At 40.0% G+C, this 60,835-nt stretch overlaps 3 protein-coding genes across 3 annotated transcripts; 2 read left to right on the top strand and 1 right to left on the bottom strand.

The window, feature by feature from the left end:
- Positions 1-9,424: 9,424 nt before the first annotated feature.
- On the bottom strand, positions 9,425-16,722 carry ptpn1 (protein tyrosine phosphatase non-receptor type 1). Its single transcript, XM_079558828.1, has 10 exons — positions 16,651-16,722; positions 16,218-16,542; positions 15,803-15,893; positions 14,654-14,754; positions 14,494-14,592; positions 14,279-14,416; positions 13,993-14,202; positions 13,703-13,864; positions 11,184-11,338; positions 9,425-9,930 (listed from the first exon to the last, which is right to left on the bottom strand). The coding sequence occupies exons 2-10, from the start codon at positions 16,272-16,274 to the stop codon at positions 9,621-9,623; spliced, it is 1,323 nt and encodes a 440-aa protein (XP_079414954.1). The 5' UTR covers positions 16,275-16,542; positions 16,651-16,722; the 3' UTR covers positions 9,425-9,620.
- A 992-nt stretch (positions 16,723-17,714) lies between these two features.
- Positions 17,715-39,001, top strand: klhl12 (kelch-like family member 12). The gene is made up of 12 exons (XM_079558810.1): positions 17,715-18,208; positions 20,144-20,370; positions 20,503-20,656; positions 22,882-23,099; positions 29,744-29,893; positions 30,071-30,185; positions 31,637-31,743; positions 32,796-32,991; positions 34,161-34,319; positions 35,735-35,833; positions 35,900-36,086; positions 38,505-39,001. The coding sequence occupies exons 1-12, from the start codon at positions 18,151-18,153 to the stop codon at positions 38,629-38,631; spliced, it is 1,797 nt and encodes a 598-aa protein (XP_079414936.1). The 5' UTR covers positions 17,715-18,150; the 3' UTR covers positions 38,632-39,001.
- A 3,552-nt stretch (positions 39,002-42,553) lies between these two features.
- Positions 42,554-54,101, top strand: tuba5 (tubulin alpha 5; the record flags this gene model as incomplete). Its single annotated transcript, XM_079558360.1, has 5 exons — positions 42,554-42,624; positions 42,762-43,036; positions 46,724-46,872; positions 48,665-49,345; positions 53,753-54,101. The coding sequence occupies 5 exons, from the start codon at positions 42,554-42,556 to the stop codon at positions 54,050-54,052; spliced, it is 1,476 nt and encodes a 491-aa protein (XP_079414486.1). The 3' UTR covers positions 54,053-54,101.
- Between the last annotated feature and the right edge of the window lie 6,734 nt (positions 54,102-60,835).

Consider the following 60,835-nt stretch of genomic DNA (forward strand, 5'->3'; position numbering starts at 1 on the left):
CGTTTCCATCACACATTTTTGTCACTATTTTGTCGCCTTTTTGTCACATCTTTCTCGCTCTTTTGTTGCATTTTCATCCTCGTTTTTGTCACTTTTTGTTGCTCTTTTTTATTGCATCTTCATAACACATCTTTGTCACTTTTTCATCGCTTTTTGTCTCTTCTTTGTTGCTCTTTTTTGGCTTTTATTGTTGCGTTTCCATCACACATTTCAGTGACTATATTGTTGCTATTTTGTCATGTTTTTGTTGCTCTTTTGTTGCATTTTCATCCTTGTTTTCGTCACTTTTTGTTGCTCTTTTTTATTACATCTTCATAACACATTTTTTCACGTTCTCATCACTTTTTGGTTGCTCTTTTTTGGCCTTTATTATTGCGTTTCCATCACACATTTTTGTCACTATTTTGTCGCCTTTTTGTCGCTCTTTTGTTGCATTTTCATCCTCGTTTTCATCAGTGTTTGTTGCTCTATTTTCTGTCATGTTTTTGTCATTCTATTGTTGTGTTTTGTCACTTTTTCATCGCTTTTTGTCACTTCTTTGTTGCTCTTTTTTATTACATCTTCATAACACATTTTTGTCACTTTCTCATCACTTTTTTTGGTGGCGTTTTCATCCTTGTTTTCGTCACTTTTTGTTGCTCTTTTTTGGCCTTTATTATTGCGTTTCATGTGCCCCATCAATACCCAGGGAGAACACGGAAACACCATAACACAAAGGCCCTAAATCAGGGGTAGGCAACGTCAGGCCCGAGGGCCAAATCCGGCCCTTCGACACAGAACCTCTGGCCCTCGAGATGATTTTGAGAAACATTTTTACACAAACCAGAGAGCACTTTTAACATTATTAGAGTTAAATGGGAGAAAAAAAGAAATACTCTCAATGCACCCAATGAGGTCATATATTATGTACAACACTGAAAGAAGTGCACTGGAAAAAGAATAATCGTTTTAAGGAAGAAATGACATAAATCTACTTGAAATAAGAGGTTAAATCTAAGGATTGAGTAGATTTGGTCTGGTTTTAGATGAGATAAAACCTCTAGTAGTCGTTATTCTCTTAATTCAAATAATTTTGTTTCATTTCAACTATAGAAAAATCTCTCGCACACTGTATACTTGCAACACCAGTGTTCTTTTATTAATGCAACGTTTCGGCCAGTGGCCTTCGTCAGGCAAAATGTTTTTGTGAATGAGAAGCCATCCTTAAATAGGGTGTGGCCGGCTGCATCACAGGAAGCTGTCATAATGGCCTATGGCTAAACATAGGCAGCATCTTTATACAACATACATCCAATCACAGAAAAAACAAAGCCAGGATATAGTGAATAAAGCATTCAAAAATACACATATATACAGTAACAATATATATACAGTAAAAAACTTTTTAGTGGCACATACAATATATATGGGAAATGGATATATAAGACAGTTCAAAGATAGAGAAGATCTGCCTAAATATATGCAAAAACAATATATACACCAAGGAAGTAGACATATATGTATATATGTGTATTTTTGAATGCTTTATTCACTATATCCTGGCTTTGTTTTTTCTGTGATTGGATGTATGTTGTATAAAGATGCTGCCTATGTTTAGCCATAGGCCATTATGACAGCTTCCTGTGATGCAGCAGGCCACACCCTATTTAAGGATGGCTTCTCATTCACAAAAAACATTTTGCCTGACGAAGGCCACTGGCCGAAACGTTGCATTAATAAAAGAACACTGGTGTTACAAGTATACAGTGTGCGAGAGATTTTTCCTTTTCTATATTTGGCCTTTATGCCTTCTCTTACGCACCTGTTTAAAACAAAGGAGATGTGCGAAGTAAACCTTCTTTAATTTGTGTCATTTCAACTGAAAAACAATTGTCTGATTTTAAGTGGGGTTTTTCTTCCATTTGCGCTATAGCATTTGTATCTTTGATTAGTTCAAACCGACTCAAATTCAATTTTAAGTGATTTAAATTTGAAGTCATTTATCTCATTTAAGATGGTCATTTTTCCAGTGTTGTGCTTTACTTTGGGCTAATTTTCAGCGGCTTCGGCCCTCAGTCTATTTACAATAAAGAAAATCGGCCCCTCCGCCAAGAACACTCGCCTCCCCCTGCCCTAAATGGTTCAGGGCCTTCTTCTATCTTTCCCACCTGTTTGGAAACATCTCTTTCAAATACTTCACAACACCTTTTAAAATACTTTGACGCATGACCTTTTATTTCCATCGGTGTGAATTTGAATGGATGATGAGGTCTTCGAGCACATCAGCTGCAAAATATAAAACAACTGCCTTTTATTTCATCCATGAAGAAACTCAACAGATATAATGAAAATAAAGTATGGCGTTTCTTTTTTTTTTCTCCTCCTCCATGATATAGGAAACAAAATCACTCATGGATAAACTGAACAAAAGGCAAACAAAGTGGGGGTTTTTGAATACACAAAATATATATTTAATATGAGCATGTCCTTTCGACGGGACACGTGTACATTCTAATGCGTTGGTGCGGCGGTCGCTCAGACGACTCCACACGTCGTATCGAGTCGCGTCAAAACTGAACATAGCAGCTCCCGAAAAGAAAATCTCTCTCGATGCAGAAAAATAAACATCTACAAATCACAGGAAACAGTAATGCCAGCTCAGAGTTATAACTTTGGAATCACACACAATCAGAAACAGCATTTATTGTACAACAAGTTGCGGTGCTGGTGTTGGGTTTTTTGGTTTGTTCACGATTAGGGCCGAACGGCTAAAAACGGAAATTTCAATTTGAGCCGTTTCCGAAGCTCGTTCAACCCCATTCGCGATCCCTGGTTGCCTGTTCTGATCGCTACGGTCTGACGACGAGCCTTAGCTGTTGAGTTTTTTTTTGTATTGCTGCCGGCGAAACAAAAGAAGATTATAATGGACATCCTGGTTTTCTCACATTCACATCCGTCAGACAGAACTAAAAAGTTGGTTAAAATAGGTCGGGTTCAAAACGCGCATTACGGTAAAAAATAACGAGGGTAATTTCAAACGTTTTGGGACGAATAATGACAACTCTGTGCTAGTTTTTGATTCACGAGGAAGGAACGAATTGCTGACGACTTCCTTGAGACTTGATTCAATATAGTTTTAGCTTAAAGGGATGTTTCAGGATTTTGGACATAGGGCGTAATTTCCTAGTTATCCAGAGTGTTGCTGATTTCTGGAGATTTTTTTTTTTGTAATTCATGCAGTTCTTATATTTGAAGAGTTTCGTGGCGCTAGGCTAATGCAAGGCTAGTGCATTTCTATGGTATCAGTTAGCCTGCATTAAAAACAGTCTGACCCGCTCCACAGAGCACCTGAGGCAAATCACTTATAACACCAGACTAACCATATAAATGTCTGTGTCCATAGAGTAATTTTAACCATTTTGGATTTAGAAGAACTTATATTTGAGCAGCATCAGCTTCGTGGTTGTATAAGCTACGCAGCGGCGGAGTGATCTGCTAGAAAATAGTCCCTCAAACTACAAAAAGTAAATATCAAGCAAGCATTGGCTTAAATGACTGGAATTGAGGAAATGTATCTTGTTTTGAGCGGTTTTCACTCATTTCCTGATCGGACAAAGTTTACTTTGCTTGTTTGAGGACATTTCAGACCAGTTCTAGGGTAAATCTCGCTTGAAATAAGAAAGTAAAATTGCCAATGAGAAAAGACCAATTTTCTTTCCCCATTGGCAAAGAAAATGACCTGAAATAAGGACGAAATGTATCGAAACGAGTCAGAAACATCTCAGAACAAGTGAAATAATCTAGGACAAATGCCCAAGAACTTCTTAACTACTCAAAACAACAAAAATTTGGATTATTTTGCTCAAATTGAGATGTTTATACTGATCTAGTTAAATACTTTTTGCAGTGTGTGATGCAAGGTCAGTTATATTCCAAACATGATTCAATCAACACAAACATGTATATGGTTAGTCTGGCATTATAAGCGATTTGTTTTAAATGCAGGCTAGCTGATACCATAGACATGCACTAGCCTAGCGCCACGGAACTCTTCAAATATAAGAACTGCATGAATTACAAAAAATATCTCTCCAGAAATCAGCAACAAGAAATGAGGCCCTATGTCAAAAATCCTGAAATATCCCTTTAACGTTTTACTGCTTTAATTTGTTTTCAAAGCCAATTACAGTTTGCATGTTCATGTTATTTTCTCATAATGCAAACCCAAAAGTGGTGGCGTTTTAAAAGCACATTGGTGAGATTGTTGTCATTTGCCAAGAGATTGATTTGGCAGCTTCGTCTGGACTGAAATCTACACCTATTTTCTGAGATTTCTTTCCAAAAAACGGATCCCAGAACTTGAACGAACGACCGAAAACTCGCCACGTTTCTTTTCCCGAGAAACTAAAACGACTTAAACTTAAAACCGGACACCGTGACGTCCCTAATATAAAAGAAGAGCGCACATTATTTGGTATTTTTCTCAACAGTGACACCTTTGAATCTGGTAAAATACATCACATATCAAAAAGCCTTTCTCATCGCTGTACAGCACTATATTTTCTACTATCGATGTTCAATGCGTTACAGTATCAGGATGTCACACCTGAAGAACTAAAACCCTGAGCGTCAACTTATTCCACACAATGATCAAAAAAAAATATAAGAAAAAAATTGGGGTGAATGTTTTGGATTGGCAGCTTTTATTTTACACCAACCCATCGCCCCGTTGAGAGACATATTATGCAAAACCAACCTTCAGAAGGGATTCAAGTTTCCTCATTTAATTATCGCATATTTATTGTATCTTTTCCTGTCGCTGTAAAATCTATTTCCACCGTAAAACATTTTTGCGAACTCGGGAGGATACGCTGTTACGCTAGCTTGGCCGGTCAGACTACACGCTGTTCCGATCCTTAAAGGGGGGGGTATTATGCCAAATCGACTTTTTCAAGCTTTACATCATGTTATTATGTCATTCCCTCATTAAAAACATGCCTGAAGTGTTGCCTTGCTTGGCACATTCACGTATTTTTGAGTAATCTGTAAAAACTCTGATGGCGGCCATTTTAAAGAGGTTCTTAAAGAGACAGAGGCCTATTTCAGGACATTCAGTACAGCCATTTTGAGAGAGACATTTTATACAAGGCAGTTATTCTGATTTACTGCATTTACAGACCAACAGAAGGTTTGGTCATCATTGTAGTGTGATATAGACTGGTGCTATGTGATTGGAAAAAGCATAATACCCCCTCTTTGACAAAGATGTGGGAGATTGATGGGCGGACAAAGCAATTAAAGGGATTTATACCATGGTCTGGGTCACGTATGGGCAAACCTTTTGATGCAGGGGCCGCATTGGGTTCTTAACCTTGGTGCGAGGGCTGGGCTGTGGTTTCATGAGGGAAAGTGGGGATTTTGACTTTTGTCTTTTATCCTTGCTTAGCGCGTAGCTAACCTAATCATTTAAATACGTTGTTAGACTCTCAAAAGCTAAACGTTAGGTCTGTCGTTTTAAAAATAACACCGATGTCAGTCATTTCACTCGCAATTTTGTTACTACGAGGATGGCGAGAGCTCACACGACACTCAAAAAAGTAGCAGAGTTTAACTAAAAAGCTCCACATTAGGCGATAAAAGAACAGATCAGCTGATTTCCGCATCAGGTGCAGAAGTCTTTGGGTCCTTGGGCAAGACACTTCACCCACATTGCCCCCAGTGTCTGCGTACATTGGTGTGTGAATGAGAGTATGAATGGGTGAGTGGATCCTTGCTGTAAAGCGCTTCGAGTGCCTAATGTAGGTGGAAAAGCGCTATATATAAGTTGAGACCATTTACCATTTACCAAGTCGGGAAGCTCATTATTTTAACCAAGTTCCCCAGTCGTTTCCCCCAGTCGAGCGCGCGCCACTGGTCCGGCAACAGTTAAATAACAGCTAAATCACGTTCTGTATCACTCCACTGCAGTGTTAATTTCGTCGACTAAAATATTTAGTCTTAATTTTAGTCAAAGTGATATTTTTGACGACTAAAATTGGACTAAAACTAAATTAAAAGTTTCTCATGAGACTAAAACTATGACTAAAATGTCCAGATGTTTTAGTCGACTAAAATAAGACTAAATTAAAATGAAAAGGAGAGACTAAAATCATCCAAACTTCTATTGAGCGTCTGAAAGAGCCTCAGATCATGTAAATTCACTGCCAAAGGATCAGCTCTGAGCTTTGTTCATGTGGAGCAGCTCCATGAAGCAGAGGAACAAGATTAAATATGATTATAATGAATATTATCAATGCAAAGTCGACTAAATTCGTCTTAAATTTAGTCGACTAAATTTACTTGCAATTTTAGTCGACTAAAACTAGACTAAAATTGAGGATATTTTTTTGACTAAAACTAGACTAAAATCGAATTACATTTTCGTCAAAAGACTAAGACTAAAACTAAATTAAAATATGTTGTCAAAATTAACACTGCTCCACTGCAGCCGTTTCCATAGTAAAGATAAACTATTGAGCTGGAACTACTTTCAGGTAAAACAGCTTAAAAAAGTGAAATAACTCCTGCCCAGGACTTTAAAAAAAATAAGCAAACAGGCCCCAAAGAACAGTTTCAGCTCGCGGGACCATGGTATAAGTGGGATAATGCACTCCGAGGTGTCCATTATCAGAGTAACACCTCGTTGTGCATCATCCCTTACTTGAGAGAGTCTTGACACACTACAAATACACTGCCCGATCAAAAAAAAAGAAAAAAAAAAGAAGTGGCAACCTGGATTTAACTAACTGTCCTGATCTGGGGTCGCTGCAGTTGGTCAGGTTTAGGTTCAGCAACACTACGAGCCCAGAGAAGGAGCTCAGCTGACGACTTGAACATCCCGAAATTAATCCAACACTGGATCTTTTGACTTGGGAGAAGCTTCTTGAAACAACGTCACGACCATAATCAAAGGCGCTACAGCCAAATATTAGAGCAGGGGTGGCTAACTAGTCAGAGACCAAGAGCCGAAATTTTCAACCTTGATCCTGTGAAGAGCCACAAAGGCACCGACCATTAGCGAGATCCAGGGGCGGTACTTTATTGTGATTAAATATAATGTGACTGTTGGTTTTACTCCTAATTAAGATTGAAATAAACATATATTAAATAAACTGACATTTTCTGACTGGGACAGAACTAGATTTTTTTTTTTTTTAATGCTGGGGTGTGTTTGTATGTGAGGCCCTGCCCACTGAGCCCCCTCCTCTGATTCGCCCCTGGCCTGTGCGCTCAGTGCAGCTCGGTCCTGACTGGACTGCGCAGAGAGAAGGCACTCTAGGCTGCACAAAGTTCATAAACTTTAATCAGGAGCCCCTGGAGGACGTCTAAGGTTCTGTTTTAAGTTGTATTTGTTACTGTTACTGTCACATGTGAAAGAAAAGTCAATGACACTGCGTATTTCCGCAATATGCGATGTTGCGCTTCGCATCATTTTCCATTTCCTAATTTTGATCTTTTTCTATGAATATGAGGCCAAATTACATCAAATAAAGAGTAGGCTGATCAGAAATCTGAGAAGCACAGAAGCTGATCCCGCATTGCATTATCCCGTCATGCAAAGAGCCGCATGCTGATTGGCCACCCCTGTATTAGAGGGTGGCCTTTTTGTGTGGCGACTTTCTTTTGGCCAGGCAGTGTAAGCGAAGGGCGTCGATTATGAATAAGCAGTGATCAGAGAGGCGAGTAAGGCAACTGAAGCACTTTGTTGATTTGATGATGTTTTTTTTGTTAAGACTCTAAATTTGGGTAACATGGGGGGAACAATCAGATTAAATTCCTTCCTCTAACACGTTTTGAAAATGGAGAAGTTGCATACAGCAGCTTTTCTGTTTCGATCGTCTACATGGGCCACTGACACGGATTGATTCTCTTTTCTGCAACTGTGCTGTTGGTAATCAGCCGCACACACCCGCTGTAGCCAGCAGAGGGAGTCGTACAACTTTCTCATACAACACACTTGAAGTCAAAGTCACGATGCATAATATGTCTCCGTTAAGGCAGAGTGGGGTGAGAGTCCATGACATGAGAACAAAAAGGAAACTAACACTTTAGAGGAGCTCATCAATATTCAGCTGTAGCTTTGAGATACAGGAAATTCAATGGCTGTATCCGAATGTCCACCCTATTCCCTAACCCCTCATTCACTACATAGGCCCGCACTATATAGTCGACTATATAGCCACTGATTCTGTTGGCGATTCGGACACAAGAGCCCGCTGTCCGAACACCAGCAGATGGAGTGACTACATCTGCTAAAAGTTCGCGAAACTCCGGGAATAAAGTATTTCTGTGATAAAGACCAAACTCATGAGACAGTGGAATATTTATGGATTAATACGAGTCAGATACGCTTTTACTTCACATGGATTTTACGTGAATGGCTTGGATTATTCGAGAGGAAGCTGTCGGTCATTTAAAGCAGTACTAAGTAACGTGTTTACCTTAATAAATCCTTCCCGTAGTCCCTGTGGGGGTAATACAAGTGTTTATGGGATGATTGGAGGGTCTTTCATCTCCCCCTGGTGTCTCTGGCCAGAAAACCATGTTTGCAACTTGACTGCCACCGGTCCGGAGCCACCAATACACACTAATGGAATCACGAAGAAGAAGCTAACATGCTAACGGGCAAAGCTAACTGCGGGCTAACGTCACTTTAAACAGTATTTACAGCCAAGTTTGAGTGAAAAAAAATGTTTCCATTTTATAATCGGATGCACAGTAACCCTCTCTCCCTTCGCCTTTCCTGTCAGTGTAGTATTTACTCTCCAAGACAATTAAAACGTTAAAAAATCGTAACTTGCTATGACACCTGCAGTTGCGCTTATGGCCTCTAGGGGGAAGAGTTACTTAGTACTGCTTTAGTAGTAGTAGTAGTTTATTCGGTCAGTTCATTCATTCCTTTAAACGTAAATACATTTCCAATTCTTTGTGTACAACACGACCGAAAGGGTTTAGGCTGAAGTGAAAACTTATAACGCTTATAACAGCTGAAGCTAAAGGTTAGCGGCTATCGTTAGCATCTTTTCACCATAACCGTTTATATTTAGGTCGTTTATTCATGAGAAACACAAACACACGACTGAAACAGCTGATTTACTTCAGTCGTGTTGTTTAGTTCAAAGACCCGTCTCTGTCAGGCTCTTCTCCGACTCTCGCAATGCATTGTGGTCTATATTGACCCGTTTAGTGACCATCGATGCTCACTACTTTTCGAGACGCATTGTGGGAAATTTCAAATGCACTACTTTTTTCTCTCTGGACATTCGGACACCCCTGCAAAATGGCGTGAGCACTACATAGTTACTATATAGGGACTAGTGTGGACATTCGGATACAGCCAATGTTTTGTCCAGTTATTAATCACAATCACATTTAAATGGTCGCAATGACTAATTAGCAAAAGGCTGCAAGTATTTATGTAGTTGGTCTGTAAAAAAAAACACCAACACATGTGACTCTTGAACTGAATTTTGATGGTAATAATAAACTGCAAATCTACTTTCACCCACCTTTCCAAAGGAGGGCGGTTCAATCCCAGCTTTGTATTGTGAGCTAGTCTTAAGTGTGGATGAACAGAACCAGAAAAGCGGCGTGAAAGGACATCAGTGGAAATAGGCTCGGTAGCAGGCGTAAGCGCTGAGGGCCAGGGCGGTGTACAGGCACACGTTGGTGAGGAAAGGAGACCACGTTCCCGGATCTGGAAAGTCCTCCATTCTGTGCGTCTCCTCTGTCTTTTCGGGACACTCTGGTTCCTCTGCTTCGTTCTGCTGCTGCTGCTGCTGCTGTTGCTGGTGGTGGTGGAGGGGTGAGGTCGAAACTCTGGGGGGGTCGTCTGGGATTCTCGTGTGGCCATCGAGTTGATCGGCGCCGTCTGGGAGAACTCTCTTTCGTAACTCTGGCTCTTGTGAAGACCTGAGCAAAGAAGAAATGGTTTAAGCGTAACAAAATGATACAAATATTTGTCTGTAACTGTCAGGCAAAGATTATAAAACAGTTTCATTGGCCAAGTCTGAGCACTGGTGGAGGTGCTTAGACGGATAAATTGAATAGTTAATGCAGATATGACAGATAAGTTCTAGTACTTTAGTGTGATATGTACACTTAAACTTTAAAGAGGGGGTATTATTCCCAATCACATAGCACCACACTACAATGGTAACGAAACCTTCTGTTGGTCTGTAAATGCAGTAAATTAGAATAACTGCCTTGTATAAAATTGCTGCGCGCAGTAATCTTCACTTTACTGCGCAGATTTCGAACTACTCCTGGTATTATTACGCCTTACAATATAGTCCCCCCTTTTATCCGCTTAGAAAATCCACATTGTTTAACTTTGTGTAATTATACTTTGTAGTGGAACACTTCACGTAACCATATTTAAATAGGGAAAACGTGGAAGAGCTTGGTAGCTTCTATCTTGACCTGTTTTGGAGCTATAGAGGAGAGAGGGAGAGGCTAAATGCTAACGCCGTCTGCGCTGTGTTTATGTGACTGAAGGCACGGGTGAAGATCAGACAGGTCCTAAAGAACTCGTCAAAGCTAAGGTAAGAACATGTCTCAGTATGTAAAAACGGGGGCCTATTCCTTTAAACAAATGCTGAGCTCTCTCTTTATTTGTGTGGAACTTGCTAATGCTGAATGTAAACGATCGCTGACAGGAAGTCCAGCGCATGGCTAAATGTCCAGGAAGAACTCACATGGGGAAACTGTGCATATAGCCCATAAGGATTCATTTGGAGTGTTTAATGCACCTGTAGTCCTTTCTCAGTCATATTTGATGATTTTTAACAATATAATTGGCTCAAATAATATCACTCATGACCTGAGCCTGACCAGGTTGGGAATCACTGCTAAAGAAATGATAATAAGACTCATTCTTAAAGCAAAACCAGTAATTTATGATTTATTTGAACCGAGGCAAACGGGTGACTTTTTAGCCTCTCGAAATATTCATCTATTTATTTTCCTCCAGTAACATAACAGTATCTTTTAACAGCACCCAGGCCTATGAGGTATAAAAACTACTATTATTATTTGTATTACTGGTGTGGATCTTTCCATTTCTCTGACCAACACCATACTGTAACAGGAACCGTGGCTCCCGTCTCGATCTGAGTGGAGCATCTTCACATTGCAGAATCTGAAAAAACGGCAGAGAGATTTACCCGAGGCACTGGATGATCTGCCGTGTGACCTGGTGGTTTTCAGGACAGAAGCGCGGCTCTGCTTTAGTGTCGTCCCGGGGAGGAGGCGGAGGAGGCAGAGGAGGAGTGAACTCTGGAGGGTCGTCCTCTTCGTGGGAAATCTCTTTCCACGAATCCTGCAGGAACAATCGCACTCTTTAATAAAAACAGCCGGGAGAGCAGACACACACAGAAAATACTTCCAGCCATTCTGCTCATTTACAACTGCTTGAATTCATTTTTCTTGGTAAAAACGTGGGCTCAGTGTTTAATTTCAGTGTATTTACTTAAAAACCTTTTCTTATCCTATTCTTGTAATACTTATATCAACTTGTGCTATTGAAGATACTTTCATACAAAGGAGTTATTACAGAGATTTCCATTTTTAAGTTTGTTTCAGTGACAAGAGATCCTCAGTTATAAAATTATCGTCATATTTTCCAGCCTCAGTATATCCAATTTCAGGCCTAATTCACGTGGGTTTTCAGACCCGTTCCGTTGATTGTTTATGTTGCTTGGTCCATAGGCTTTATTTGACAGGATAACACACAATGAAAAGGATAAAGAGTGAGGAGACATTCAGCAAATTGTTTTACCCTATGTGCAACAGCCTGAAAGGAACAGGCCACCGTTTTTACACACTGAGATATGTTCGTACCTGAGCTTAGACGAGTTGATGCGTAACTGTCTGGTCTTGTGCGTGCGCTCAGTCACGCAAAACCAAAGATGTTGTTAGCATTTAGCCTCTCCCAATGTGTTCCTATAGCTCCAAACGGGGGTGAGGTTGGAAGCTACCAAGCTCTTCCACGGGCACAAAGACCAGACAGGTACGAATCAACTCGTCTAAGCTCAGGTAAGAACATATCACAGTATGGAAGAACGGTGGCCTGTTCCTTTAACCACTAGACTGCATTTTAGAGAATAAAATTAAATAAATATACATCATTTGTAATACATATCAGCATCAGAATGTTGCAGAATGAAATAAGAGTAAATTGTGAATAGACGAGTGCAAAAGTGAAACGGTAACACTTTTTTTTACACTACCGTTGATACATTGTACATAACTTAATTTAGTACAATGTAATGCGCTCTGCAACAATGTGTAAATGTGTAATAACTTGTACCTGTGGGTTAGATACATAATGGAATAATATGTATTTGTAGTTTGTAGGTACATAATGTAATAAGTCATAATTCTAACCTTAAGCCCGGACCCTAAGGGTCTCCTGTCCGATTACATTATGTACCTACAAAGTATCAAGTAATGATTAAACAACGAGGAGCCGTGCATTAGACGGTTATAACGCCCGACACAGTGTTGTTCCTCCTGCATTATAATCGTCTAACGCGGCTCCTCGTTGTTTAATCCGCTTATACCAGGGTCCCACAAACGTAACATTTATAATAAATGTTTTTTTCATTGACTAAACTCACTAAATCTGCCAGACTACGGGACTATTTTGTGTGGGTTATTAGCCGGTCACTGAAGGCTGGTCTCAGAGCGAGTCATTCTCCGCAGCTATTACGAGGATCTCAGTCAGGCTCAACGACACAACATCAGCACAGAATCACAACACAACAGGACTAACCCGGAAACACTTTTCCCTGGAAGTAAACACCGATATGCGGCACTCGTGGGCAGGAGTTATTTCACTTTTACGCTGTTTAACCTGAAGCTAAAGCTAGCTAGCTCAACCAACTCAACTGTTTATGGAAACAGCTGCGGTGGAGTCGCTCACACCTGGGCCCCCCCAACTGAAACTTTTATGTTTGACTTTACTAATCCAGACAAAGATGCTTCAATGCAGGATCATTTTATGTACGCCTGAAAATGATGAATAGCCTTAACCGTTTTCAATAGAAATGTAAAGCTCATATGTTATTAACAGTAGCTAACCTAGCTGCTCACTCTCCTCTACAAACATTTATCAAACCTTTTGTTTTGGCCAAAAACGTTGAAATTAAACAAAATCCATCTCATACGTTCCTGTCAGTCACTAATTACGCCTTTATCTGATTCAGCTGTGTCATGCGTTGCTATGGCGACGCCACAGCGGAGTGATATCCCAGTGATTTAACTACCGGACTACGTGTGCGGTTATACCAAAATAATGCACCAGCCAATCAGAATCCAGTATTCACCCAGACCATGGTATAATACAAGTTATTCCATTGTGTATCTAAACCATAGGTTCAGGTTATTACACTTTGTTACAGAGCACATTACATTGTACTAAATTAAGTTAGGTACAATGTAAAGTAAAATAAAGTGATACCAGTGAAACAGATACGACTTACTTCCTGACATGATCCATCAATCATCATTAAAATGTCTGATGTAATTTGGCCCGCACGTTCTTAACATTACACAAAACTGGATTTCCAAGATTCAAATGCACTTCTTTAAAAATGTGTCCCAGTTTTCCAGTCTACAAATCTCTTCCTCCAACACTTCGTTATCAGGACAAAACGCACACAGCAGAAGATGAAGGACTTGCCTGCAGAGTTTCGTCTCCGTTGATGTATTTGGCTCCTTCGATGACGGCGAGATACGAGAACCGGAGTTGGTCTGCCGTCTGGATGAGGCCCATCCTGTAGCGCCGCATCTCAAGCAGCACGTCCTGAATACGGACCGAGGACGGGTCCCGCCGCATGGACATCTGCGGAGGGCAAATGTTCAGGACAGTTTCACAGGCGTGTCTTTGAAACGAGCAGCAGAAACAAAGAGGCCACAGACGCTTTCAGAGCTTTCAAATTAAAACAAGTCCCAGGCTTGCTCCATACAAACCAGTAAGAGGCAGGTGTCGACTAAACAGAAGGTCCCGGAGCGCCCGATGCCCGCGCTGCAGTGCACCACCACTGGGCCCTGGTCTGAGTTCAGGCAGCCCGACTCCCGAACCTTGTACAGGAAGTTGAGGAAGGAAGCAGGAGACTCCGGGACTCCAAAATCTGGCCAAGTGGTGTAGTGAAAGTGGAGGATCTCCCGAGTCTCCCCTGTCTACAGAGCAAGAATATGAAATGTAAGGCTTTCTCTACGCTGCATTAAAGTAATAATAAGGAGAAAGGGCATTTACACAAAGGTTCTCCAACTCCAGCTGACGAACAGTGAAGTACGATTTGACGTCCTCAGATACAAAGGTGACTTTAAAGTTGGTGTCTTCAAAAATGGCATCTTTTTCCTCTCTTTGAGGCCAGTATTGGGCACATTTGATCTGAATATAGACAATTATACACATTGAAAAGGTACAATACTATATGGACAAAAGTGCAAATAGCGAGAAATACTTACCGAGCCTTTTTCAATGACTCTGTTGAGCATCACCACACCACGTGATCTTTGCTCCCAAATCATTTCCCAGAAGTGGCCACATGTCATTGGAAGAGGTCCCTAAAGCGCATTGAGGATTTGTGGGATGTTTTATTCTCATGATGAATGTTGTGACTCTCACCTGAGTGAGGATGTACTTCCTCTGTGCCTCCTCCACTGCGATCAAACTAGCATTAATGTAGTCGTTAGCACCGAGCTGCAGCTGGATTCTACTGTGGTCGACTGACAGAAAGAACAAGGAGAATGTGTTTCAGAATCTGACCTCTGCGCACAAAGGCAGGACTAGAACTAAAGATACTAATACAAATATTATTATCATGAGGCGTGTACATGTGTTCACCCCTTGAGGAAAAGTGATAATTGTAGGTAATTAAATTTTACTGCAATTTCTCCCGACTGGATAGTGAATTAATCTTTATCAAATTGAGTTGAAAAGGCAAGAATTTTGTGAAGAATAATGTGCAGGTAATTCACTTTAGAGCATGTTACTTTAACCTCTTACCACCCGCCTAAACCAAATGCATTATGTCCTCTTTGGCTATTATATAGGCCTGTGTAACGCCTCATTTGAAAGCTAAGACCCACAAAACTGATCTTTTTCCTCGCGTTGTTGCTATGTTGTGTCACCTTTGGTATGTTGTTTTTTTCTTTTCTTTTTTGTCACATTTTTGTTGATTTTTTGTTGATTTTTGTTGAATTTTTGTCACTTTTTTGTTGATTTTTTCTTGAATTTTGGTTGAGTTTTTGTCAATTTTTTGCTGAATTTTTGTTGAATTTTTGTTGAATTTTTGTTGAATTTTGTTGAATTTTTGTTGAATTTTTGTTGAATTTTTGTCACTTTTTTGTTGAATTTTTCTTGAATTTTGGTTGAGTTTTTGTCAAATTTTTGCTGAATTTTTGTCACATTTTTGTTGAATTTTTGTCACTTTTTTGTTGAATTTTTGTCAAATTTTTGTTGAATTTTTGTCACATTTTTGTTGAATTTTTGTCACATTTTTGTTGAATTTTTGTTGAATTTTTGTCACATTTTTGTCACATTTTTGTTGAATTTTTGTCATTTTTTGGTTGAGTTTTTGTCACATTTCTGTTGCGTTTACATCCTTTTTTCCTTCTCATTTTTCGTGGCTATTTTGGTGTTTTTCCCCCCCCGAGAATCTTTTTGATTCGGGTAAAGCCAAACTGGAGAAATAGGATCCGTTCAGGTGGGAGTTAAGAGGTTAAAGTAATGTTCTGACTTCCTAAATAACAAAGAGAGAAAAGCATCACTCACAAGGGCTGACATCTCTGTAGCGGTTCCGAGTCTTGTTTTCAGGTAGTTTGGCAATTTTGCAAGGCAGATCACATGACTGCTGCCGAATATCCTGTAGCAACAAAACAAATTAACATCTACAGTTTCAATTCATTTGCATGATACAAATATACATATGCAAATGAAGTCCCCAAGGAGAATGACTTCACCTCTCACATTGTAATAACTAATGAAGTGCTAAATAAACTACACTTTACCCTTATAGGTGATTACAGTAAAAAAAAATGATAAGAGCCATGTCACAACTTTCCGATCCCGGTCAGTGGCTTTAACGCGTTTGACAGATCGTTTCGGATGGCACACTTTACAGGTCTCTATGTTTGATTCCATGCAATAGCAGAAACCTCCACCTCCCTTGACTAAAGTCGGTGCTTACCTGATAGACGGCCGTCCAACTCCCGTTTTCATCGATATCCAGAAATTCGGCTTCCATTGCCCTCACTCAGCCGCCGCCGCCGCTGCCACTCCTTCCCCCGGGTCCCTCTTTTACGCACGACACGAGCCGCGCAATATTCTCCCTCTTGTCTATTCGGTCCCTTTTGAATCGCTGGGGGGGAACTACGCTGTCGCTACTATCCGATTATTCTCAGGAAAGGCTTCATAGATTACCGTGTATGCCTCTCTCTCCACACACGGCCTGTTCTTTAGCGGAAACACGCCGCTGGCTCCTCCTACGCGTAAAAGCCGCCGCGCTCGTGTGTCTGGGAAAAGAGAAGCGCGTGCAATTCGTGTTAATGCCGTTAAAATCTGCTAAACGGTTGTGTCGGTGTAAAAAGTGTGCTCTGCAACTTTGTAGTGAAGTCACTCACCATTGCTACGGCGGCTGTACCGGAGACCGTGCAGCGAGGGCGCGCGGAAGGCATCTTGTTGAAAGGCTTGCGTCACGGAGGGAGGGAGCGCGCACGTACAAACAAGCGGATCGATTGAAATGAAAAAGAAAGAAAAAGAAAAGGGGGGAAATTTGCACATTAAACACTAGCCTATGTCAATAATTGATAAAATATGTACAATAATAATAATATAGAAGTGCGGTTTTAATTAGGATTTTCGTGTCCTTTATTGCCTTTTCAAATATTAAAGGGGGGGTATTATGCAAAATCGACTTTTTCAAGCTTTACATCATGTAATTATGTCATCCCCTCATTAAAAACATGCCTGAAGTGTTGCCTTGGCACATTCACGTATTTTTGAGTAATCTGTCAAAAACTCTGATGGCGGCCAACGGGATCCGCAATCTTTGCAGCTGTTAGCATACATACAGAAAACAAGCCATGTCATGAACAAGTTATGAACAAAATCAAGAATAAAATCGTGAAACAAGAGACTTTGAACAGCATTATCTCAGTAAACCATCAACAGTAAGCAGGATATCTGAAATGGCAAGCATGGGCATTTTTATTTGATTAACTTATGAACCAGGTGGTGGCAGGAGAGAGCAGGAAAGCGTCGGACATTAAAAATGAAGAAGAAGAAGAAGAAGAAGAAGAAGAAGAAGAAGAAGAAGAAGAAGAAGAAGAAGAAGAAGACGCCTGAGTGTAGGTGTGTTTGTTTTTTGGGGAATTACTTTTATTTTATTTTATTTTATTTTATTTTATTTTATTTTATTTTATTTTATTTTATTTTATTTTATTTTATTTTATTTTATTTTATTTTATTTTATTTTATTTTATTTTATTTTATTTTATTTTATTTTATTTTATTTTATTTTATTTTATTTTATTTTATTCTATTCATGTACAAAGGGTGTTTAAGTTCATTGGCTGACCCATACTCCGGAACAGTAGGAGGCGGTAATGCTCCTTTAAGCTGGTTGCCAACCGCCGTAAAACAAGAAGAAGAAGAAGAAGACGCACGCCTACGTAATGCGTGCTCTGTTTACGTCTGGGCAAGTGGGCAAACCGTGACCTGCCTGATGTTGTCAACGAGTCACCCATGCAAATTACACACGTTTATGGCCTTATTATAGATTATAAAGTGTCAGTTTCCACTAGAGCTCACGTACAGAGCCTTTGTTATTACTGCCATCATGGAGTGCCTGTAGGTCGAAGCTTTATTTGGACACAATTGTGAGCGGGGGACAGGGGACTTTGCGCTAATGCGTTAGCTCAGAGCAACTTAGCCTTTTTTTTTTTTTGACACAACTTTCCAGGAGCGACAGGTATCGGCAACGCCTCGGCGAGTGGTTTTGTTGTCTGTCGCTTTGTGGTTTGTCTTTCTCTCCTCTGCTAGCTTTGTAGTGCTAACATTTCCCCTGTGCTGAGCCGCGGTGTTGTTGTTGTCGGTGGTGGTGTTAGCTTCCTGGCTGGCTAATGTGTAGCTATAGTTATTGCCTCCCAGTGGTGGAAAAGGTGTTCAAATCCTTTAACGGTAAGTTGGATTAGCGCGTTATGACAATGTTACGAAGCCGGAAGACATAGACACGAGAAATACTTTTGTCAGCACGTGCGTCTTTGAATGCAGCGTGGCTTCAGTAAATATCTTGAGCCATAGAGTAGCCTACTGACTTGCCTAAATAGATTTGGAGCTACATGTGACTCACTTTATCTACTAACAGCTGCCTCTTTCTGTCTGTCTGTATTCTTTGATAGCTTCCCCTGAAATTGGTATTGGTGTTGCATGTAAAACTTAAATGTGTGCATCACATGTTTACATCAATACCAACTCCTCATCAGTGTTAATTTTGACAACATATTTTTATTTAGTTTTAGTCTAAGTCTTTTGACTGAAATGTAAATTCATTTTAGTCGAGATTTAGTCAAAAAAATCGTTTCAATTTTAGTCTAGTTTTAGTCGACTAAAATTGCAAGTAAATTTAGTCGACTAAATTTAAGAATAATTTAGTCGGCTTTGCATTGATAATGTTCATTATAATCATATTTAATCTTGTTCCTCTGCTTCATGGAGCTGCTCCACATGATAAAGCTCAGAGTAGGGCTGCAACTAACGATTGTTTTGGTAATCGATTTATCTACCGATTATTTTTACGATTAATCGATTAATCGCTTGGCTGTGAATGGTGTATGAAAATTGTATTTTTTCGTTTATTTTTAATCACATAAAGCTAAAGTGGCGTCTCTTGAGGACATGTTGACATTGTTATAAAGTGTTTTTGTAGTGCCAGTTCTGCTTTATTAGTTGGATGAGACACAGATATCTATGAAATTTTCAATGTACAAAACTCTACAAACCCTAACTTGAAAAACAAAGTAGGTTTCCATCAAAAGTAAAAAATGTTCATGTAATTTTTGCTGTTTTTAAGTCTGTGTTTACTAGAAAACGATTAATCGATTACTGAAAAAGTTGACAACTATTTCAATAATCGATAAGTTGTCGATTAATAGATTAGTTGTTTCAGCCCTAACTCAGAGCTGATCCTTTAGCAGTGATTGTAAATGATCTGAGGCTCTTTCAGGCGGTCAATAGATGTTTGGATGATTTTAGTCTCTCCCTTTCATTATTATTTAGTCTTATTTTAGTCGACTAAAATATCTGGACATTTTAGTCATAGTTTTAGTCTCATGAAAAACTTTTCATTTAGTTTTAGTCCAATTTTAGTCGTCAAAAATATCACTTTGACTAAAATTAAGACTAAATATTTTAGTCGACGAAATTAACACTGCTCCTTATTACTGTTTTCTTGCCTTTAACCAGTGGTTCTCAAACTGTGGCTTTGGTTTGCCTTTTCCTTGGTTTGTACTTAGCCTCGGATTATTGATTTTTTTCTCTTTCAGAACTATCTTATTTGTTTTCATCTTAATCCCAGTTCAGAAGTCAATCAGAACAGTTTTTTATCTTAGTTTATTTACTATTTGCTACGTTTATTGAAAAGTTTGAGAACCACTCACCTGTGCATTGTTCACTTAAAGCCACACTGCGTAACATTTCATGAATAGAATAAAATACGAGCATTTATTTTATCACAGACTTTTTTTTTATCATTGAAGAATATCTTTTTAAAAAATGGCTGCCTTGAACACTGACTGTACTTTGCTGGGAGTGGGACGTCTCCGGCTCATCGTCATGGAGATGTCGACTAAAGTAATGTGAGATTTAAATAGGTTCGGTCCTCATCCAAATCCATTCTTTGATAACCACAACAAAAAAGTACTTTCTGTGTTTCTAGCTTGACATTTGGAGCATGCTTTGTGTTCGAGTGCAGTATAGTGCAAAATGTTACGCTGTGCGCCTTTAACATCCAAAACAAACTACAGGTCATGGACTTTGTGGTGTTGAATTTTGGTTATTATTCAAATAACTACTTCTACACCACCCTTTTCTTTCTTTCTGTCTATTAATTGATAGATTCTCTGAGTAGTTTACGGTCTTTGGGAAACTGTCAGAGCAGCATGGCGCCCAAAGACATCATGACTAACTCCCATGCCAAATCCATCCTGAACGCCATGAACTCACTACGTAAAAGTAACACGCTCTGTGACATAACGCTGAGGGTGGAGAGCACGGACTTCCCCGCTCATCGGATCGTCCTGGCCGCCTGCAGTGACTACTTCTGCGCCATGTTCACCAGTGAGGTACTACCAGCTGCTTTGTATTTAAAACAAGTAGAGCTTCCTGGTGGTGGGAGAATGAGATTTTAAGAACCTTTGTTGAAACATAATGGCGTGTTTTTCCTTGACGTTGAAAGCTGTTTGTCTGTTTTGTAGTTGGCAGAGAAAGGGAAGTCTTTTGTCGACATCCAGGGCCTCACCGCGTCGACCATGGAAATCCTGCTGGACTTTGTTTACACAGAAACAGTGTTGGTGACGGTGGAGAATGTGCAGGAGCTGCTCCCGGCGGCGTGTCTGCTGCAGCTCAAAGGTCAGTGAAGATATAATGATGAAAGTATTGTTTCTGCTGATGTCATTACGTTATGTTTGATGCTCCTCTGTGTTTTTAAAGTACATCTTAATCAGACGTGTTCTGGGGATTTCAGTGTTTAGTTTGCCTTCACTATGAGGCATTAGGGTGTCCCAGGCTATACAGTGACATTTTTAAAATAGTAATATTGCAATGCACCCATAAAGTTTCACTATGGCTGTATCCGAATGTCCACCCTAGTCCCTAACCCCTCATTCACTACACAGGCTCGCACTATATAGTCGACTATATAGTCACTGATTCTGTTGGCGATTCGGACACAAGCCACTCATTTTTTTATCTGAATTTATTTATTGTTACAAATGTTTATTTTATGAAACAGAACAACTGTTTTAGCACTTTTACAGGCGTTACCATCATCACAAAAAAAGGAAGAAAAAAAAAGTCACTCCAGCGTGAGCTCAGAGACGCCGAAAGTCGGTCAGAGCCCGGTGTCCGAACACCAGCAGATTGAGTGACCACATCTGCTAAAAGTCGCTAAACTCCGGGAATAAAGTATTTCTGCGATAAAGACCAACCAGACTCAGAGACAGTGGAATATTTATGGATTAATACGAGTCAGTTACGCTTTTACTTAACATGGATTTTACATGAATGGCTTGGATTATTCGAGAGGAAGCTATCGGTCATTTAACAGCTCAAGCTAAAGGTTAGCAGCTAACGTTAGCATCTTTTCACCGTAACCGTTTATATTTAGGTCGTTAATTCATGGGAAACACAAACACACGACTGAAACAGCTGATTTACTTCAGTCGTGTTGTTTAGTTCAAAGACCTGTCTCTGTCAGGCTCTTCTCCGACTCTCCCAGTGCATTGACCCGTTTAGTGAACCATCGATGCTCACTACTTTTCGAGATGCATTGTGGGAAATTTCGAGTGGACTGCTTTTTTCTCTCTGGACATTCGGACACCCCTACAACATGGCGTGACCACTATATAGTCACTATATAGTCACTATATAGTCACTATATAGGGACTAGTGTGGACATTCGGATACAGCCTATGACTCCATGAAACTACACACCAAATTTTCGCTCATTTTGGCAACATTTCGAGGTCCCCCAAGGTCACTGAAGTTTTACCATTATTTAGGTGACACTGCGGCAGGTCACAATTGTTGTCCAAAATGGTCAAAATTGCTGATTTTTGGGCAACAAAATGTAAATAATGGATTGAGCCAGATTAAAATGTATGGTTTTATTTTATTGACATATTAGTAACTAAGATTTTTTTCAGAGGTGATTTTGGATATACTGTTACTGTTTTACTGTTTCAATGAACTAATCACAAGAGAAAAGATCTATAAAAACTCAAATTCTGCCTTTTTTGGGGGTTCAAAGCTGAATAAATCAGGCTTGGAATTAGATATTAAAAAATCCCTTTGAAAAATCCTTCAAAATATTGTTAAGTCCAAGACTGGAAAGTTTGAACTCTGTTGTGCTCGCCCGCTGACTGAGTGGGGCCTTTCTTTATTGCTCTTTTATTTTTGTATTTCTTTGTGCCTTTTTATTGTGTTCTAGTTGCTTTTCCAGCACGTTTTTGTCGCTCTTTTGTTGCTTTGCTGTTTTGACGCTTGTCTTTCAAGAAGCTTTAAGATGTGGGTAAAGCCAAACTAGAGAAAATGTGCTTGGTTCAGGTGGGGGTTAAGAAGTTAATAGTTATTTAGGAAAAGCTTTTTGCCAGGGTTTACTGTTTAGGCCTTCAACTACTTTCTAAAGTGTAACCGTCACGATCTTGCGGACATGTAGTTCAGCTTAAGTGGACTATTGGTTTTATTGTGAGGCTTGTGAGCAGAGTAACAATAATACAAGACTGTTTTGAAAAACGCTTGCATTGTCACCTGCATGTCATAATGGTAAAACTTCAGTGACCTTGGGGGACCTCTAAATATTGCCCAAATGAGCTAAAATTTGGTGTGTAGTTTCATGGAATCACAGTGAAACTTTTAAGGGGGACTGCACTGGCATTTTCCACCCTAATGAGGCATGTATTTCCAGTTGCTAGCAGGTATTTATCCCCAGAAATAAGGACTACATTAAGTGTTTTCATGTTTTTTCCCGAAGCGTGATACTTAATATCAGAGCTTTAAGCTTTAGCAGCACACATATTTGGAAATGAGTTTCTTCAATGTGTTAAGTTGATAGTCCTATATTATTTTTCTGTTAGGGGTGAAAAGAGCCTGCTGTGACTTCTTGGAAAGCCAGCTGGATCCTTCGAACTGTCTGGGAATTCGAGACTTTGCCGAAACACACAACTGCCTTGACCTGATGCAGGCGGCCGAGCTCTTCTCCCAAAAGCATTTCTCTGAAGTGGTTCAACACGAGGAGTTCATGCTGCTCAGTCAGACCGAAGTGGAGAAGCTCATCAAATGTGACGAGATACAGGTGAAAATAGTCATTTATGGATGTAGCTTCATCATTGTCATTGTGGTATTTCCACATTAGCTGCTCTGAAACAGAGATTATGTAGATATTTCTGCTTTTTACCACTTTGCTGCTATGCATTTCAAATGTCTAGACCTAGGCCAGAGGTCTCCAACAGGCGAGCCACTTCCGGCCCACAAGAAGATTCAATCCGGCCCACAAGTCGTAGCGTGCTAGTTCCTGAGTATGTAAAAAGCTGGTCCATTGTGCAGAGTTATGATTTTTTAAAGAGGGGGTATTGTGCTTTTTTCAGTCACATAGCCCCAGTCTATATCACACTACAATGATGACCAAACCTTCTGTTGGTCTGTAAATGCAGTAAATTAGAATAACTGCCTTGTATAAAATGTCTCTCTCAAAATGGCTGTAGTGAATGTCTTGAAATAGGCCTCTGTCTCTTTAAGAACCTCTGAGCCTTTCGGACACGCCCCCTCCACACGCTGTCTGTGGCATCAGTGGGGAGGGGGTTCTGCTGAGGAGCAGTGGCTGGTTACTCGGCTGGTGACCAAAGCTCGGAGGCGTCTCCAGGAGGTGGGGGCGTTCCTAGGAGGACTCAGGCAAACCTATCCCTAAAATGGCCGCCGTCAGAGTTTTTACAGATTACTCAAAAATACGTGAATGTGCCAAGGCAACACTTCAGGCATGTTTTTAATGAGGGAGTGACATAATAACATGATGTAAAGCTTGAAAAAGTCAATTTTGCATAATACCCCCCCTTTAAAGAAATAACCAGAATGCTCACTCCAGCCACTAGGGGGCAGCAAAAGAAAATCAAAGAATTCCACATGTGTCCAGCAGAGGGCGCAGACACAGTAAGATATCAGGATATAAACAAAACACTAAGTAAATGGTCAGTCTGCCCCAGGACGGCTGTGGCGACAATAGTAGCTTACCACCACCAAGTGTGGAGTGAATAAATAATGACTACAGTGTAGCAGAAAAGTGTGAGCTGTTATTATTAGGCCACAGTCCTGCCAGGCTCATTATTATTCATTTACTGTTATAATAAATGATGTAATAATATAAATGTTATTATATCATTAAAAGGTTTCCTCAATAGTATTTTCCCAATGAAAACACATTTTACTGGAGCTTTTGTTTATAGACCCCGGCAAGACATTCTGATATATTTTGGCCCCCAGGGAAATTTACTTGGAGACCCCTGTCCTCTGCACTTACCGCTTTAGAGTTATTGTGAAAAATATAAAAAGGTTGTGATTTGGACACAGTGGACAGCACTGGAGCTCCTCTGATCTGGATTTAAACACATCTCCTGAGAGAAGGAGATCTGCTTAAGCCTTGCTTTGTTTTTTCGTCCTAAATCAACTTTACAGACAGTCGGGCCCCAGAGCTGCAAAAGCCTCTTTGATAAGAGGCAGAAAACCTAAACTCAGCCCAGATGTCGACTTTTTGAAAAGTCTGAGTGGACCATATTCTGTGAACATCGGCAACATATTTGCAACTATGAAATATTTTGTCTTTTTTGCCGTTCATTTTTAGCATTTAACCCCCATTTAACCATTTTTAATGTGATTGTCATGAATCCGCTGTGAAATACATCTGTGTTAGTGCAGCTCTAATGACGGACTCGTTTTTAGGATTTATGAAAAAAACGAGTATAATGAGGTGTAAATTATATTTGACGTTTGTGTTTTTCTTCCAGTGTTCCAAACCACAGTGTAGTTTATGAAACAAGTACAAACCTGCGAGTGTATCGCTTACAGCTCGGATTGGACTGACAATGAAATAACAGAGAAGACCTGGTTTATGTTGGGCCTTTGTGTGCAGGAAATTCCTGTTTCAAACCACGCGACGAGCCGCGTGAAAGCCTGTCATTACCTTTGAGATTTATAGATCATCAGCCGACACATGCCCTTCCACCCATTATCTTTGTTTATAGTGCTGCATAAACTGGATCACAGATAAATCAAAGTCTCACTTACTTTGGGGAAACCTTTATTATCTGCTTCTCAGAATACTGGCACATATTGCATAAGATAAGAACACCTTTATTCATCCACATCGAAGACATTGCAACTCTAAACAGAATTGCGTAACAGTGAAGAATTGCATTTGTTTGATGCTGTGACTAATGTCTCTGAGATGTGCTTCATAATAAACTTTACTTTCTTACCTAAAAATCACAGAGCTGGATAGAAAACTGCCTGGTGCTCGGACTACTGAGTAACCAAAGCCACTAAACTCTTCAAAGTGTAAATGTGAAGGATAATAGGGGTTGTTTTCTGTTAATAAATCAAGAATGAATAGATTTTCGGTCACCACAATATTCAGTGATGCTTTGAAAACGCAGCAGTAAGAGAAATATGTCCACTTTAGCTCTTATTTCTATATTTCTGTACCAAACATCTTCATTCATTCATCTTTTTATGGTCTCCCTGTTCGAGGCTGGATGTATGACAGCTCTCACCCACTCTCTTCTGTTCCACAGCTGCACATTTTATATAACTTCAGAGGCATTGATGATATTGGAGAGAAAACTGAAATATGAGCTGCTGAAATATAACCAGAACACGTTTCTAAAAGGGGTTAGGCAACGTCTACGTCAAATCCGGCCCTCCAGCACAGAACCTCTGGCCCCTAATATGATTTTGAGAAATATTATTATGCAAATAAGGGATCAAACCTGTTAAAACCGCCTTTGCTCTGCCCAATCCCGTCAGACCTCGGAAGCTCAGCAGGGAAGGGCCTGGTCGGTATTTGGATGGGAGATTTGGGAAACACCAGGAAGCCTAGCGAATGTAGTGAGTGGTTGGTGGTGGTCGGAGGGGCCGAAGGCGCAGACTGGTTGCCTCGCTTCCGTCAGTCTACCCCAGGGCAGCTGTGGGTACAATAGTAGCTTACCACCACTGAGTATGGAGTGAATGAATAATGCAATGTAAAGCGTCTTTGAGTGTCCAGAAAAGCGCTATATAAAACAAAACCATTATTATTGTTATTAACGTTAAGTTATTAAACAGTGTCTTGTTATAGTGTATGTTGTGTGAGTGCATGAACATCCCACTTGGTCATATATAATGTGAAACAGTGATTCTCAACTGGGTCGGGACTCAAAATCTAAATCCGATACTGTATTAATCTCTGTAGAGAAATTAGTTCTCTGCATTTGACCCATCCTCAGTATCGCATGGGGCGACCTGTAGGAGCAGTGAGCTGCCAGCAGTGGCCGGCGCTCGGGGACCCATCTCCATGATGTGGGGCCAGGCTGGTGGTCAGAAACACCTGGCTGGAGGATTAACCTATTGCACATGTTTTTTATAACCTACCACTAACCTACGAACCAAAGTGGGTCGCGAGCCTATAGGGAACTTTTTTTCAATATTTTCCATCTGAAACTACACAGAAACACACTTGAGTCTGTTAAAATTAATATTATTGGATTGTTTTGATCATTTTATTGATGATTTCAGTCTTAAAAGCAAATCTTGTTCAATACAAACCATAGAATAGAATAGAATAGAATAGAATAGAATAGAATAGAATAGAATAGAATAGAAAAAACGTTATTGTCTACCATGCACAATGATGGCAGAAATTTGCCTTTGGCCTGCTCATACATTCTAATTACATTTGCCCAGCAATGTACATAATAAAATCAGTTCACTGCAGACACAGCAGCAGCAGGTTCACTTCATTAAGGAAAGGAAAAAGGAACAGACTGACTGAACGACATTAATACTTACAACTTATTCAGCTCCTTGATGGCAAAGGGAACAAAAGAATTCCTGTACACATTTTTCTTGGCACACTGCTTTACTATAATGCTGAGATAAACTGGTTTGTTCTTGTTATTTTACTGCTCTGTTAAACAACTCTGCCAAGTTTAGCTTTGTTTTTGACAGTTAAATGACCAAACCAAGAGACTATGTTAAATATCAGTACGCTCTCAATTAAACACTGTATATATAATGGACAGCTTCTGCTCACTCCTCCCCGTTTACCATAATGACCACACTCGGGGGGGGGGGGGGGGGGGGGGGGAATTCATGGTGGATTTACAGACTCCCCCTCCGCAGCTCTGACGAAGCATGTTCCTAAAAAGGGCATAAGGGCGGGATCTTCACTGTAGACTCGGCCCTTGCGTGACGTGTAGCTCGCGCTGCTCCAATGCTAACAGTCCGACCCTCAATAAGTACGAGATTTATAAAATTCTTCTTATGAAAACCAGCCTGGTTTCTTAAATTGTGACTAACCCAGCGTTATCTCAGGAGGAAGATCTAGTCTAGTGTTGAAAACATAGAAACCCGGCGTTAAAGTTGTTTTTAAGGTGTCTAAACTCCAATGCTTTTCTTTTTTTTTGTGTGATCAAGTTTTTATTGAGTTGTGCGGGTTATCAGGTTTACATAACAATTCCATATGCAGCACAGATTTTTTATATCCCCCCCCCCCCCCCCCCCTCACCCTTTGTGATAATGGGTCTTTTAGTATGAGCAGTTATGCACAATACATGTTCATGTATATTTTAAGGAAATAAAAATACAGTAAGACAACACCACACATAGATACTACACACTCACACATTCACTCACACCCCCCATGTCCCACCCTTACTGTCCAGGCATGGTAAAAAATTAAAAAAAGAATTGATCAAACAACACTGGTAGACAAGAGTGATAGACAGAACAGACATATTTGCTAATTTCCTCCGTCAGTGACATCTACAGAAATAGCTTTGGATACATATAGTTATGTAACATTTATACTGTATTTGGAATACATATAATTATGTACTGTACATTCATAGTTATTACATACAATCAAAGCATTTGCAATCAAGTTTCATACAGTAGCTGCATTTTATGTAACAGATTTGACCAACATGAGATATTTTCGCTGCTGAAAGATCCAACTGAACATTGTCTTTAAATGATGAGAGCCATTGCTCCACACTCAGGGTTTTTGTAAGTTTCCATCGACATGCTATCATCTCAGCTGTGAGACCAGCTAGAATTTGGCGGCGTTCATTGATATTTAATTTAAGATTGGAAGTCTCATTCAGTAAGAGTAACCTCTGAGTGTGGGGCAATTCTCTTTCCATTAGGTTTGACAGAGCACCAGCAACATTTTCCCAAAAACAGTGAACCTGGGGACACTCCCACACCATGTGAAGAAAAGTCCCAATGACCTTGTCTGAACAGAAGTCACAATAAGGATTGTCCTTGAGTTTCATCAGGTGCAATCTCCTAGGATAGAGATAAGCCCTATGAATGAACTTACTCCAATGCTTTTCAATGGGGCACTAGCGGCGATATGAAGGTACTACAGCGATGGCGGCCCCCAGTGTCGTGGGCATAAAGCAGAGCAGCCAGCGCCCATTGATACAAACATGTGGTAAATGCAATATTTTATAAGATATATGACAAATTGCAGTTTTAATTGGGGCGCAGCTTGTCATTAAGGTAATGGCGGGTCTCGGAGCCGGACCACTTTAGAACCACTGATGGTTCTAAAGTGGTCCGGCTCTTTAGAACCATATTTTGCTATTTTCTGGCATTTGCAGAAAATAGTTCTTAACTTAAGGCTACAATGGTGAGGTTCGGCCGTCTGTGTTTTGGCTATGATGAAAATCGGCCCTTTGTGACTCAAACTTGCCTACCCCTGGTCTAAACCAGTGGTTCTCAACCTTTTGGAGCTGCGACCCCCATTATAGCAGTTAACCTCTTACCATCCGCCTAAACCAAATGCATTCTGTCCTCTTTTGGCTATCATATAGGTCTGTGTAACACCTCATTTGAAAGCTAAGACCCACAAAACTGATCTTTTTCCTCGCGTTGTTGCTGTGTTGTGTCACCTTTTGTATGTTTTTTTTTCTTTCTTTTTTTTCATTTTTGTCACTTTTTGGTTGAGTTTTTGTCATTTTTTTTGTTGAATTTTTGTCACATTTTTGTTGAATTTTTGTCTTTTTTTTTTTGTTGAATTTCTGTCACATTTTTGTTGATTTTTTGGCACATTTTTGTTGAGTTTTTGTCATTTTTTTGTTGAATTTTTGTCACATTTTGGTTGAATTTTTGTCATATTTTTGTCAAATTTTTGTCACTCTTTGGTTGAATTTTTGTCACATTTTTGTTGCGTTTACATCCTTGCTGTCTTCTTATTTTTTGTGGCTATTTTGGTGTTTTTTCCCAAGAAGCTTTTTGATTAGGGTAAAGCCAAACTGGAGAAAATGGGATCTGTTCAGGTGGGAGTTAAGAGGTTAAAGGGGTTCGTGACCCCCCGCTCGGGTCACACCGTGAGGAATCGGATCAGTATCCTACATAATTCTTGAAAAAACAAAGAAAAAAACAAATGGCTAGAATAAAATAAATCAAATAACGAACATATAATGGCACTCTGGTAAAATAGCACGCACAAGCGACAATAAAATATAATATTATATGCTAAAAAGAGTATGTATATTTTATCTACATGATCTGGCGACCCCCCAAATTTCTAAACTAAAGGGTTTGCTGATTTTGCACATGATAAATCCCCATGAAGGCAGATTTTTGTTTAGTTTTCCGAGGACAGCCAACAGTAACGTTTTAATCATTTCATGTGTGACTAATTGTGTCCCTTTCCCAAACTGAATGTACGTTTGTGCATCGCAGGTGGATTCCGAGGAGCCGGTGTTCGAGGCCGTGCTAAACTGGGTCAAACACAACAGGAAAGAGCGGGAGCCGTATCTGCCCGACATGCTGGAGTTCGTGCGGCTGCCTCTGCTCACGCCGCGCTACATCACAGACGTTATAGACGCCGAGGTGAGACATTCGCAGAGGTCAGGCCCCGCTCTTACACATCCATCACCACGACTGTTAACTTAATTCATCCTCGTGTGACATGTGCAGCGCAGTGTTTAGGATAATGGAGCTGAAACTTCCCCCCTAATCGCCCGTTGCAGTTCGTCACATGATTAAACGTGTCGTGTCTTGTCGCAGCCCCTGATTCGGTGCAGTCTCCCGAGTCGAGACCTCGTCGATGAGGCCAAGAAGTTCCACCTGAGACCCGAGCTGAGGAGCGAGATGCAAGGCCCGCGCACACAGGCCAGACTCGGTACGAATCTGCGCTAAATGTTAGGGCTGGGACAGGGCCGGACTGGGACTGAAAACCAGCCCTGGACTCTGGTAGGCCTGGCCCAGATTAGCGTAAATGCGACACTTCCACAAATACATATGTTAACCTCTTACCCACCGCCTTAACCGAGAGCATTTTCTCCAGTTCGGCTTTACCTAAATCTAAAAGCTTCTTGACTGGAGAGCAACACTGTAACGCCTCATTTGAAAGATCAAATCTAGAAAAGTGACGGTAACTTTTTGTCACGTTGTCGCTGCATTTTTGTCATGTTTTTGTTGCTTTATCATTTTTTTTTTTGTGGCTTTTGCGTTTCTCATTGTTTTTTTCATTGCTTTGTCGTCACGTTTTCGCCACATTTTTGTTGCTTTTCCAGCGCATTTTTGTTTTTGGATGCATTTCTTTTAACCCCTTAACTCCCACCTGAACCGAGCACATTTTCTCCAGTTTGGCTTTACCCCAGTCCAAAAGCTTCTGGAAAAAAGGTGTGAAAATAGCGACAAAACTGAGACGAAAACAATGATGGAAATGTGACAAAAAAGTGAGAAAACATTGACGAAAAATTGATGAAAAAGTGGCAAAAATGTCACAAAAATGTCACAAGAAATTGACGAAAAAATGACAAAAATGTGACAAAAAAATGACAAAAATGTGATAAAAATTTGACAAGAAATGACAAAAAATTGATACAAAAAATGACAAAAATGTGATAAAAAATTGACCAAAAAATAACAAAAAATTGACAAAAAATGACAAAAAATTGACCAAAAAATAACAAAAAATTGACAAAAAATTGACAAAAAATGACAAAAAAATGACAAAAAATGACAAAAATTGACAAAAAAATGACAAAAATGTGATAAAAAATTGACCAAAAAAATGACAAAAATTTGACAAAAAATGTGATAAAAATTTGACAAAAAATGAAACAAAATGTGACAAAAATGTGATAAAAAATTGACCAAAAAAATGACAAAAATGTGTCAAAAAATGACAAAAATGAGTTGAATGCCCAACAAAAAAATGATGAAAAAAAAAAATATTATGACATGAGGAAAAAGATCCTCTCGGTTCAGGCGGGAGTTAAGATGTTAATGACAGTTTGAAGGAGCCTCATATCATTTAGATTCACTGCCAAAACAACAGGTCTGGGCCTTGTTCTTGTGGGAGAAGCTCCATAAAGCAGAGAACCTTGATTAAACATGATTATCATAAATATTATCAATGCTCTACAAAAACTGTCTCAGAGGTCAATGTCTTCCCCTTCACGAAAACGAACTAAGGGGCTTTGTTATAGTATTCAAAAGTGGTGGTGATATTTAATAGGCAAATGTGTTGCTTCTAAAGGTTACTCTTGTGAATGTCCTTGAGAAAGTGCGTATTACCTGCCTCTGATGTCGACAATATAAAACAATCTTTTCATTTTCCTCCAGGTGCCAAAGAAGTTCTGCTCGTCATCGGTGGTTTTGGGAGCCAACAATCACCTATAGATGTCGTCGAGAAATACGACCCAAAAACACAGGAGTGGAGCTTCCTTCCGGTGAGAATAAAGTCAAGGCACTTACATTTAAGGCGAGACACTGCAGGTGAATAGGGAAAAAAACTAAATGTAGAGATCTCAATTTGAAGCTTTTGCTGAACATCACTGATATAAATATGAGAAAAACATGTATTGCATTTTTTCTGTCATTTTATGTTTTCACATAAAAATAAGGCATTTTGAGCATTAAAAAGGCAAAAATTGCCGAAATCAAAATAATGAATTGAGCCAGATTAAATGTTATGGTTTTATTTTATTGACATATTAGAAACTAAGATTTTTTCAGAGGGGATTTTGGATATTTTGTTTTGTTTTTCAATAAACTAATCATCAGTGAAAAAATCTGTAAAAAAATTCCGCCTGTTTTTTTGGTTTCAAAGCTGAATAAATCAGGCTAGGAATTAGATATTAAAAAATCCCCCTGAAAAAACCTTCAAAATATTGTTAGGTCTCAGAGGTCTGTAAAGTTTGGAGTCTGTGGGAGCTTCTATAAGGGCTCAGGCTCTGCCCGAGTGCGGCTTCTCTCATTCAGAGAAAACCAGCCCTGAAGTTTTGTAGCGAGTGCGCATGCTTGGCCCGTTCCTCCACTTTTCCGCTCCAGCGTCTCGTAGGAGGAAAAACACCATATTTGGGTGAAAGCGTCATCACGGGGCCCCTTAGCAGGACACGTGGATGTAAAATCTGTCAATATTTATGAATGAAAACCCGCGGGAAAGACGGCCTTTCTACGCGGCGCAGCAGCTACTTCCGGGTCGCCCCCACCTCGCAGACAAAACATCATAAAATAAACGTCATCATTTTTATATCTGACATGAAAACTAAGATGTAAAGGGAGGAAAATAGATACAAATCTCCACTTCGACCACTGCGTGAAAAATCAATACTTTCACCTGCCGTGTCTCGCCTTAAAGAGCACTTTTCATGCAACATTGTGGTGCAGTGGCTTTACAGATTGAGCCGCCTTGTTGTTGGTTCATTTTGCAAATTGTCATTGAGACTTTAGTTCCACATGTCTCCTTATTTGTAACTCACTGCCTGTATCGAATCTCCAGAACATTGCGAGGAAGCGGCGTTACGTGGCCACCGTGTCCCTCCATGACCGGGTGTATGTGATCGGCGGGTACGACGGGCGCTCGCGGCTCAGCTCCGTGGAGTGTCTGGACTACACGGCGGACGAGGACGGGGTCTGGTACACCGTGGCCACCATGAACGTGCGGCGGGGACTGGCGGGAGCGACCACGCTGGGGGGTGAGGGAGCGGACCTTTCCAAGTCTGACTCGCAGGGGCGGACTGGCCATATGTCCATTCTGGAAGAACACAGAAGGGCCACCGGCTCTCACTTTACCTTACCCTTACCCCCGGGCGTAACCGAGCTTTACCCAAATCTAAAAGCTTAACCTCTTAAGTCCCGCCTGAACCGAGAGGATCTTTTTCCTCACGTCATCAGATTTTTTTTCCATCATTTTTTTGTTGGGTATTTAACTAATTTTTTTAACTCATTTTTTTAACTCATTTTTTTAACTCATTTTTTGTCACTTTTTTGCCATTTTTTGCCATTTTTTGTCACATTTTTGTCATTTTTTTGTCATTTTTTTGCCACTTTTTTGTCATTTATTTGTCACATTTTTGTCATTTTTTTGCCACTTTTTTGCCACTTTTTTGTCACGTTTTTGTCATTTTTTTGTCATTTTTTCGTCTAATTTTTGTCATTTTTTGGGCAAATTTTTATCAATTTTTTATCAAATTTTTGTCACATTTTCGTCATTTTTTTGGTCACTTTTTTGTCTTTTTTTTGTGTCTTTTTGTGACATTTTTGCCACTTTGTCATCAATTTTTCGTCACTTTTTTGTCACATTTCCATCATTGTTTTCGTCTCAGTTTTGTCGCTTTTTTCACACCTTTTTTCCAGAAGCTTTTGGATTGGGGTAAAGCCAAACTGGAGAAAATGTGCTCGGTTCAGGCGGGAGTTAAGGGGTTAAAAGAAAAGCATCCAAAAACAAAAATGCGCTGGAAAAGCAACAAAAATGTGACAAAAAAAGTGACGACAAAGCAATGAAAAAAGCGATGAAAAAACAACAATAACATGAAAAAGCCCCAGAAAAACAAGAGACAAAAACACAACAAAAAAGTGACGAAAACGCGCCAAAAAACCACAAAAAAGTAATGAAAAAGCAACAAAAAAAATTAGCCATGACAGTGTTGCTCTCCAGCCAAGAAGCCTTTAGATTTGGGCAAAGCCAAACTGGAGAAAATGCTCTCGGTTAAGAACATATGTATTTGTGGAAGTGTCACATTTACGCTAATCTGGGCCAGGCTGAACCAGAGTCCAGGGCTGTTTTTCCGTCCCAGTCCGGCCCTGCTGACTCGAGACTATCCCAGGTTTAGACAAATACTAAACGTGTGGACTGGGTCTGCAGATATGATCTACGTGGCTGGAGGGTTCGATGGCAGTCGGCGGCACACGAGTATGGAGCGATACGACCCAAACATCGACCAGTGGAGCATGCTGGGAGATATGCAGACGGCCCGAGAGGGAGCCGGGCTGGTGGTGGCCAGTGGACTCATCTACTGTCTAGGTACAAAGCATCTGAAGAAGAACTAAGGAACTAAGTTACTAGTTCCTCATACATACTTTTAAACCTTTATTTACCTTTTCTTAATATACGGCTCTTCACAACATAAGTAGAAGCTCCATTGACTTGAATGGGATTTTCCAACGTTCTACCGGTCATTATTTTCTGATAGAGGACCTCTGAAATAAACAATGACCGCTGCCAATGGCAACGGAGTTCGTGCTTGTAATACAGGTCTTTCATATCACTCCGCACGTACGTAGTAGAAGACACTTTCTCTGTCCCCGTCTCTGCGAGAGAAATTGAAGGAATCGCTCGTGAAGTTAATGGGAGTCCGACTTTCAACTTACCCAGAGATTCACCACCATTCCTCCACCTGCGCCTTCAGCTAAGGAGCTAGGCTAGCTGCTAGGAACTATTTGCCGCGGAAATCATTAAATAAACCTTTCGACCTTCATAAAAGTGTATGAGGTTTGTTCTGTGTGTGTTCAGTTGGCAAATGGCCGTATAATAAGTGGGATAATGTATAGAACGCTGGTCATTATCGGGAAAACAAGCACCTTCAGGGCGGTTCGGTTCGCCCTGTCGGTGCTTATTACCCGATAATGACCAGCGTTCTATACATTATCCCTTACTTAGACTCAGACTCGTATTACTACATCCTGATACCAGTGTTAATTTCGTCGACTAAAATATTTAGCCTTAATTTTAGTCAAAGTGATATTTTTGACGACTAAAATTGGACTAAAACTAAATTAAAAGTTTCTCGTGAGACTAAAACTGTGACTAAAATGTCCAGATATTTTAGTCGACTAAAATAAGACTAAATAAAAATGAAAAGGAGAGACTAAAATCATCCAAACGTCTATTGACCGTCTGAAAGAGCCTCATATCATGTAAATTCTCTGCCAAAGGATCAGCTCTGAGCTTTGTTCATGTGGAGCAGCTCCATGAAGCAGAGGAACAAGATTAAATATGATTATTATGAATATTATAAATGCAAAGTCGACTAAATTCGTCTTAAATTTTGTCGACTAAATTTACTTGCAATTTTAGTCGACTAAAACTAGACTAAAATTGAAAAGTTTTTTTTGACTAAATCTCGACTAAAATTAAATTACATTTCAGTCAAAAGACAAAGACTAAAACTAAAATAAAATATGTTATCAAGATTACTACATCCTGATACGTCACAAACGGTGTTGAGTTATTACATAAGCAAAGGACGGCCATTGCAAACTCTGAGTTTCCTTCCTGGTTTCTATGACATAACACAAACTCACAGAGCAGGAATGTCTTACTGAGAGCGGCTTCTGCACAGTTCTTTTGTCTAAACTTTTATTGCATCTTCATCCAGCTGAGCTTGCTCTAAACAGCAAACCAACGAACCCCATGTGTTGTATCTGTCTCTCCTGAAGGAGGTTATGATGGACTGAACATCCTGAACTCTGTGGAGAGGTACGACCCGCACACGGGCCACTGGACCAGTGTGACGCCGATGGCCACAAAGAGATCCGGTCAGTGATGTCTGTGACTGTCAAGTATATTCTGGTTTTAACAGTGAAACTGACATGTGTTTCCAGGGGCAGGAGTGGCGTTGCTCAATGACCACATCTATGTGGTCGGAGGCTTTGATGGAGTCTCTCACCTGGACTCTGTGGAGGTTTACAACATCAGAACAGACTACTGGACCACTGTGGCCAGCATGACCACCCCGCGCTGTTATGTGGGAGCCACGGTGCTCCGCGGCCGCCTCTACGCCATAGCAGGGTGACTATTTCAAACACTGATAATGTTTCCTGAGCACTGCACTGCAAAAAGTAATTAACTAGATCAGTATAGACATCTCAATGTGAGCATAATAATCAAAATCTTAGTTGTTTTGACTAGATAAGAAGTTGTTGGGCATTTGTCCTAGATTATTTCACTTGTTCTGAGATGTTTCTGACTCGTTTCAATACATTTCGTCCTTATTTCAGGTAATTTGTATGTAACAATGGAGTAAAAAAAATTGGTCTTATCTCATTGGCAATTTTACTTTCTTATTTCAAGCGAGATTTACCCTAGAACTGGTCTGAAATGTCCTCAAACAAGCAAAGTAAACTAGGTCCGATCAGAAAAAGGGTCTAAGGCCCAATCTCAAATCTCTTTTCTACCCCTACCCTTTCCCCTAGCCCTAACCCTTGCTCTTTCCCTACACCCTGAAACCAAGGGCGAAGGGCGAGGGTTGAAAAGACCGCCCCAAAGAAATGGGACAGCCCTCCACTTGACTGCATTTACTATTCACACAGATGATTAAGGTTGTGTGAGCCTACTTGTCTCTATAGCATGTTTCTACTGAAACAGTTCATCACTTCACTGATACTGTTTAGTAACACCTAAACAACAGGACAACAGATTTTCATCTGTTTCTGCTTCATCCGGCGCTACATGCTCCTTCCCCCATCCGTGTGTTGCGGACAGACAGCGGGGAGACAGACAGCGGGGAGACAGACAGCGGGGAGACAGACACCGGGGAGACAGCGGGGAGACAGACAGCGGGGAGACAGACAGCGGGGAGACAGACAGCGGGGAGACAGACAGCGGGGAGACAGACAGCGGGGAGACAGCGGGGAGACAGACAGCGGGGAGACAGACAGCGGGGAGACAGACAGCGGGGAGACAGACAGCGGGGAGACAGACAGTGGGGAGACAGCGGGGAGACAGACCGCGGGGAGACAGACAGCGGGGAGACAGACAGCGGGGAGACAGACAGCGGGGAGACAGACAGCGGGGAGACAGACAGCGGGGAGACAGACAGCGGGGAGACAGACAGCGGGGAGACAGACAGTGGGGAGACAGCGGGGAGACAGACCGCGGGGAGACAGACCGCGGGGAGACAGACAGCGGGGAGACAGACAGCGGGGAGACAGACAGCGGGGAGACAGACAGCGGGGAGACAGACAGCGGGGAGACAGCGGGGAGACAGACAGCGGGGAGACAGACAGCGGGGAGACAGACAGCGGGGAGACAGACAGCGGGGAGACAGACAGTGGGGAGACAGCGGGGAGACAGACCGCGGGGAGACAGACAGCGGGGAGACAGACAGCGGGGAGACAGACAGCGGGGAGACAGACAGCGGGGAGACAGACAGCGGGGAGACAGACAGCGGGGAGACAGACAGCGGGGAGACAGACAGTGGGGAGACAGCGGGTGCAGCAGCGATGAACCCTGTGTGTCATGGCATTAGCGACGTATCGAAAGTTTGGAAAGAAATTGCAAAAGTCGCCAATACAGCGCAAATAAACGGAACATTTGACTGACACGTTTAACGCAATAGACTGTTCTAATTGTTACACAAAGCGAATGAAGTCATGAATGAAGAGTTCTGCAACTTTATAAATGTGGTAAGAGTGATTAGTGATGATGTTCGTGAATTCATTTCGCAGCTTATTTCCGTGTTTTGTCAAACTCCTCCTACCCTTCGTCTGAAGTCTGCATCAGCAAAACCCTCGCGCTCTCCCTCACCCCTACCCCTCACCCCCACCCCTCACCGCAAAATAGAATTGGGACATCCCTTCGTCTCTCGTGAACGCGCAAAACGAAGGGAAAGGGCTAAACGGAGGGGGAGAATTGAGATTGGGCCTAAATGAGTGAAAACCGACAAAAAAAAGATACATTTCCTCAATTCAAGTCATTTAAAGCAGTACTAAGTAACGTGTTTACCTTAATAAATCCTTTCCGTAGCCCCTGTGGGGGTGATACAAGTGTTTATGGGATGATTGGAGGGTCTTTCATCTCCCCCTGGTGTCTCTGGGCAGAAAACCATGTTTGCAACTTGACTGCCACCGGACCGGAGTCACCAATACACACTAATGGAATCACGAAGAAGAAGCTAACAGGCTAACGGGCAAAGCTAACTGCGGGCTAGCGTCACTTTAAACAGTATTTACAGACAAATTTGAGTGAAAAAAAAATATTTCCATTGTATAATTGTAACCCTCTCTCCCTTGGCCTTTCCTGTCAGCGTAGTATTTACTCTCCAAGACAATTAATAAGTTAAAAAATCGTAACTTGCTACTACACCTGCAGTTGCGCTTATGGCCTCTAGGGGGAGGAGTTACTTAGTACTGCTTTAAGCCAATGCTTGATATTTACTTTTTGCAGTGTGTCAGCTTTAATACTGTTTCTTGCCATGTTGTCTTGCAGATACGACGGGAACTCGCTCCTCAGCAGCATCGAATGTTACGACCCCGTCATCGACTCCTGGGAGGTGGTGACCTCCATGGCCACGCAGCGCTGTGACGCCGGCGTCTGCGTGCTACGAGAAAAGTGATCTCAGAGATGCAGCAGAAGAAAAGCAGGCAGCTAGACTTCATAAAGCCACTACGTCAGAGCCACACGCGCCGCTGTTTGTTCGTGAGCACACAGGACTCACCGGAGCCGGCGGCGGCGCGTGGCCTGCGCTCGCACTGAGCTTCGCCGCAGTAGATTTAAAAGAGGCCTTCGAGGAGCCCATCGCCACCTGCATGACCCGGGTCAGGGTACATGTCGCTGTCATTAGCTGTGAGATTATTTTTTCATCTGTCATCGAAGTGCAATATATTTCTACGACACAGTAATGGAGCAGATCTGCACACGCTGCTGTTGTGTTTGGCCTTTATCAGACGGTGGACCTGACTGGACCTAACGCAGCAGGCGCCGATGGAGTCCATGGATCACGCTCCCACCTTTTTAGCATTTCTATTCCACCGCACAGATGTTTTAAAACACCCTTTAACAATAAAGACCCGACGGACAGGAAGTCGCAGCTCGGGCGGGATTGTAAAGGTTCATTTGTCCAACATAAATGAGAGACATGAAAGACATGAGTCCCATTCGGACGCTCTGAGAACCACACGCTTAAGATGAAGGTGATTGTTTTTCTTATTACAAATTAGACATATATTTCTATTAAGGACAAATGGGTCCTGTCACCACTGTCATCTGGAAAGTGAATAAAATATTAAATTAAAAGTGCACCTTAACATCCTGTGTTGTATTTGTCTGGATACTGAAAAGATATCTGATAATCTGATTTAAAATAATAATTGCATGGTTGACGTATTTAATTTAGTGGGATGGGGGGATGGAGATGACAGAACACAGTTGTGCCGCGTGTTTTCTGCACATGTGGGCGGGGGCGGACTGGCCATATGTCCGTTCTGGAAGAGCACAGAGGGGCCACCGGCTCCAGGGCCACAAGTCCCGCCTCAACCGAGCTCTACTCAAATCTAAAAGCTAAGAAGAAAAGCATCAAAATAGCGAGAATGAAAACATGAGAAAAACACGGACAAAAAAACAACAAAAAATGATAGAAAAAATCATTAAAAATTCAACAAGAATGTGACAAAAATTTGACAAAATTTCAACAAAAATTCAACAAAAATGTGACAAAAATTCAACAAAAATGTGACAAAAATTCAACAAAAATGTGACAAAAATTCAACCAAAAAGTGACAAAAATTCAACAAAAAAGTGACAAAAATTCAACAAAAAAGTGACAAATTCAACAAAAATGTGACAAAAATTCAACAAAAATGTGACAAAAAATCAACAAAAATGTGACAAAAATTCAACAAAAATTCAACAAAAATTCAACAAAAATTCAACAAAAATTCAACCAAAAAGTGACAAAAATTCAACAAAAAAATGACAAAAATTCAACAAAAATGTGACAAAAATTCAACAAGAATGTGACAAAAATTTGACAAAATTTCAACAAAAATTCAACAAAAATGTGACAAAAATTCAACAAAAATGTGACAAAAATTCAACAAAAATGTGACAAAAATTCAACCAAAAAGTGACAAAAATTCAACAAAAAAGTGACAAAAATTCAACAAAAAAGTGACAAATTCAACAAAAATGTGACAAAAATTCAACAAAAATGTGACAAAAATTCAACAAAAATTCAACAAAAATTCAACAAAAATTCAACCAAAAAGTGACAAAAATTCAACAAAAAAATGACAAAAATTCAACAAAAATGTGACAAAAATGTGACAAAAATTCAACAAAAATTCAACAAAAATGTGAAAAAATTCAACAAAAAAGTGACAAAAATTCAACAAAAATGTGACAAAAATTCAACAAAAATGTGACAAAAATTCAACAAAAATGTGACAAAAATTCAACAAAAATGTGACAAAAATTCAACCAAAATGTGACAAAAAATCAACAAAAATGTGACAAAAATTCAACAAAAATGTGACAAAAATTCAACAAAAATGTGACAAAAATTCAACAAAAATGTGACAAAAATTAAACAAAAATGTGACAAAAAATCAACAAAAATGTGACAAAAATTAAACAAAAATGTGACAAAAATTAAACAAAAATGTGACAAAAATTCAACAAAAATGTGACAAAAATTCAACAAAAATTTACAAAAATTCAACAAAAATTTGACAAAAATTCAACAAAAATGTGACAAAAATTCATCAAAAAATGTGACAAAAATTCAAGAAAAATTCCAAAAAAACATACAAAAGGTGACAAAACACAGCAACAGCGCGAGGAAAAAGGTAAGTTTTGTGGGTCTTAGCTTTCAAATGAGGTGTTACACAGACCGATATAATGGCCAAAAGAGGACAGAATGCATTTGGCTTAGGCGGGGGGTAAGAGCTTAAAATATGTATTTGTGGAAATGCACAATTACGCCAGTTTGGGCCAGGCTGGTCAGAGTCCAGGGCTGTTTTTCAGTCCCAGTCCGCCCCTGCATGTGCGCGTGAAGGGGGGTGAGCAGTGTGCGCGTGGATCAGCGGGCGGGACAGAGGCAGCTACGTGCGCTCGGAAACCAAAGGCAAGATTTCACTGTCGACGCCAACTTTGATGCATTAACAGCTTTTTTTTTTCACACTTACACCGCGGACAGAAATGGTAAGCGCTCACTTTAACTTTCTTTTTACGCGCAATTGATCTGCGCGCTGGGTCTGTTTGCAAACTGCTCAACACTCATTCGACCGTCTATGATTAAAAGTAATGATCCTTAATGACGCTGTAGAGCCGCGATTGCAAAGGTTTTCATTTGCGCCATGTTAAAGCGTTCAACTCCAAAGTCATTAAAGAAGAGCGTCATATGTAAAGCGCAGCTGCACAGGGTTGTGTGAGTTGTAGATTTTTTAAAAGGAAATGCAGGAAAAATCAGCTTATGGGCCTGTCTAAGCATTGAGTCATTTATTTTCATACTCACACAGTTCTCCCTGACCTTAAGTACAAACTACTTACTCCAAAAACAACACCGGAGGCCTGTTTGTTTCCCTAATCTTAAGTAAATAAGAGCGTCACTTTCCTACAACTGCAGCTCTTGGAAATCCTTTTACGCCTTCATTCTTTTATTTCCTCCAGCAGGACTTTCATTGACACGATCCAACACCTGCTGTCGTCTTTCTGTTTCCACTTGTACTATTAGACTTAAAGGGAACATATGTATCTCAGCCAGCCTTTGTTGCCATTTTAAACGTGCACAATCTAAATCAGCTGAGAGCCACTGTTTTATCACATGTGAAAAGGTAACGCTGCTCTTTTTTCACTTATTGATGTTTGTTTGTTTGTTTGTTTGTTTGTTTGTTTGTTTGTTTGTTTGTTTGTTTGTTTGTTTGTTTGTATGCTTTATTGTCCCCGTAGGGAAATGTGTCCTCTGCATTTAACCCGTCCTTCGATGCCGCTGGGGCAGCCCCCGTAAGGAGCAGTGGTCGACGCCCGGGGACCCGTCTCCATGATGTGGAGCCAGGCTGATGGTCAGAATCACCTGGCTGGAGGATTCACCTGTTGCACATGTTTTTAGTGGAAGGTGAAACCGGAGTACCCGGAGGAAACCTACGCAGACACGGGGAGAACATGCACACAGAAAGGCCCCGTCCTGGTGGGAATCGAACCCGTGCCGCCCTGTGAGATTTTGCCTTTGTTCCAGCGATGGTTTTGCGTTCGTCGATCTGTCACAGCCGCCCAAAGCTGCTCCAAGAAACACTCATATCATTTAGCCGCTTTATTTCACCCAAATCCTCCAAATCTCTGTAAATACTTGATACAAACTGGCTGTAACATCTGAACTGGGGCAGTATCGACGATCAAACATCCTGTCATGAATAATTCTCAATCTAATTCTTGACTGTTGACATTGTGTACGCCGATCATCGGATGTTTCGTGATCACTCAAAAAAAAAATCATCTCGGGATGTTCTCCGTCTTAGAAAAACAACGCTGACATTCTCAACATGTCGAGACACGAATGTTGGCAGTTCCCTGAAGATGCATCGAGCGAGTGTCACTTGAGGCTTTGTACCGTGTCGGCGCGTTCTCCACAAATGGAGCAGAACGTGGACAAGACACGAACGGGAGATTAGGAGCGATTATTTGATGTCTTTCAGAGCGGTGGTGTTTGGTTTGGGGATTCTCTTTGTTGTCTCCTGCCTCGTCTGACAGAGATCGTGATGTTCCTGATAACTCGTGGTGGTTTCCCCTGTTCCCGCAGAGAGAGTGCATCTCCATCCACGTGGGGCAGGCCGGGGTGCAGACGGGGAACGCCTGCTGGGAGCTCTTCTGTCTGGAGCACGGCGTGGGGCCCGACGGCGCGTTCGCGGAGCAGCCCAGCGGATCGAACTCACGGGAGGACCCCTTCAACACCTTCTTCAACACGGGCAGCTCCGGGAAACACGTCCCCCGCGCCCTGTACGTGGATCTGGAGCCTTCTGTGGTCGGTGGGTAAAGATAATGAGGCTTCAGTTGTAGTTGGTTCACGAGTTAATCCTTTAAAGAGGGAGTATTATGCTTTTTCACACATTTTTTTTTCAGTCCCATAGCACCAGTCTATATCACACTACAATGATGACCAAACCTTCTGTTGGTCTGTAAATGCAGTAAATTAGAATAACTGCCTTGTGTAAAATGTCTCTCTCAAAATGGCTGTAGTGAATGTCTTGAAATAGGCCTCTGTCTCTTTAAGAACCTCTGAGCCTTTCCGACACGCCCCCTCCACACACTGTCTGTGGCATCAGTGGGGAGGGGGTTCTGCTGAGGAGCAGTGCTTGGTTACTCGGCTGGTGACGAAAGCTCGGAGGCGTCTCCAGGAGGTGGGGGCGTTCCTAGGAGGACTCAGGCAAACCTATCCCTAAAATGGCCGCCATCAGAGTTTTTACAGATTACTCAAAAATACGTGAATGTGCCAAGGCAACACTTCAGGCATGTTTTTAATGAGGGAGTGACATAATAACATGATGTAAAGCTTGAAAAAGTCCATTTTGCATAATACCCCCCTTTAAAGCCGGGGAAGGCAGGTTTTCACCAAAACACCCAAGGGCCGAACCTCAACATTCAGCCTAAAGTAAAGAACTATTTTCTGCAAATGTTTTACATCAGTGGTTCCCAAGTGGCTTTGGGACCCACCATTACCCTCAGATGACGAGCCGAGGTCCCAAATAAAACTGTAATTTGTCATATATCGTATAAAATATAAGTTTTCGTTGTACAAGCAGTAGATATCTCTTTAAGACAGAAATGATGATCAAAACAACCCAATAACATTCATTATAACAGACACAGTTAGTGTTTCCAGGCAGATTCAGATGGAAAATATTGAATAAAAGTTCCTTATACACTCGCGACCCACTGAAAATGGTTCCATGACCCACTTTTGGGTCCCGACCCAACAGTAGAGAATCACTGTTAAACATTATATGACCAAGCGGGAGGTTCTGACAGGACATTTTTTAAAATACCAACACTATCTCTCACATTTTTAGACAAGTTTAACGGGTATTTGATTTCTTATTTGCATAATAGTATTTCTCAAAATCATCTTGGGGGCAGAGGTTCTGTGCTGGAGGGCCGGATTTGGCCCCTGTGCCTGACATTGCCTACTCCTGCTTTATAGGGAGTTTAAAAATGTTAAAATTAAGTATTTTCCTCCCCCTACATGTTCCAGCCATGCCCTAGTGTAGAATGAGCCCAGACCTGTTCACCACAACTGCCTCTAAAATCCTGCACTGTCGCTCAGAAAGGTGCAGCTACACGTACGACCTGAGGTGGCAGTAGTGAGTATAAAATAGCCAACTTGCATCTAGCCCCTTTAAAGGAACAGGCCACCGTTTTTCCACACTGAGACATGTTCTTACCTGAGCTTAGACGAGTTGATACGTACCTGTCTGGTCGTTGTGCCCATGGAAGAGCGCGGTAGCTTCACCCCCGTTTGGAGCCATAGGAATACACTGGGAGAGGCCAAATGCTAACAACATCTTTGGTCTTTGTGCGTGACTGAGCGCACGCACAAAGACCAGACAGGTACGCATCAACTCGTCTAAGCTCAGGTAAGAACATATCTCAGTGTGGAAAAAAGGATGGACTGTTCCTTTAAGTGTTTGATGCGAGGGCCACATTGGGTTTTTGAACTTTCCACTTGGGCCAAACCAGTTGCGGATGAGGTTGTTTCGATTCTCAAATAGACTGTAAACGCCTAAACACATTAAAGAGGGGGTATTCTGCTTTTTTCCAACACATAGCCCCAGTCTGTATCACACTACAATGATGACGAAACCTTCTGTTGGTCTGTAAATGCAGTAAATTAGAATAACTGCCTTGTATAAAATGGCTGTAGCGAATGTCTTGAAATAGGCCTCTGTCTCTTTAACCTCTTAACTCTCGCCTGAACCGAGAGGATCTTTTTCCTCACGTCATCAGATTTTTTTCCCAACATTTTTTTGTTGGGTATTCAACTCGTTTTTGTAACTTTTTTGTCCTTTTTTTGGTAATTTTTGGTAATTTTTTTTTCAATTTTTTTTCAATTTGTTTTCAATTTTTTATCACATTTTTGTATTTTTGTATTTATTTTTTTGTCACATTTTTGTCTTTTTTTCATCAATTTTGGTCACATTTTTTTCATTTTTTTTTTCATTTTTTATCAAATTGTTGTAATTTTTTTTGTAATTTTTTATCAATTTTTCGTCACTTTTTGTCAATGACAAAAAAACACGACAAAAAATGATAGAAAAAATCATTAAAAAATCAACAAAGATGTGACAAAAATGTGACAAAAACCAACCAAAGAGAGACAAAAATTCAAGAAAAATTTGACAAAAATGTGTCAAAATGCGACAAAAATTCAACAAAAATTCAATAAAAATTTAAGAAAAATATGACAAAAATTCAACAAAAATGTGACAAAAATTCAACAAAAATGTGACAAAAAATCAACAAAAAATCAACAAAAAATCAACAAAAATGTGACAAAAAATCAACAAAAATGCGACAAAAATGTAACAAAAATCAACAAAAATTCAACAAAAAATCAACAAAAATGTGACAAAAAATCAACAAAAATGCAACAAAAAATCAACAAAAATGCGACAAAAATGTGACAAAAATTCAAAAAAATTCAACAAAAATGTGACAAAAATTCAACAAAAATGTGACAAAAATGTGACAAAAATGTGACAAAAATGTGACAAAAATGTGACAAAAATGTGACAAAAATTCAACAAAAATTCAACAAAAATTCAACAAAATTCAACAAAAATTCAACAAAAATTCAACAAAAATGAAAAAAAAAAAAAACATATAAAAAGGTGACACAACACAGCAACAGCACGAGGAAAAAGATCAGTTTTGTGGGTCTTAGCTTTCAAATGAGGTGTTACACAGCCAAAAGAACACAGAATGCATTTGGTTTAGGCGGGGGGGGGGTAAGAGCTTAAAATATGTATTTGTGGAAATGTCACAATTACGCCAATTTGGGCCAGGCTGGTCAGAGTCCAGGTTTTTTTTTTCAGTCCCAGTCCGCCCCTGCCGGGACAGTTCCAGCTTTCAGTCCACTGATTTCTCCATAACCATTGATTTGTCCCAGTTTTGCACAAGCTCCGTCTCAGGTGTCCCATTTTTCAACCAGCACCACGACGAAAGCAGCTTTTTTCTACTAGGTTTCCATAGCGACTGAACCAGTTGCTCTAAAGTGTATTTCCTCAATGCCGATCGCAATTCGTGTCCCCCCACTTACAACCCCATTGTGTCCTGGTTTTTAATTCGATAAATCTGGTCATCCCTGGTCACTTCTGTCGCCAACGAACTCCAGCGATCCAAATGACCAGAACATATTTTATTTATCTCCTTTGTTAATTAAGAGGGTGGATGTTTGAATAGGGCGCTGTATGTTCACTTCGCTTGAGTGAGTATCCACAGATAAGCCGCCGAGGCAGGTTTCCAAGCAACAGGTCCAGTTTTACATCAGCGCCGTCCGTTCGATGCAACATTGACTCCGCTTTATTACGCATTTATAACCGCTTTGTGTATTTTATTGATCTCATGCAGAGAATCTACGTTTCACAGTTTCGAGTTCAGAACATACACACCGTATTATGAGCAATAAATGGAAAGGTGGATCATTTGTGTGTTTTCAGATGAAGTGAGGGTCGGCAAGTACAGGGGGCTCTTCCACCCCGAGCAGCTCATCTCAGGGAAGGAAGACGCCGCCAATAACTACGCCCGCGGTCACTACACGGTCGGAAAAGAAATCATCGACGACGTCATGGAGAGGATCCGCAAAATGGTGAGTTTAGTTTAGTTTAATTTTATTTCCTGATTTACAAATACACATGAACCGGTCACAGATGCTCAAAAGGAGTCGGCTGAAGAAGCTCATGAGCGCCGACCCCACATTCAACATAATAAACGTTTACCCTTTACAGAAATACGTGAGGACTGTCTCCACAACCAAGAAGAAGTTTGCACATGAAAAGGAAATGAGATTACATGAGTGGAACACATGGACTCCATTATTTACATTTCCTATTGGAAACTAAACAAGTAACAACAACTGTCTTTAAAGGAACAGGCCACCGTTTTTACATACTGAGATATGTTCTTACCTTAGCTTTGACGAGTTCTTTAGGACCTGTCTGATCTTCCCCCGTGCCTTCAGTCACGTAAACACAGCGCAGACGGCGTTAGCATTTAGCCTCTCCCTCTCTCCTCTATAGCTCCAAAACAGGTCAAGATAGAAGCTACCAAGCTCTTCCACGTTTTCCCTATTTAAATATGGTTACGTGAAGTGTTCCACTACAAAGTATAATTACACAAAATTATACAATGTGGATTTTCTAAGCGGATAAAAGGGGGGACTATATTGTAAGGCGTAATAATACCAGGAGTAGTTCGAAATCCGCGCAGCAATCTTCACTTTACTGTGCGGATGCCAAATCTGTTAACAGACGTCTGCGCTGTGTTTACGTGACTGAAGGCACGGGTGAAGACCAAACAGGTCCTAAAGAAAATTTGATAAAAAATGGACGAAAAAATTAACCTGGCTAACTCCAGGCTGTTGTGTGCGCTCGAATTATTTCGAACTGCACAACAGCCTGGGGACCATGGCCAAATCTCCGGTGGATTTGGGAACCAATCACAGAGCGAGGAGGGACGGCAAGACGATGACGCGCTATTCGAGATATGGAAGCTTGTAGTTTATTTACGGATAATTAAAAAAAAAGTTTATTTACGGATCCAACGTGACAGCAGCAGACACGATGGTATTTTTTGATCAAGCTTTAGACCTTGTTCTAAATAGTTTATATTCAAATGTTTACAGCGGGTACGTCATACGTCATCTCATACGATGATATGATTGGCTGTGGCTACGTGCAGACGCAAGAGACTTTTTTTTTTTTTTTTCGTATCGCCCAATAAACGAGTATGGACGATCGTAAACCACACCTCTCCTACGAGAAAATGAATTGGTGGTCCCCAGACTAAATATCACTTGTGATTTTAGTCTGGTGTTAGCCAGGCTACGAAAAAATGACAAAAATGTGACAAAAAATGACAAAAAAGTTACACCCAACAAAAAATGATCTGATGACGTGAGGAAAAAGATCCTCTCGGTTCAGGTGGGAGTTAAGAGGTTAAAGGCACACCGCGTAGAATTGTACTTAAAAAATGTAATTGAAATACTGGCATTTATTTTATGATCATTTCATCATTGGAAAAACAGGTCCTAAAAGTGTGTTTTTGCTGTGAGCGGGCGTGGGTACGTCTCCAGCTCGTCTCCATGGAGATGTGACTAAAGTCAACAGAATTTGAGATTAAAACAGGTCAGGTCCTCATCCAAATCCATTCTTTGATTATTCCCTGCAGTAATAGTATTTTCCTGTGTCGAGCTGGTCAAAAGGAGCATGTTTTGTACTTATGGCAACACTATAGTCCAAAATGTTACGCAGTGTCCCTTTAAGGAACAGGCCCTACAAACTGCCTCATGGCCACGAGGGATTGACATCTTAACAACATAACCGACGAGCTTTGTTGAACCTTATTACAGACTCTGACTTCCTTTTTGTCTTTCCCCTCAGGCGGACCAGTGCACCGGGCTGCAGGGTTTCCTGATCTTCCACAGTTTCGGCGGCGGGACCGGCTCGGGCTTCACCTCTCTGCTGATGGAGCGCCTCTCCCTGGACTTTGGCAAAAAATCCAAACTGGAATTCTCCATCTACCCCGCTCCCCAGATCTCTACGGCTGTGGTGGAGCCGTACAACGCCATCCTCACCACCCACACCACCCTGGAGCACTCCGACTGCGCCTTCATGGTGGACAACGAGGCCATCTACGACATCTGCCGTCGCAACTTGGACATCGAGAGCCCGGGGTACGTGAACCTCAACAGACTCATCGCCCAGATCGTCTCCTCCATCACGGCCTCCCTTCGCTTTGACGGGGCGCTAAACGTGGACCTGACCGAGTTTCAAACCAACCTGGTGCCGTACCCGCGCATCCACTTCCCCCTGGTGACGTACGCGCCCATCATTTCGGCGGAGAAGGCCTATCACGAGCAGCTGACCGTGATGGAGATCACCAGCGCCTGCTTCGAGCCGCTCAATCAGATGGTGAAGTGCGACCCTCGCCGGGGTAAATACATGGCCTGCTGCCTCCTGTACCGCGGCGACGTGGTGCCCAAGGACGTCAACGCCGCCATCGCCAACATCAAAACCAGGCGCTCCGTTCAGTTTGTGGAGTGGTGCCCCACGGGATTCAAGGTGACAGGCTTTGAGCTACATTTACTCTCACAACTTCACTTTTTACTTTTACTTGACTAATATCTATTATCTAGACCAGTGGTTCTCAACCTGGGGGTCATGTAGATAAAATATACTAACTTTTTTTAGCATATAATATTATATTTTATTGTCGCTTGTGTGTGCTATTTTACCAGAGTGCCATTATATGTTTGTTATTTGATTTATTTTATTTTAGCCATTTGTTTTTTTCTTTGTTTTTTAAGAATTATGTAGGATAATGCTCCGATTCCTCGCGGTGTGACCCGAGCGGGGGGTCACGAACCCCTTTAACCTCTTAACTCCCACCTGAACGGATCCCATTTTCTCCAGTTTGGCTTTACCCTAATCAAAAAGCTTCTTGGGGAAAAAACACCAAAATAGCCACAAAAAATAAGAAGAAAGCAAGGATGTAAATGCAACAAAAATGTGACAAAAATTCAACAAAAAAGTGACAAAAATTCAACAAAAATGTGACAAAAACTCAACCAATAAGTGAAAAAATTCAACAAAAATATGACAAAAATGTGACAAAAATGTGACAAAAATTCAACAAAAATGTGACAAAAATTCAACAAAAATGTGACAAAAACTCAACCAATAAGTGAAAAAATTCAACAAAAATATGACAAAAATTCAACAAAAATGTGACAAAAATGTGACAAAAATGTGACAAAAATTCAACAAAAATGTGACAAAAATTCAACAAAAATGTGACAAAAACTCAACCAATAAGTGAAAAAATTCAACAAAAATATGACAAAAATTCAACAAAAATGTGACAAAAACTCAACAAAAAAGTGACAAAAATGTGACAAAAATGTGACAAAAATTCAACAAAAATGTGACAAAAATTCAACAAAAATGTGACAAAAACTCAACAAAAAAGTGACAAAAATGTGACAAAAACTCAACCAATAAGTGAAAAAATTCAACAAAAATGTGACAAAAATTCAACAAAAATGTGACAAAAACTCAACAAAAAAGTGACAAAAATGTGACAAAAACTCAACCAATAAGTGAAAAAACTCAACAAAAATGTGACAAAAACTCAACAAAAATATGACAAAAATTCAACAAAAATGTGACAAAAACTCAACAAAAATGTGACAAAAACTCAACAAAAATATGACAAAAACTCAACAAAAATGTGACAAAAATGTGACAAAAATTCAACAAAAATGTGACAAAAACTCAACAAAAATATGACAAAAACTCAACAAAAATATGACAAAAACTCAACAAAAATGTGACAAAAATGTGACAAAAATTCAACAAAAATGTGACAAAAACTCAACCAAAAAGTGACAAAAATTCAACAAAAATGTGACAAAAATTCAACAAAAATGTGACAAAAACTCAACAAAAAAGTGACAAAAATTCAACAAAAAAATGACAAAAACTCAACAAAAATGTGACAAAAATGAAAAAAACAAATAAAAAACATACAAAAGGTGACACAACAACACAGCAACAGCGCGAGGAAAAAGATCAGTTTTGTGGGTCTTAGCTTTCAAATGAGGTGTTACACAGCCAAAAGAGGACAGAATGCATTTGGTTTAGGCCGGTGGTAAGAGGTTAACTGTTATAATGGGGGTCGCGGCTCCAAAAGGTTAAGAACCACTGATCTAAACAAACATCAGTCCAGTTTTTTGGTCGTATTAGAAAACCTGTGCCATCTAATACAAAGCCCACGTCAGGGATCAGCAAACCTTATGGATCCACAGAGGCAATTTGACATTGTGTCCTTGGGCAAGACTCTTCACTAACCTTGCCTGTGTGAATGTGGAGTGTGAGTGAGTGCCTGGTGGGGGTTGAAAGGCAGCCTCATTTCTGTCAGTCTGCCCCCGGGAGGCTGTGGTTACAATAGTAAAGAATAATGCAATTCTAAGTAGGGCCCGGCCGATATATCGGGGAGATATTTGGGCATTTTACTATATCGGCTTTACGATATCGCCCACTAAAAGGCCAATATCTCCAGAACCGAAAGTGAATTGGAAAGAGCTCAGTCAGAGCCCCTCCCACGACGTCCTAGGCCTCATTGCGGTGAAAATCGGTCACACGTTTACACACATATCTATATTTTATGTCAAACTTTTGTTATAATTATACTTTTGGAACCAGAGACTTGCCCTTTTGTGTTTTGCCTATTTTTGTCTTTAAACAATCTCCCTCTGAAGAAACTACTAAACATGAATGTCCTGAATAAATCAGCCCCATGCCGCTCATATAGCGCAAAAAAAAGACAAAAATCCAGCAAAAAAATGAGAAAAATCCAGCAAAAAAATGACAAAAATTCAGAAAAAAAAATGACAAAAATTCAGAAAAAAATGACAAAAATTCAGAAAAAAATGACAAAAATTCAGCAAAAAAATGACAAAAATCCAGCAAAAAATGACAAAAATCCAGCAAAAAATGACAAAAAATCAGAAAAAAATGACAAAAATTCAGAAAAAAATGACAAAAAATCAGAAAAAAATGACAAAAATCCAGCAAAAAATCTGACAAAAATGCATCAAAAAAGTAACAAAAACACATAAGGGAAATAAAAAGTGACGACAATGGCAAAGAGCATTTGCATTTGGTTTTGGCGGGTGGTACGAGGTTAATCCAGCCACAACAGCCTGGATTATTACCTGAAACTCACATTTCATCCCTAAACGTAACATTCTGCTTCATTCTTGAGCAGGTTGGCATTAACTACCAGGCTCCCACCGCCGTCCCCGATGGAGACTTGGCTAAACGCGATCTTAAACCGATTAGTATGACTGAACCAACACAGGACAAATCAGATCTAACGCTGGGCTTCACCCGGACTTTACCAGACTATAAATGACCCGAGGTTCCTGCCTCACAGCAAGAAGTCCCCAGGTCTCAGACTGTGTGGGCCTTTCCGTGTTTGCAGGTTTTCCTCGTGTCTGGGGGGGGGCTTCCTCTGGGTGTCCTCGTGGGGTCATCGCACAGCAGGAACAAAAGTCACAATAGGCTAATCCTCCAGCTATAGGTCATCATCTGCAACCTATAGTTTTAGGCTGTGGATGAAAGGGCTCTTTCTCTTGTGGGCGGAGAAAGTGCTGCCCTGCTCCTGCTGCTCTTTTTTTTTAAAATTTCATATTAGTCCTGGTTTAATCTGACGTCAGACCTCATAGAGACCTCATTTATCTCTTACACTGGTTCAGCCTTGGTGCAGTCCTCACATTCTCAACAGGCTGATTCAAAACTGTTTGCGACTCATTACAGATAAGAATTTCGTATAATAGGAAGGAATTGTCTGAGTTAGGTGTTTGTGACCATGAATTTTGAAAACAAATAACAAAACAAAAAAAAGTGACAAAAATCCAGCAAAAAAGTGACAAAAATCGAGCAAAAAATAACAAAAATCCAGCAAAAAAAAACAAAAATCCAGCAAAAAAATGACAAAAATCCAGCAAAAAATGACAAAAATCCAGCAAAAATGACAAAAATCCAGCAAAAAAAAGACAAAAATCCAGTAAAAAAGTGACAAAAATCCAGCAAAAAAAATGACAAAAATCCAGCCAAAAAAAGACAAAAATCCAGTAAAAAAAAAGTGACAAAAATCCAGCCAAAAAGTGACAAAAATCGAGCAAAAAATGACAAAAATCCAGCAAAAAAAAGACAAAAATCCAGCAAAAAAATGACAAAAATCCAGCAAAAAATGACAAAAATCCAGCAAAAATGACAAAAATCCAGCAAAAAAAAGACAAAAATCCAGTAAAAAAGTGACAAAAATCCAGCCAAAAAAATGACAAAAATCCAGCCAAAAAAAGACAAAAATCCAGTAAAAAAAAAAGACAAAAATCCAGCCAAAAAGTGACAAAAATCCAGCAAAAAAAAAGACAAAAATTAAGGCCAAAAAGTGACAAAAATCCAGCAAAAAAAAGACAAAAATCCAGTAAAAAAATGACAAAAATCCAGCAAAAAAGTGACAAAAATCCAACAAAAAATGACAAAAATCCAGCAAAAAAATGACAAAAAATCAGCAAAAAAAATGTCAAAAATCCAGCAAAAAAATGACAAAAATTTAGCAAAAAAAGTGACAAAAATCCAACAAAAAAATGACAAAAATCCAGCAAAAAAATGACAAAAATTCAGCAAAAAAAAAAAAAAATAATCCAGCAAAAAATGACAAAAATCCAGCAAAAAAATGACAAAAATTAAGCAAAAAATGACAAAAATTAAGCAAAAAATGACAAAAATCCTGCAAAAAATGACAAAAGGGAAATAAAAAGTGAGGACAATGGCAAAGAGGAGAGAATGCATTTGGTTTTGGCGGGTGGTACGAGGTTAATCCAGCCACACCAGCCTGGATTATTACCTGAAACTCACATTTCATCCCTGAACCTAACATTCTGCTTCCTTCTTGATCAGGTCGGCATTAACTACCAGGCTCCCACCGCTGTCCCGGATGGAGACCTGGCTAAAGTGCAGCGGGCCGTGTGCATGCTGAGCAACACCACCGCCATCGCCGAGGCCTGGGCGCGCCTCGATCACAAGTTCGACCTGATGTACGCCAAGAGGGCCTTCGTGCACTGGTACGTGGGCGAGGGCATGGAGGAGGGAGAGTTCACGGAGGCCAGAGAGGACATGGCCTGTCTGGAGAAGGACTACGAGGAGATGGGCAACGCGTGCTCCGATTCGGAAGATGAAGAGGATGGACAAGAATACTGAGCGATGTTGTTATGTTAAAGCCAAAGGTTGCATTCACTTCATTCTAGTTTTGAAGGGGAAAGGGAAAAAAAGGGGAAGTTCACTTGATGTTGAACCTTATAATGTTTTGTTAGGGATTGGGTTGATATTATGTGCCATATTAAAGTGGTAAAATGGTAAATGGACTCAACTTGTATGTGCTTTTCTACCTTGATCAGGCCTAAAGTGCTTTACAGTGAGATGACACATAAGAATAGATTTTCGCCAGAATGTAAATATAACACAATATAGCACAGTTCTTTCAAGATTTTACACAAAAAAAATCCAGGACTTTTCCTCCTCCGTGTCATTAACCTCAGAGTGCATTTTCTCCAATTTGGCTTTTCTCAAATCTAAAAGCTTCTTGAACAATGTGCCAAAAGCAAATAAAAAGAGGAAGAAAGGAGGCCAGTCAATAAGAATAATAATAACAATCAGGGGCGGACTGGCCATATGTCCATTCTGGAAGAGCACAGAAGGGCCACTGGCTCGAGGGCCACCGGTCCCGCCTCAACCGAGCTTTACCAAAATCTAAAAGCTAAAAAGAAAAGCATCAAAATAGCGACAAAAAAAGAGGATGAAAAAAACACGGACAAAAAAACACGGACAAAAAAACACAACAAAAAATGATAGAAAAAATAATTAAAAATGTGACAAAAATGTGACAAAAATGTAACAAAAATTCAACAAAAATGTGACAAAAATGTGACAAAAATGTGACAAAAATTCAACAAAAATGTGACAAAAATGTGACAAAAATGTAACAAAAACTCAACAAAAAGTGACAAAAATTCAACAAAAATGTGACAAAAATTCAACAACAATTTGACAAAAACTCACCAAAAATGCAACAAAAATGAAAAAAGGAAAAAAAACATACAAAAGGTGACACAACACAGCAACAGCGCGAGGGAAAAGGTCAGTTTTGTGGGTCTTAGCTTTCAAATGAGGTGTTACACAGCCAAAAGAGGACAGAATGCATTTGGTTTAGGCGGGTGGTAAGAGGTTAAAATAAGTATTTTTGGAAGTGTCACAATTACGCAAATTTGGGCCAGGCTGGTCAGAGTCCAGGGCTGTTTTTCAGTCCCAGTCCGCCCCTGATAACAATAATAAATAAAAGAATTATAAAGGGGGTCGGGGGAGGGGAACAAACACATAGATAGGAAAATAATAAAATAAAACATTAAGGAGCTCTGAAATAAGGCTCCCTCACCTGCATCATGTACTACCCTATGGGGTTTTAATTGCACCACATATCACAAAGTTTTTAATGCACCACACAAGGACAGAGATGCAGGTGGGGGTGGTCAGAACTTAATATTGTAGTTTCCTGTTTGTTTTCTTCCCTTTCTTCCTCCAAATCTAAATGGTTTATATGATTTCAGTCTTGAATGTTTACCCTTCCTCATGTTCATTACCCCATTCAGTTTACCTTTACCTCTGTTACTATTGTTTCTTTACTTTTATTTGTTGCTATCATCATTTTTCCTGTTCCACGATTTGTTTCCCATGATTTATTTGCTTTCATCTTTGTTGGTTTTCTCTCTTATTCATATCTCACACCTACTCGAACTAGAACCCAAGAACGAAGAATCAAACATGTACCCTACCCTTATGTGTCTTTCCTTTGTCTTTGTGCTATTTGTAAGCTTTGTTTTATGTCAATAAAAAAAAAAAAAAGCAGTGACGGAAACGAGGATTTAAAAATGCAAAAAGTGAGGAAAAAAAAAACAAAAAAAGCGATTAATACGTGATGAGAAAGCAAAATAACAGCCACAAAAGACAAAAAAAGACAAAAATCCAGCAAAAAATGACAAAAATCCAGCAAAAAAAAAGACAAAAATCCAGCAAAAAATGACAAAAAACAGCAAAAAATGACAAAAAACATGAAAAAAGTAACAAAAAAAAAAGAAAGGCAAAATAGTGGGGAAAAAAACAGCAAAAACATGCCAGAAAAGCAACAATAACACGACTAAAAAGTGACCCATAAAAGTGATGAAGAAAATGACAAAAAATGACAAAAAAAACTACAAAAATACGTCAAAAACGCTCCAAATGAGGTGTGACACTGGCCCGAAAATGCGCTTGGTTAAGGCGAGGGTTAAGATGTTCATGCTCTTTCTAGATCTGTGGTTCTCAAACTGTGGCACGTGTCCCACTGGTATTCTCCAGGTGGTACCATAGACTGAAAATGAATAATGGACTAAACGTGGGTGCAATCAATCAAAGTTGGTTTATATAGCACTTAACAACAACACTAGGAAGACCAAAGTCACAGAAAGATAAAACAATTTAAAAACATAAAATGATAAACATCGTAGACATAATCCAGTGAGTTCTAGGTATTAAAAGCCAGTTTGAGGAGAGGAGACTTTAACCTGGACTTAAAAAGGGACAGATCTGTGAGAAGACGTTTATTTCTGGAGATTTTTTTTATTTTTTATTCATGCAGTCCTTACATTTGAAGAGTTTAGTGGTGCTAGGCTAATGCTAGGCTAGTGCATGTCTATGGTAACTAGTAGCCTGCATTTAAAACAGTCAGACCCAAGCACAGTCAACCTGAGGCGAATCACTTATAACACCAGAATACCTATATAAATGTCTGTGTCGACTGAATACTTTTTTAATATAACCATTTTGCATTTAAAATAACTTATATTTGAGCAGCATCAGCTTCCTGGTTGTACGTTATGTAGCGGTGGAGTGATCTGCTAGGTTACCGGATCTACAGTAGTTTGTTAACTTGTGGCCGGTGTTACTACACGTGGAATTCACAAAGGAGCTTTCTACAAATCAGATATGGCAACGTTTGGAGGACGACCCAAGGATTTTGAAGAGGTTTTCAATGCAGGCTACTAGTTACCATAGACATGCGCTAGCCTAGCACTAGCCTAGCACCTATTTGTTTTCGGGGCAAATACCACCTGCCAGTTGTTGAGGAGAAAAACAAACTTTGCTTACTTTAATATTTAATAGCTTTGGTTGGCATTGTGAGGAGCCTGTTGACAGAAAGGGCTTTGAAGTCGCGCCAGCTTGTTTTGCATGTGTGTAGGCACTGTCATTACAGGGATATTAAGACTTTCCTGTTTTACAGATGTCGGAGCGTTGGCCCAATTCAAATTATATTCTATATTTTACCCGACTCCCTTTACCCTTTTTGTCTTTTTTCCCCCTATTTATGGCATCATGAAGTGGCTTCTTTGCTACGGCTAAAATGGGTTATTTTCTAACGGGCTTATAAAGAGGTTTTCTAACATTATGGTAAGCTATGAACCAAATAAATGTACTTCTGAATGTATTTAAAGGGGGAGTATTATGCAAAATTGACTTTTTCAAGCTTTACATCATGTTATTAAGTCATTCCCTCATTAAAAACATGCCTGAAGTCTTGCCTTGGCACATTCACGTATTTTTGAGTCATCTGTAAAAACTCTGATGGCGGCCATTTTAGGGATAGGTTTGCCTGAGTCCTCCTAGGAACGCCCCCACCTCCTGGAGACGCCTCCGAGCTTTCGTCTCCAGCCGAGTAACCAACCACTGCTCCTCAGCAGAACCCCCTCCCCACTGATGCCACAGACAGCGTGTGGAGGGGGCGTGTCGGAAAGGCTCAGAGGTTCTTAAAGAGACAGAGGCCCCACGTGACTTCTTCCCGGACATTTAGCCATGCGCTGTACTTCCAGTCAGCGATCGTTTACATTCAACATTAGCAAGTTCCACACAAATAAAGAGCTCAGGATTTGTTTAAGGACAACGAGTTACTGATGGAGTCACCGCAACATGTTACAAACATCATGTTCGCTGTGAATCCTGCCTCAAAGGAAACGCCAGCGAAAGGGCGGAGCTTTTATCTTAGAGCTAAAGGTGTTAAAAAATCAGAGGTTCTTAAAGAGACAGAGGCCTATTTCAAGACATTCACTACAGCCATTTTGAGAGAGACATTTTATACAAGGCAGTTATTCTAATTTACTGCATTTACAGACCAACAGAAGGTTTGGTCATCATTGTAGTGTGATATAGACTGGTGCTATGTGATTGAAAAAAGCATAATACCCCCTCTTTAAATGCAGTTGGTTGTTTGCTCACATAGTTCTGATGATTCAATCATGGATAATAAGACTGACAAATCAAAACGATTTAGCAACAGTCACTTTTGACCATGAAAATGATCCCGTGACCCACCTTTTATCACAACACCCCTGTTCAAAACATCTAAAATGTTAAGCTTTATTCAATTTAAAGATTTTTATGAACATTCCTAAATAAATGTGGTTATTGTGCTGGGAAAAGCTTGTTGAGTTATGTTTATTTATGTATTTATTTTTTTGTCTATTTCCCAAATATATTTTTTAATTAATTTTCATATAACAGCAAACATAATAATAATATAATAGAAAAATATAATAAAAAACATGCATCACTCGCACACACATTCACACCATCATAGACCTGCACCTATCACAGAAATAAAGTATACATATTACTGTGTAAAGTTTTAAGTTACAACAAATTGAAATTCAAAATAATAATACAAAATAAAAATAAATTAAAAATGAAGCATAAAGTGGTATGTCCCTACTTTACAGATGATGTAATAATCATGTATGGCTCCCATCATTCTACAAAGTCCTTCATTTTACCCTTGGAGATATAAGTCAGTCTCTCAAGTCCAATACACTCTGAAAGTTCTTTTATCAGTTGTTTTATAGAAGGTGCTTCCATGCTCTTCCAGTTCAAAGCTCTTCCAGTTCAAAGCAATCCAAAGTCCAATAATCGAGTTTGTTTCTTTGTTTATGAGAAACCTGTAGGATATATTCCCAGTACACAAAGTTTGGCACAAAGTGGTATTTTAAGATTAAAACAATTCTGACAAACAATTTATGACTTCCTTCCAGAACTTCTGCACTGCAAAAAGTGTCCTACTAAAAACAAGGAAAAAAATCTTCAAACAAAGCATTTTGTCTTGTTTTAAGGAAAAAATTCTGCCAATGGGGTCAGCATTTTTTTCTTGCTAAGAATTCTTATTTCTAGAATATTTTTCTTATCATAAAACCAGAAAGAAACACTAAGTTTAAGCAAATAAATAGCTAGAATTAAGCAAAATGTCCTCAGAAAATGGAATCATTTAAGGAAAACATTCTTATTTAGTGAAAAATTGTGGGTATTTTACTTAAATGTTGCTTGATTTAAGTAAAATGTTCTAAATTACACACATTTTTGAGCAAAATGTTTTTAATAAATACTAATATTTAAGGAAAGTATTGCCCGCGCCCGGAGACCCGTCTCCATGATGTGGAGCCAGGCTGATGGTCAGAATCACCTGCTGTACATGTTTTTAGTGGTAGACATGGGGAGAACATGCTCCACACTGAAAGGCCCCGTCCTGGTGGGAATCGAACCCAGGACCTTTGAACTGTGAAGCTGAGGCTCTAACCGCTGTGCCACCGAGCCTCTGTGAGAATCAGTTCTTAAATTAAGAGCTGTTTTGATCTTATTTTTTCTTAAAATAAGAAAAAATATTCTTTGTCTGAAGCTGAAGAAGATTCAAAAAGTCTTCCTCTCTTGTTACAAGAAAAATGAGCATGTTTTTTAGCAAATTTATCTGAACAAGAAATGGCCAGATTTTATTTCCTAAAATAAGATTTTTTTCTCAAGAAAACTTTGCTCGGCAAAACATTATTACTCTCTAGGGAAAAAATAAGAACTTATTTCTTACTGTAAGACATGTTTTACTTGCTTAGAATCCACTTTTTGCAGTGTGATTATCAGAACAATTCCACAAACAATGAATTAAGGTTCCTTTATACATTTTGTACATATATCAGGAATATTACTAGACATATGATGGAGTTTTTCAGGTGTTATATAAACCATGTCAACCATTTATACTGTAATAATAAGTTTTTGTCTATTAATCATCCAAATAATAACGAGCCTACAGCCCATAAGCATGCGTTACTGTTTCCTCGTGACCTGTTGCTGATCAAACCCCCGCTGTGGAAATTAATGACGGGATTGTTCAATAACATGTCAGCATTTGTAACATTTTTTTTTTTTTTTTGGGAAGCAGAATCTCCCAATGCAGATTCTACTTCATCGAAACACATTCATTCTTAACCCCTTTAGTCAGTCAGTGTGAACTAAAATCGTAAATAAAGACCTAAAGCAGGAACCTCATCAGCTTTAACAATGAGTCCCGGAGGTGCTGAAGGTGTCACCTGAAAATATTCATCCGCCGAGTGTAAACACAATCCACAAAGGGAATAGGTAGTTCATAACAGTGTATTTTATTGTTCCATATGTTTACAAAAAAAAACAAAGGACACAACATTGCCTGCTTCACAACACACTCTCATTATAGTTTCAGATATTTATATGATGATTATTACAACATAAAAAATACAAATCTTTTTTTGTAGAATAACCTATTTCTATGTACTGGAGATTCTGTGTGAACCAAGATAATAGTTTAGGACTTTTATAATGGGATATCAAACATGAATTATTGGAAATGTAATTGTGATGTGTTAATATGTGTATGATTGTGTGTAATATTAAAGTGGTAGAGGTGTCCACTACAAGCAAGTTGGCTGAAAATGGCCCTACAAGTTCAATGAAAGACGTAAGGGGCACTGGGCATGTCGATATGTTCTTCTAGCTCGCACTACTTCCCTCAAATTCACAATTGCGCTCAGGCAGAAGGTAAAACTTCCTTTATTTTTTTTTATTTTTTTTCCTCCTTTCCTTGTTTTTGCGGAGCGTGTCAAG

Source organism: Gobius niger (assembly GCF_951799975.1).
Source record: "Gobius niger genome assembly, chromosome: 6".
Classification (NCBI taxonomy): Eukaryota; Metazoa; Chordata; class Actinopteri; order Gobiiformes; family Gobiidae; genus Gobius; species Gobius niger.

Bases quoted from the DNA above. Each gene is read 5' to 3' on its own strand.
- ptpn1 (XM_079558828.1), bottom strand. From the start codon at position 16,274: ATGGAAGCCGAATTTCTGGATATCGATGAAAACGGGAGTTGGACGGCC. The intron at 15,894-16,217 runs GTAAGCACCGAC...TTGTTGCTACAG, and splicing joins GTTGGACGGCCGTCTATCAG to GATATTCGGCAGCAGTCATG. The intron at 14,755-15,802 runs GTGAGTGATGCT...TCTTTCTGTCAG, and splicing joins CTACAGAGATGTCAGCCCTT to TCGACCACAGTAGAATCCAG.
- klhl12 (XM_079558810.1), top strand. From the start codon at position 18,151: ATGTGTAGCTATAGTTATTGCCTCCCAGTGGTGGAAAAGGTGTTCAAA. The intron at 18,209-20,143 runs GTAAGTTGGATT...ATTAATTGATAG, and splicing joins GGTGTTCAAATCCTTTAACG to ATTCTCTGAGTAGTTTACGG. The intron at 20,657-22,881 runs GTCAGTGAAGAT...TTTTTCTGTTAG, and splicing joins GTGTCTGCTGCAGCTCAAAG to GGGTGAAAAGAGCCTGCTGT.